Raw genomic sequence first — 72,089 nt, 5'->3', positions numbered from 1 at the left:
TACAAAAGGATTTAACTACTAAAAGACCATCGGTAAATGTAAATCAGTGTCAAGTATCTTGAGAAAACTATCTACGAATGCATATTGTGTATCCAAAACTAAATCGAGGGTCCAAAACAGGAAAAATTAACAATATAACAAGTGAGGGCAATATTAATTAATCGCGATGACGTTGAATCCATCACTAAAAAAATAAATGATAATAACTACCAAACAACTAGAAAAAAATTTTTAAAAACGTGTCAAAATACGAATAAAAAAAATACCATCATGAAAATAAAATATATCATAAAAATAGAATTATTAAAATAATTGTCAAATTTTTTTTTGAAAATTATATTAGACAGCTCGATGAAATCTGTGGTAGGTATACATAAGAAAATAACTGCAAAAATTTGGTAAAATTATGTTTACATTTATGTGTTTGTATATTCCATTAATTGGCATTGAAGCATTGTCTTAATGACTGTTAGAAAGCCTTGGCAACCATCTCTAGGTTTTATCTAATTTTTTGTTAGCTTTCACAAGTTATATAGGTTCTCAAGGATTGTCCCAATGACTATGACGTTCAATAACCATGGACATAAGGTGAATCATGCATAGTTGAATTTTTAAAGTAATTTTAATACTAATCCTACTCAGAGAGGAGGGGAGGAAATGAGTGCTATTAGTAAATCAAATACTTGTGATCTAAGAGAATACAAGGAAATAAAGATGAGCAGTTTGACTAACCGAACAAATGTGTTTACTCTGTATAGTTGAATTTTTAACATCATTAAAACTATAAAACAAAATTGTAATAAATATTAGTATTAATTAGAGCAGGTTCAAAATATTTGATCCTTATATGAGGAGGTTCGAAAAAGTTTGATCTTTATTTGATCATTTTGAAGCGTTTAATCCTTAGTTAATCACTTTATAAAGTTTGTTTTTTATTCAACCATTTTGAAGCGTTTGATCATTAATTGATCACTTTATAAAATTTGGTCTTTATTCGATTATTTTAAAACCTCTAATCTTTAATCGATCACTTTATAAAGTTTGGTCTTTATATACAAAATTTTAGACACAAAATGGAGTGTTTGATCCTTATTTAATCACCTGTATCTAGAAATAGAGTATGAAAACATGATTCTTCGTAGATTGTTGTATTCATAGACATGCGTCGAACACTCACTTTTTTTTTGTGAAAATAAACGGTAGATTTTATTGAAATTAAATGAAACATTTTTTTCTAGATTGTACCAACTGTGCATCAATTTCTATGGGTAAATTAATTGTATTAAACAAACAAAATCATAATTTTACAAACTAAAAAATCATTCCCCGCAATTCGTCTCCTAGCTTTCTTTCTTTGAACGGATAAATGCTTGGAGTTAAGTCTTGATTTATCTATCCTTCTACTCTGCTCTTTCTTCAATCGGATCTATGGTGGGTCAGTCCACCTTCTGTCCTCCGCTGCTTGTCTCGCCGTATTTTCCGGAGCCTCCTCTACCCAGTATGTGTCGCTACCTCCAATAGATTTGTCTATGGCCAACAAATGGGATGCCTTATTTCCTTCTCTTTGCACGAATATGTACTCACACAGTTTGAAACCCTTTGCCAGCCGTTGGGCTTCCCAAATGAGCGCTCTTATTTCAGAATAATCGGATTTGGACGTGGCTAGTTTCTTCATGATGAGAAAATAACCTCAGTGACCGAAAATGCCTTATAATATACGATTTTAATCAACTTTTTTTGGATTTACCAAAATGACCAACAAATTCGCAACACAGGTTCCAAATTCGCAACGCGATACTCCAAAATCGCAATGCATTTGTTTCTTAAGAATTTTCTCTAAAAAGATAATATTCGCGCGGACGTGTCGAAGACACGTATTACCATGACCACGACGGGACGGACGGTGGCGGCGGTGCGCGAGAGTCCCCCTTGTTCTCTTTCACTCAACAAGGGAGTGAGATATCCAATACTATGTGGGATTGAGTATTACCAACACTTGTTTCCAATGCTAAGTTTAAACCTTTAACATTTAACATTTGGAAGTTGGAACACATTTAACATTTAACATTTGGAAGTTGAAACACATTAAACCAAGTGAACATCCTTTCGGTGGCCAAGATAATTAAGTTGGAACACATTTAATCAATGCTTGAGAAGGCAATGTACTGGGCGAAAGTTGGGTTAAGAGAAGATAAAAGAGATGATGTGAAGCAAGAGTAAGCACTTCGTCGTGTTCCCCCGACGATGTCGCCATCACACCATGTAGCCAACACAAAATACATTTGATTAACCCCAATGTGTTGTATACATCCTGGCACGTAATAATGGAATAGGATCTTATGTTAAAAACAAATATCACTTAAATATTGCAAAACAAACCCAAGTGTTGGAAACAAGTGTTAAATGTTAAATGTTTCAACTTAGCACTGGAAACAAGTGTTGGTAATACTCAATCTCACATAGCATTGGAAACACTATTGAGAATGGGTATTTAAGGCTTGGATTTCCCACTTCCTTGTTGAGTGAAAGAGAACAAGGGGGACTCTCGCGCACCGCCGCCGCCCGTCCCGTCGGGTCGTGGTCGTGGTCGTGGTCGTGGTCGTGGCCGTGGTAATATGTGTCTTCGACACGTTCACGCGGATACTATCTTTTTAGAGAAAATTCTTAAGAAACAAATGCATTGCGATTTTGGAGTATCGCGTTACGAATTTCGACTATCTCGTTGCGATTTTGGACTATCGCGTTGCGAATTTCGAATCTGGGTTGCGAAATTTGAATTCGCGTTGCTAATTTGTTGGTCATTTTGGCAAATCCAAAAAAAGTTGGTTAAAATCGTATATTATAAGGCATTTTCGGTCACTGAGGTTATTTTCTCTTTCTTCATTACCGATCTTCAATCCCCTTCCAGAATCATTCGTCTGAAGCCTAAATCGAGTGCTAGTTGGAGCGCATGTCCTGCTGCGGTGGCCTCTGCTGCAAATGCTGATGGTACTCTCAAGGTATGTTTCCTGCATGCCCCTAATTCGAATCCATTCTCATTTCGTATAATCACACCTGACCGTAATTCCTGTGTTGCTTGAATGAAGCTTGAGACGAAATTAATCTTTGCTATACCTTCTGGTGGCAGGCTCCATCTCACAACACTTGCTCGCACAGGTTCATGGATTCTATTGTTGGCTATGATAAATTGTTGGCAATGACTTTGAATGAATATGATGGTTTGTTCTGCTCAAAAGGTCTTCCTTTCATTCACTCTTTTGATTCATGCATACCATAAGGCCCATATGGTTACTAATGCTTCACGTTATTTTGTAGGTGGGACATTGGCAACAACCAACTAAACCATTCTTTTAAATGCATGTACTATAGATCTAATTTTAAAGAGTATCATCGTCTTATTTATAAATAATCATATTTGTTAATACATATCTAATTTTAATCATAACGTCCAAACAAACTGTTCTTTTTTTTAATCTCATGTTTCAAGCAAATATATGACAGTAATTTTCTACCAGTAAAGCATCAGAAAACAGTTAAAAACAGCAAATCCACTACTGTTATTGAATATCCATATTCCATGTTTAAATCCATTGAAGATTTTGTTTATCATTGTCATCTTTAATTCAAGTTTTTTTTTCTTCAGGGCGTTTTTCCCGATATATCACCCTATCATTTTATATTTCTTTGTCATGCACCCTTCAAACTATTTTTCTTGATCTAACACCCTTTGCAGTAAAGCGCGCCTCTTGCAGTGCACTTTATTCTGATCTGTCGCCACGTGGGGGTAAAAGCACCCCTGAAGCTCGTCTTATGCTGACATGGGATACACGTGGCTAAAGCGCTGCCCCTGGGGAACACCTTACCTTTAAATCTGACACGCGTCACAAAGGCGCGCTGCTTAGGTTTAATTACCCATCTGCCCCACCCTTTCACACCCCCACCCCTCCCTATAAATATCTCATTTTCAATCACTTTCATCACATCAAATCCTTTCAACTTCTCTCAAATACTTTTATATTCTCTTATAAATGTTTAAGTTATATTTTATTATATTTAATATATTTTTTGTAATTTATTTTAGTATTAAATTTTTTTAATATTTTATTTAATTAATTTTTTTTTGTAGATAGAAAATGGAAGGCAGTCTACTTCGCTTGGATGGAAATCATATATCTCGACATTTTGCTGATACGGTAACATTTTAACGTTTTAATTTAATTTAAATTATTAGTAATAATTTATTTATTTATTTAATGCATGATTATTAGTTTAAAAATTAATTTTTATAATTATTTAATTTTAGGAGAGAGACCGTGTATTAGATCATTTTATTAGGAACCTTAAGTTAGTGATACATAGCCGTGTCTTGCCGTATTTAGTAGAGGCTGGATTCGGCCATATAGGTAGATATGAGGGTCACTGTAAGAAAGAACCAGGCCTTATTGCTGCCTTAGTGAAGCGGTGGAGGCCAGAGACCCACAAATTCCATCTTCTGTGCAGAGAGTATACGATTACACTTGAGGATGTTTCTATGCACCTGGGGCTTCTAGTGGATAAAGATGTGATATCGGGGATGGCACACGGTTCCTAGACTGCTTTGTGTTAGGATTATCTAGGACGTGTCCCGGAAAGTTTTAACGGTGGTCGGATTCCGTTAAATTGGTTAGATGCCAATTTTCGGGAGTTAAGCGAGGACGCCTCTGATGATGAAGTTAAAATATATGCACGGGCATGCATACTGCAGCTGATAGGATGGTTGCTGATGCCGGACAAATCACGAAACCAAGTTCACTGTATGTGGTTGCAACATCTTGACGATTTTTGTCTGGCCGGATCATTCAGTTGGGGCTCGACAGTTTTGGCTTTCTGTATAGGGAGATGTGTCGAGAGACTGACTACAAAAAAAATACTATCGGCGGATGTCTTATTCTGCTGCAGTCTTGGGCATGGTATCGATTGCCCTTTATATGTCCCGTTATGAAAAACTCATTCGTATTTCCGCTACTATTGAGGTAATTATAAAACTAATTTTGTATATTAATCATTTTATACAGTGTATAATATTTTTCCCCTTGAATAGGTGGTCTACTGATAGGAAAAATCATCAGGAGCTGCCTGATGATTTAGAAAAAATTAGGGTGTTAATCGATCAGAAGGCTAGCACACAAGTATGCATTTTAATGTTTATAAATCGATTTTAGATTATAGTTATATATTTAGATTATTATTTTTATAAAAATTATATATATTTGTTTTAGTTTGAATGGGTGTCATATTCTAATGATGATGTGAGGATGGTGATCCCACCTGAGTTGAGGGGGCCATCAGATGTTTTGATGGCGATGGTCCATTTGATCTGTTATGCGATCGTCGAGTAGCACTCCACTTATCATGTACTCCGGCAATTTGGTTGTTTTCAACCAATTCCGGAAGCACTATGCAATATGGACGAGTTGCATACCATAGATAGATACGGCAAGACCGATACAGATTGGCTGGTGAGGCATCATGAGTGGGTCATGTTGTGGGAGGATCGACATCGGCGCCTTCCCCGTAAAGAGCCCATTTTTTATGACCTATTGATGGTTGTTGACAGTTATTATGAGTGGTTCAACAGTAACGTGAAATTGTTTCTACTTTTCGAGGATGCATGAGGGTGGACCTTTCAGCGACGTCGACAGAGACATTCACTGACACAGCATCATCGTCCCCCGACCCGTGGATGGAGAGCACGTCAGCTGCACCAGCAGGACCTTCACAATAGCCAACGTCTAGAGCGACTTACATACCACAACCATATGTGATGTCGCCATTGCCATTCCTTTACCCGATGCCGTCGCCGCCACCGTCACCTGGTTTTATGACCCCATCGCCGCCACCGTCATAGAGTTTTATGTCCCCTCCTGGAGGATATTATGGGTATATGTTTGCAGATCCAACTTGGGGTTCATATAACCACATATTTGGGGGTTTAGTCTCATCACCTATGGTCACAGCACAGACACCTCCTGTACAGTTTTCACACTCAATGACGTTTGGGTTTTATGAGTTTTCCCAGTTTTCACAGGCCGGTGGGATAGTCAGTCATACACCTCCAGGTTCCTTATTCTATGGAGGTGCTTCATCATCATCAGCTCTTCATCAACCTAATGTAGCTGCTCACGACGACGATGACGAAGACGACGACAACGACGAAGATGGTGATGATGATGACAGCGACGAGTCACAACCAGTGATACGAAGAAATCCTCGTTGAGACCGACAGCCACCGCCTTGCGGAACACATTCGCGTCTCAAGCATCGATAGATTTTTTTATTATATTTTTATTTAGTTGTTTATTAGACTTTTTTATTGTAATCTTTTATTTATCATTTAATACTTACTTTATTTCATTAATTTGGTTGGATTTATTTTAATTTATTTTGTTGGACTTTTTGATAATGTATGTTGGTTAATTTTGTTTATTACCATTTAATATCAGTTATTGTAATTTGGTTATCATTTACCATTTATTACTTATTGTAAGTTTGTTGTATGCGAGCAAGTTGCTATCACATGAGAGCATGGATGCTTCAGAGCTTCAAAAAACCCGCAATCGCACGTTATGTCCCGTAGATTTATTCTTAACGACACATCTTCAATCCCTTGAAGAGGTCGCGGCAACTCTGTGACACGAAACATTTCATTTCTTCTAGAGAAACTTGTTAAAGACATTCTATTTGATGCAACAATTGATTGCCTCAGCCAAGTTGGTCATCATGTGTCCATATCGATATCCACCATCATATGCGTTCGTCCATATTTCTTTATTGATGAGCCTGATGTAATCGTATTCTTCCTCATTTTTCGCCTGTAAATCTTGAATCATTGATTCAAATGTTTGAGGAAGTAGTTCGTAACCTGATTAAAAATATATATAACTTACTAACTTGCTTTCTTTGTAAAATTAAAATGATCGAAAGAAAACAAACTACATCAGTTTCACTTACCCATGCGCACAATTAATTGACGCTCATCATTCTTCTTGTACCTTCCATGGTAGTTCACAGCAATGTGTCGGAGACAATACTTATGTTGGACAAAGGGTGGTTGCCACATTGGACCTAAAGACTCCATTGTTACTTTGATCCCAGCTCCGCGATCTGAAATGACACAGATTTTTTCCTTCGTGATAACATGTGCACGTAAGTTTCAGAGGAAAAAAGCCCAAGAATTTATATCTTCTCATCAACAAGAGCAAAAGCAACTGGAAGAATGTTGTGATTGTCATCTTGGACAACTGCCAATAATAAAAATTGCTTGTATTTTCCATAAAAGAAAGTCCCGTTGATCTGGACCACATGCTTGCAATATTTGACAGCATTAACGCACTGTGGTAAGTCCAAAAAACCCGGTATAATTGGCATCAATCTCAAAGAACTCGATCATTATGGTATACATAGGAGGTTTCGAAGTCCACAATTGTCCCATGATTCAACCTCTGCACTAGCCTAAACCAGCTTGGAAGTTCGTTCGTTGTAAGATGCATCTCATTCGCCATGAAGTTTGACAATGGCATTTTGTTTTGTTAACCAAGTTTTTTTATAGGAGACAGTGTACTCATACTGCGATTGTATAGCTAAAATCAATACAACAACATCTATATGAGAGCATGCTTTTACCATGGGCATGATGGCTTGGCATATCACTTCAGAGTCCAAGTTGGGATGATCTTGGTTGACCCCTCCAGCACAACATGTGTGAGGACCGTTGTATATTGTTAGTTCACATATGTAGTTTTTCCTCTTCCTCTTCGATACGTGAACCATCCAATTGCATCCATTTTCACGTCGAGCACAGTATCATACATATTTTTTTGTCGTGGAGCGGTCAACTCTCGATTGAACATAATTACAGACATTGTAATTTTTTATAACTATCATCGCTTCTTCTTTGCTTGAAAACTCCATGCCTAAAGATAATTCACCATTATTTATTGATGAGTAATATCCATAGTTACCGAGATGAGGCATATCCATAAATTCTGGCTCGTACATTGTACCATAATCAGCTTCATATATGTGTGTTGGAGGGTCAGTTTGTGCCACATTTAATGGAACTTCATGTACATTATCATTATCATCGGAGTTGAATTGCGGTGATTCTGGGTGAATGAATAGTCCAGTCTCAGCACGATCCGCACCAGGTTCACGAAGCGGTTCTTATGGTGAAGATGATGGTTCCTCCATGCTCTCCACATTTAGGTCGAATAACCTATTACTTGTATATATTCCCCTTGAACTAGAAGGCATATCGACATTGAGATCGAAAAAGCTCGCAGTGGAATGTCTCCCCCTGAAGCTTGAAGCCATCGTGTCAAATGGAAACTGCACAGATTGTTGCGTCGATGGCATCTCCATATTAAGGTCAAAGAAATTTGTAGATGAATAGCTTCCCCTTGAACTGTATGCGATGTTGCCATACGGATTGTTCGTGGACCCACAGCGGTACATATCATAAGGAGTTGCGGATGAATGTCTCCCTATTAAAGTTGATGTGACGGCACCATGATGCGGATTTCCCATTATGGCGTTAAAATCATTGCACATTACTGTAGTCGTACTGTCAACTTGATCAACTTGTTCAGCCAGCCCATAGTGGGAGCTTAATGACTGACCCCGAACAGCACACACTTGAACAAACTTTGCATACATCTCAATATCGTCGTCTGAATAATTACTTTGAGAATCAACCATCATTTCAACATCATCATTGTTCGATAGTTCAAACGATGTATAAGTTAATGGAAATAATGATGTTGGAATTCTGTACTACAACAACGACATTCTTCTACTACTTCCAACATGAACCTTCCTCGAAATCTTCGTTATCAGCTCCTCAAGAGTTATGTTTCTCTTAAATGATATTTTAACACGCTCATTTGATACGAAAACAATGTCGGTTTCATCTTCTAGAATTTCTCTATCATAATAAACAATAGCTGAAAGTCGCGCCATTCTTAGAGTTTAAAAGTGCGACAATATTATATCTGTAAAAAAAACAATTGAAACAAACATGATTAAATAAATAATATATGAACGAAAATATAACACAACAAAATTTTTACACATAAACGTAAATAATTTAAATAATATAATTTTATATTATTACATGCACCGCAAAAATATTCTGACGTATCCTTCCGCTTTCCAATTTTACAAACACACAAATTAATTGAAAACAATTAGTATAATATTTTTTCAATAATCATAATAAATAATAAGTATAATAAAAAAATTATAATAAAATTACCTTATAACGAATAATCGCACGAACTTCTGAATCAAATATGAGAGAAATGCCGAAATTATTTACTAATTGAGAGAAATATGTGAGAGAGGAAGATGTGAGAAAGGAAGGTGTGAGATTGTTTACGGGGGAGAGGGGTATTTATAGTCGAAAAAAGTTATAGTAATTATATAAGGTGCGGTATCTGCACCGCGCCTTACATAATATCAGTTAAAGGTAAAGCGTAGCCTAGGGCCGCGCCATATATAATTATGTCAGATTTAAAGGTAAGGCGCGGTCTCTACCCCAAGTTATACCCTACGTGGCGTAAGACGCATTTTAGAAGATGCGCCTTACCTCAGATGATGCTAAATCAACGTAAAACGCGTTTCAAGAGACACGTCTTATTATAAAATATATTATATCAAAAAATATAATTTAAAAAATGTCTGACAGAAAAATATAAAATCATAATGTAATATATCAGGAAAAACACATCCAGAACAAGTGTTGAGTCAGAGGTGTGTCAATTTCACGACTTTGTCATAAAATTCAATGTATTGAAATGTGGGGTTCAGGGCACAATTAATACGTCTAGACAGGCTCCTTCACTTTACCACTTCCCCACTAAAGCTTAATCAGTTTCAGACTTTGTTTTACTCTGCAGTCTCGCACGGACATGTTGATGTTATAGTCAACAAAATAGGGTAAATCACGCATTTAATCAATTAATTATCACTTTAGTTTTGATTTGATCACTTAATTATTTTTTTAAAATAATACCTAATGTTATATTTTAATTATATTTTGATTATCTGTTGTTAAAAAATAAATAGAAATACTAAAGTGGAAATTTGTCTTATTTTTTAATAATAATGTGAGATTATCTTATAGTGACACATCAGCATTATCATTGATTTTTTAACATCCTTTAACTAAAATTTAACTTGGAATTAAATAATAGTAATAATAATAATAATAACTGATATAAAATAGTTGAACTGAATAAATTAATTATTAAAGAACCAAAGTACATGAAATTAACATATTATGATTTAAAAACTTCAATAATTATAGGAGTTAAATTAAGAATCTTTTGTTCAGGTTAGAAGTAGGATCAAAATGTAACCGGTGGGGATCAAAGTGAAATTTTTTATATCAAATAATTTTAATTTTATAATTAATGTATTATAAAATAATATACTGAGCTCAATTGTGAGTTGACTTGAGGATGAGTAGAAAACTTGTAATAAAATCCTTTTATATTTTTATCTTCAAAAAAGGCAGCAAAAATATTTAATGTTATTATTTAATTATAAATTTTATTCCCAAATATAATTGGTCAAAGAGTCATTTTTAAACAAATAAATTCTATAAAATAATAATAATAATTTTAAAGAAAATATCTAATATGTTATCCATATCAATATGTTTTTAAGAATTAAATAAGAAACTTGAAAAAATATTTATTAATTAAATAACTGAACGAGTATAAAATTAATCGTTCAAAAAAAGTAATTCTCACTAATTTAAATATAGATGGTTATAAAAAAATTTAAAATATAATAAAGCTACGGAAAAATTAATAAGGTGTAGTCGCTCTCATTGGCAAAAGATGAATGGGCGGCGAATAAATGAAAGCGACTACACGTAACAGAGTCGCACAAAACTGCTCACATTTGTTGTCGTTTACCAAAAGGATAAATGAACTATGACAATTTTAACCAGATTTACTAATTTTAAAAAATTAATGATTTTAAAATTTAATTAAATAATGTTCAATTACAACTTATTAAGCAGAAATATGTACGCCATACGGGACAACTCGAATTACTATTAAAATATATATATTTAGGAATAGACGTAAGGTATTATATTAAAAGATTAATTTATAAAATTTTAATAATAAACGAATTTATTAAATTTTAAAAGAGGTGAAAATATTTTATCAATTGAGAATATATTAAAAATTTTAAAATATAAGAGAATTTAAAATTTTCAATGGGCGATTGTCTTCATTGAGCCCTTAATCCATTATATATTCATATCAATGTATTTTGTAATTAAATTTAAATAATAAGTTTTTATTGATGAGTAATTTAATTCATTAAATTATAAAATTATTTAAGGATCTCAACTTTTAGTAAGCAAGAGTTTGAGAATTGTTTATACGATTAATAATCTTATAGTTTAATGTACATTTGTAAAAAAGGGTAAACTACATTTAAAATAATTGTCATCAAACTTTTAAAACTTATAATACAATCATATAACTTTAATTCCCTCATTTCAATCATGTCGTTAAGAAAAGCAAATTCGCATGTTAGTCTTATTTCCCATAAAACCTTACAATTCTATTATAAATTGGCAATCAACAACCTCTTTTCATTTTTATTATCACCGTTTTGGTTTTTTCCCCAATCATTATTGTAACTAAACATAACTCATAACTCACTATATTTAAAAAATTCATCATCTTTTCACGACCGTCGAACCATTCATCACAATTATTTAATTCGAGTCCCAAACACTACAATCATCATCCATAATAAGACCAACCAAAAACACGTGTCACCGTCACCAATTCCATCCGCTCACCATCCACGTCCACATATACAACCACCAATAACAACATATAATAAACAACAACAAAAAACAAGTCAATAAGTAAAGAAAAATTAAGATAAAAGTAAAATTACTCATCTTTGTATCGGTAAGTTTCTGATGAACGAAGCAATTGTCAATCAATTCCAACAATTGGAAGATTTCGTTAAATTAAATGATTAACATAATTTAATTTCAAGTTGATTTGACGATTGATATTGAAAGATGGATACTTTTTAGCTTTTGATTTAGATTTGAGAAGAATGGAAGGTTTTTGACGAATTTAAACTAAATGAACGAATAATCATAATAAGAATAAGAATAATTCAATACTATTTTTAATCGAAAAAGCCACCAAACAGTGATAAAAACAATGAAGAAAACGAGGAGATTTACTACAAATTTCAAGTATGAGAAATTTATGGGGTTTTTTTTTTTGAAAGAAGAGAACTTACCATGTCACGTTAGATTTTTCTAACAGTAGGTGACGATAATTAATATAGTGAAAGAGAATTGAAATTTTAATGATTGTATTGTAAATTTCAAAAGTCAAATTACTAAAATACAAACACTAAAATTTTGAGATACCATCTATATAGTCCATCCTTTGTAATAATTAACCACTATTATAGTTATTATTGATTGTTTGTAATTTTTATTTTATTTTTAAAATTGTACTCAAAGTTCAATGACTCACTGAAGGATTTTTATTAAAAGTCTAAATTTACCAAATTTATAAAATTATTTGTTCAATTTCAACATCTTAATTCATCCCATAATAATAAAAATAAATGGAAAAAGGTATCCACCAAGATATTGAAAAACAGAACAAAGTGGAGCACACCTCCCAATTAAATTGCACTGCTAAATATGTGCCCCTTACACTTTACAACCTTCTAGGTCATGGAGATTTGTCTCCCTCGATTTGTTTTTATTTTCTTCCTCTCTTTTTTTCAAATTGTGTGCAAGAGAGTAAGTATTGTCATATCTGAGAATATTTACCAAATATCGAATTGATTCCATTTTATATTTATTCTTATATATTTTAAATTATAGTTAATTGCAACATACATTCCAAACTATGAATCTTATTTTAAATCGACCCGTATACTTTTAAACATTTTAACTTCATCCCTGAACTGTGACTCTCATTCTAAATTGATCCCAAAACTTTTGAACATCCCATATTCATCCTCAAACTATGACCCCTATTATAAATTAGTCCCCAAACTTTTGAACATCCCAATAATACCCCACCATATCATTCAAAACTTCAAAGTTGAAATTAGAATATTCAAAAGTTTGGGGATCAATATAGAAGGATGATTATAGTTTGAGGATGGATTTGGCATGTTCAAAAGTTTGGGGACTAATATAAAATGAAAGTATAGTTTGAGGATCAAATTAGAATGTTCAAAAGTTTAGTGCCTAATTTAAAATGAGGATCATAGATTAAGGATATATGGTGCAATTAACTCTTTAAATTAATATCAAGTTACTTATTTTATAATGACTTATTTTTAGTCACTTAATTGATTTTCATAGAAATCCCAATGAATGCTTCAATAATGGCTTCCACGTTGAGAATATTATCTTTTGGTATACCACATGACAAGACCCACTCCTTCAAGTTTTCTCATCACCTAAAATCCAATCACCATTTTTAACGCATAAGGTATTGCATATTATTATACTATAATTTTATATATATTTAAGATAGTTAAATAAATGAAAATAGATTTTTAGATTTTTTTTAATTTTTAGTGAATATTTTAATTTTTTATTATTAATCTCAATTGTATATTTTCACCTATTAAACGGTCTTAAATTTATATAAAACTTTTAATTTTATACTATATAATTGGATTATATATATATATATACATAAATAAATTCAACAGTTTCTTTTATATTATTTTTCAAATCAAAATAATTAAATTTTGGTAACTCCAAATTCAGTCATAGAAGAGAAACGGTCATGGTTTCCATAATTCAATTGTCATGAAATAACAACTACATAATTGTATTAGTTTTCAGCAATTATTAGTATTACTTAAGTACATAGGTATTTATTAAATTTATACATTTTTAAATATTTAGATATAAACATACAAGAACATATATTACCCACACCTAAACCATATACAAACAAATAATTATTCAAATCCAAACTTAAATAAAAAAAATAAAGTTAAGCTCAACATACAAATTTAAATTTAAACACAACGTATAATTGAATATATATATATATATATATATATATATATATTGATTAAGCTAAAGGTGATTATAAGATATTATATATTCTAAATACTCTCAACTATTTGACAATAAACGTTCAGTCACCTCTACAGTCGTTAATACTCAAACCCGTGTTTTCTAGAAACTTTAACAATTCCTTTAACCACTTAACCTAATTGATTCGTGCAATAAAAATTTGTCTGAATATTGCTTTCAACCATAAACAAATTGTTGTTTTCAATTGGTTTGAAAAGCTAGGTTTCTTCATATAAAAAATTGTTTGAAATATTGCTTTCGATATATGTTATTTTATATTCAAACATTGTATCCATTTTAAACTGCCATGAATTAATGAATTATTGTTGGAAACGTGTCAAGATAAATAATAATGATAATGTTTTAAGGAATTTGTTAAGAAATTAAATTTACTGTGAATACAATTTTTTTTTATCAAAAGTATGAAAGATCATCGTTGAAAAACCACATTCTAAATGAGCAAAGGAACAAACTCAACTGCAATACCAAACATGACTAAAGTTGTTTATGTTTGAATAATAGTGTATCAATTCACTTCTAAATTATTAGAAAATAATTTGTTGTAAGACAAGACTTTAGCACTAATAAGAGTAATTTAAATAAATAAATAATAAAGAATGAATTAAATAATTGCGTATTGAAAGAATAATTGTCTTAAAAATAAATTTTGACCGTAATACTCTTCTTTCAACAACTTGAAAGCAATACAGCTTTAAAAGAAATAAGATTTTTTTAAGAAAAACAAGAGAGAAAGCAATTTTTGGATGATTTTCAATAGCTGAAAACTTTAGTATTTATAGACTAAGATTATCAATAAAAAAAACGAGAATTTTGCTAGAATTAAGCAACTGAAATTATGCAACAATCAAACAACTATAATACCTAATAAAAATTCAATTCAAGTTAAGACGACGAATCAATTAAATATTATTAAAAGTACTTTAAATCTGAGTTATCAACAACTGTATTATTATTATTATATACAAATGGAAATATTTTTTAAAACAAAATATAGTTATTTTAGTAATAAAATATACTTCTACCTAACAGTTAATTGTTAATTAAGTAGCAAGAAAATAACAAAAAGAAAAAAAAAACTGTCAAAATGTAATAACTGACTTGGAGAGTTGGAGTAGATTTTGTCATAAATCTGTCTTAAAGTCGATCTATGTAACATATTATTTAAAATAAAAAGAAGGAAGAGAATGTCGTGTTCCGTACGACCAAGAATTCAAATTTTCAAATTGACAAATAAAGGATTAAGAAGAGGAAAAAGGAAGTGTTGTTTTTATCTCGCAACCTCTTCAAATTTTTTATGTTTGTGTCGTGTAGATCATGTCCAGACATTAGATTTCATAAATTATTTTTTTTAGAAGACAGAAGTTATTCTAACGTCTGCGCGAGTTCTTCTTGGTGCATACATAATTTTATGTCTTCAAAGGTCTTCAAACCTCTTCAAGAACAATTATAAAATACGGTTATTTATTAAAATAATTTAATAAAGTTATTTATTTTAAAATAATTTACTATAAAATAATTTATTATAAAATAATTTATTTTAAAATAAATTATTATAAAATATGGATTGATTTATTTTAAATAATTTATTAGTATGTATTGATTTATTTTAAATAATTTATTAGTATGGATTGATTTATTTTAAAATATGGATTGATTTATTTTAAATAATTTATTAGTATAGATTGATTTATTTTAAATAATTTATTAGTATAGATTGATTTATTTTAAAATATCGATTGATTTATTTTAAATAATTTATTAGTGTAGTTGTATAGATTATTTAAATTTCAGTATTGTAAAACTAAAATTATTTAAATTTCAGTATTGCAAAACTCTTTTAAGTTTAAAAAAATCAATTTATTTATATTTCAGTTCATTTTAGCAGTCTGCAGACGTTAAAAAACAAACAGTCTTCTTCTTGCAGACTGCAGATTTTTAGTCCACCTCTTCTGCTGTAGATGCCTTCAGATGTGGTCCGCAGACTGCAGACCTTTTATCTCTGTAAAAACAAACACCACCGAAGTAACTTTTGAGCTATGCTTCATGGATCCTACTTTTGTTTGTTTAACGTATTAATTTTAGGAAAAATTATATTCGATAAACATTATTTTATTTAAGGGTTGAAGTTTTTTAAGGATTAGATTTAAAATTTATATTTAGGTTTTAGATTTTTAAGATAATACTTTTAGATTTTAAATTTTAGGATTATAATGGATATATATTGAAATGAGTTGTTATTATATTGGACAAAACATATTAAACAATACATATAATGATATTTTTTTTTGACAAAAGACATAAGGATAAAATTAATATTTGTTTAAATAATTATTTTGATTCTTACTTTTTTTAAGTATATTAATTTTCAATGTTTTTATTTTTTGTCAAAATAATTATTGTTAGATGAACATCATTAATTGGCCTACGATTAACACATGTTATTGACATGACATTTCACATATGCTCAATTGTTGGTATGATGTGTGTCACGCCACAAAAAAAAGATGACATTGTATGTATCACGTCACTTAATGTAATAACATGCAATTTGCTATGTTATTCAAAATGATGACGAGATATATATAATACTATTTAAAATGATAACGTGACATATATTACATCATCTAAAATGAAATATGCCACATTATCATGTATGTATGTGTGAAAATATCATATTAAGTGTAACATCCCAAAATACGGGTTAGTGACCAAAATTGTAAAATTTCAGAATATAGTGATTAAAGTGTAATAGTTTAATAGTTTAATGATTTGTTCAGAAATATTTCCTAAAAGTTTATAGTAATTATCCAAAGAATTAAAGGGCAAAATGGTCATTAGACTTGAAATTATAATTAAATGATATATATATATGGATAAGGATGGGAGATTTTCCAGAAAAATCTCTTCTCTCTTTTCTTCTTCATTTTCTCTTCTCCACGTGTGAAGCCAAGCAAAGGTGAGTTTTCTCTTGAGCTGATTATATGCTGAAATTTAAGTTTAGTTTTGATTATTAGATTCTAAGTAAGATTAAGGAAGGATTAATTTGCTTTAAAACAACAAAATGAAGAGTTTATGAGGATTTAAAGATTTGGAGTTTTTGAATGAAATATCGAAATAAAGTTTATATTGAGAATTGAAAGTTGAATTTGACTTGTCATCAAGTTAATTAAGGGATATGAAGTGTTAGAATAGGAATTTGAACATGTTGCAAAACTAGTAGAATTTTTGTAATTACATAGGAATGACTAGATTTGAAGTTAAAGAAGTGATTATGGAATAGAAATAAGTTTAAGTATGTGTATTAAAGTTAGGAGTATTAAAGGAAGTAAAATAGGAAGGTTTGAGTTGAAAATTGATGATTTTCGAGCTTAAAATACAATTTCTGGGTAGAGGGAACCGATACCCTATGAATGGGAATCGATTCCCCCTCTTGAACGAAAAATTCCAGTATGTTCAGGGGGTATCGATTCCCCTGGGGGGGTATCGATTCCCCCCTAAATGAAAATTCAGAATTCGATTCATTAAACCGGTTTAAGTTATTAACATCAAGTTTAAAGTTTAGGCTTCTGATAGTTGTTTTGAAATGATATATTTATGTAGATATTGAGCCTAAACAAGTTCCGGAATAATCAAAGGATTATAATCGAATCAAAGCAAGGCTAAGGTGAGTGCAATTTAAATTGTACTTATGTGATTGATCAAACATTGGCTTGCGATGAGTCAATGATAGAGTTACTATGGTAAGAAGTAACTTATATAATGTTATGTGATTACTCTGTATGCATTAGTACATAGAAATGGATGTATGTTTATATGTTACATGATTTACATGCTTACATGAAAATGCAACACATGATATTAGATATGTGCTTACACATACATTTGGTATGTGATAGAAGAGAAGGAACATGTGATTATGAGATCAAGGATTACACGTACATGTGATACGTGACTGAAAAGAAAAGATATGTGTTTATAGAGAAAGAATATGAATAGTAATGTGAACGGTTATAAATGATAATGCCCATGTTATGTGATATGAGAGCTAGGGGTATAGTTGGCATGCCAAGGGTCGAGGGTTACCTATGCTCTTCGGGACATATGGACTGTTTACCTATGTTCTTCGGGACATATGGACTGTTTACCTATGATCTTCGGGACATATGGACTGTTTACCTATGTTCTTTGGGACATATGGACTGATTACCTAGGTTCTTCGGAATCTATGGACTGGTCCTTCGGGACATTGATCGAGCTGTTGTGACAGCATAGTGGTGCACAACCTCAATGTACTCACATACCTTAAGTTCTCAAAAGTATACATGGGCTAATACATGGTCTTTACAGAGAGTAAATAAATAAATTGATTTGCTACTATGTATGTTTTGGTTGTGAAGTAGTATATGTGTTCCATGGTATGTAGAGAAATGTTCGATATATGTATTTATACGATAAAAAGGTACTAAAAGTACTTGTATTATCTCATGTTATCATGTATACTGAATTATATGCGACTTGATTGAATGTTTATATTTATGAGAAATGCATTATTATTATTATGTTTTTGCTTCACTAAGTCTATGACTTAGCGTGTAAGTGATTTACACGTAGGTACTGAGAAGCAGAAGGGTCAAAGCTAAGTTCAAAGTAACAACATATCTCTGCTCAAAGACCAGATCAGAAGTAAATTACACAGTATGTATTATTATGTGATAAATAGGTTGGCATGTAAATAAAAGTAGGTAAACTAGGTATTTATGCTCTGATCGAGTTTTGTAATATTTTAAACATATTTATATAAGTACAAATGCAAAGAAATTAACTGTTAAATTTTTACGAGTGTTATGTACTTGTACAAGAGTAAAGGTTTTGAAAATGTCAATGTGACATCTCAGACTCGTATTCAAGTCGGGTACGGGTTGGGGTGTTACATTTAATGGTATCAGAGCTACGGTTTAGCCGATTCTCGGCATAAACAAGAGTCTAGGGTGTCTTATAATGTATACATGCCAACAAAATAGTGAAAACTTCTGATCTGGTATAGTAATGAGTATGTTGTTTTGCTAATAGAACGATATGTTTATTCTTAATAGATGTCCGGACATGATAGTTATAGAAGTCAAGCGGGAGATGATCGGCCCGCTGAGAGCAATAATTCACCTGCCCTGGCCAGGCAAGGTGAAGAACAAACACCTTCTGGAGTGCCTGTAACTGATCAAGATGTGTTCTTTAGAACATTAGATGCGGTATTGACGCGTTATCAACCTCCTGTTACTTCAACTCCAAGAATGAATGTTGTAAAGGAGTTGAAGGGTTTAGGAGCTACAGAGTTTAAAGGTGAAGCCGAAGAAGGTCCTGTTGCTGCGGACCTTTGGCTTAATGATGTAAAAATTATGTTAGATGGACTTCACTGTTCTAATGTAGAGAAGTTAGATGGAGTGGTCTCCTTGCTTCGTGGGCAAGCGAGAATTTGGTGGACAAATGTCACTTTGAGAATGACCAATGATCAAGTGACATGGTCTTTGTTCTTAGAAGAGTTTAAGCATAAGTATATAGGAGACCAATTTATCCGTCAAATGAAGCAAGAATTTTTTGAATCTGAAACAGATGAATCGCACAGTGTATGAGTACGAGTGCGAGTTTAATAAGTTAAGTCGTTTTGCGGCTGAGTTGATTCCAACAGAGAAGGATATGTGTGAGTGGTTTGTAGAGGGCTTGCACTCAAGGTTGAAAGAAATGTTAATAGTATTGAACTTGTCCTCATTTCAAGAAATAATAAATCGTGCTAAAGCTCTAGAGAGAGCTCTGAATGAAAGGTTTGGGGATCAAAGAACCCAATCATCTAAAAGAACAGGGGCTTTATCGAGTTCTGCACCACCCAAGAGGGGTAGAGATTCTGGTACTCAGTCTCAGGCAAGGTCTGGATTGGTAGAATCCTCCGTTAGAGAATCAAATCAGAGGAAAGCTAGACAGACCCAATCAGTAGGGTTTGGTGAGGACAGAACCCAACAGAGACATTGTCAGACTTGTGGAAAATATCATGGTGGAATATGTAGGGTAGAATCCGGAGCTTGTTTCCGATGTGGTGAAATGGGACATTTTGTGAGAGATTGCCCATTAGGGAAAGGAGAACCAGTACAGTCGGAACGATCTGCTACGATACCTGGGAGAGGGAGAGGAAGAGGTAGGAGCCAACCTGAATCTTCTACTCAACAAGAAATACGCTCCACTGCTCGAATGTATAATATTAATACCAATGAAGATTTTGATGATCCGGAGATAATAGCAGGTATCTTTCTAGTGTGAAATAAATACATTATGATAATGATTGATTTAGGCTTGCATGTTTATATATATTAGTAGTAAATTGGTGAAAGAATTGAGAATTCAATTAGAAGTTATTTATAGTAATATGACAGTAACAAATATATTAGGGTACAGTGTGTGGATAAGTAAGATATATTGAAAGTGTCCCATTATAATTCGGAGAATTTAATTTCTTACTAAATTGATGAATTGTTATTCAATGAATTTGAAGTAAGATTGGAAATAAACCAGTATTATAATGTTAGAGGATTTATATCGTTCTGAAAGAGAATAGTTTCTTTGCTGCATTGATAAGATAAGGTATAGGGGATGATTCTTATAAGGAGAATATTAAAAGATCAAATGATGCAGAATATTGTTATAGGAAAGTTTAAGAATATGTACATCAGTGATCAGTTTATAAGACAAAGGAAAATGGAATGGTTGAATCTGAACCATAAAAAAAATAAAATAAATATAGATGGATTATTGGTATGGAGTGATGAAACTAGAGGTTACTGTCTATATAATGAGTTACATTATATGGATTTTATAAAGGTTAAAGTAAAATGCATTGGAGATGTGTAGACAATATCTTATCTCCTGGTGCAATGAAAATTCGAGGACGAATTTTCTTAAGGGGGGAAGATTTGTAACATCCCAAAATACGGGTTAGTGACCAAAATTGTAAAATTTCAGAATATAGTGATTAAAGTGTAATAGTTTAATAGTTTAATGATTTGTTCAGAAATATTTCCTAAAAGTTTATAGTAATTATCCAAAGAATTAAAGGGCAAAATGGTCATTAGACTTGAAATTATAATTAAATGATATATATATATATGGATAAGGATGGGAGATTTTCCAGAAAAATCTCTTCTCTCTTTTCTTCTTCATTTTCTCTTCTCCACGTGTGAAGCCAAGCAAAGGTGAGTTTTCTCTTGAGCTGATTATGTGCTGAAATTTAAGTTTAGTTTTGATTATTAGATTCTAAGTAAGATTAAGGAATGATTAATTTGCTTTAAAACAACAAAATGAAGAGTTTATGAGGATTTAAAGATTTGGAGTTTTTGAATGAAATATCGAAATAAAGTTTATATTGAGAATTGAAAGTTGAATTTGACTTGTCATCAAGTTAATTAAGGGATATGAAGTGTTAGAATAGGAATTTGAACATGTTGCAAAACTAGTAGAATTTTTGTAATTACATAGGAATGACTAGATTTGAAGTTAAAGAAGTGATTATGGAATAGAAATAAGTTTAAGTATGTGTATTAAAGTTAGGAGTATTAAAGGAAGTAAAATAGGAAGGTTTGAGTTGAAAATTGATGATTTTCGAGCTTAGAATACAATTTCTGGGTAGAGGGAACCGATACCCTATGAATGGGAATTGATTCCCCCTCTTGAACGAAAAATTCCAGTATGTTCAGGGGGTATCGATTCCCCTGGGGGGGGTATCGATTCCCCCCTAAATGAAAATTCAGAATTCGATTCATTAAACCGGTTTAAGTTATTAACATCAAGTTTAAAGTTTAGGCTTCTGATAGTTGTTTGAAATGATATATTTATGTAGATATTGAGCCTAAACAAGTTCCGGAATAATCAAAGGATTATAATCGAATCAAAGCAAGGCTAAGGTGAGTGCAATTTAAATTGTACTTATGTGATTGATCAAACATTGGCTTGCGATGAGTCAATGATAGAGTTACTATGGTAAGAAGTAACTTATATAATGTTATGTGATTACTCTGTATGCATTAGTACATAGAAATGGATGTATGTTTATATGTTACATGATTTACATGCTTACATGAAAATGCAACACATGATATTAGATATGTGCTTACACATACATTTGGTATGTGATAGAAGAGAAGGAACATGTGATTATGAGATCAAGGATTACACGTACATGTGATACGTGACTGAAAAGAAAAGATATGTGTTTATAAGAGAAAGAATATGAATAAGTAATGTGGACGGTCATAAATGATAATGCCCATGTTATGTGATATGAGAGCTAGGGGTATAGTTGGCATGCCAAGGGTCGAGGGTTACCTATGTTCTTCGGGACATATGGACTATTTACCTATGTTCTTCGGGACATATGGACTGTTTACCTATGTTCTTCGGGACATATGGACTGTTTACCTATGTTCTTTGGGACATATGGACTGATTACCTAGGTTCTTCGGAATCTATGGACTGGTCCTTCGGGACATTGATCGAGCTGTTGTGACAGCATAGTGGTGCACAACCTCAATGTACTCACATACCTTAAGTTCTCAAAAGTATACATGGGCTAATACATGGTCTTTACAGAGAGTAAATAAATAAATTGATTTGCTACTATGTATGTTTTGGTTGTGAAGTAGTATATGTGTTCCATGGTATGTAGAGAAATGTTCGATATATGTATTTATACGATAAAAAGGTACTAAAAGTACTTGTATTATCTCATGTTATCATGTATACTGAATTATATGCGACTTGATTGAATGTTTATATTTATGAGAAATGCATTATTATTATTATGTTTTTGCTTCACTAAGTCTATGACTTAGCGTGTAAGTGATTTACACGTAGGTACTGAGAAGCAGAAGGATCAAAGCTAAGTTCAAAGTAACAACATATCTCTGCTCAAAGACCAGATCAGAAGTAAATTACACAGTATGTATTATTATGTGATAAATAGGTTGGCATGTAAATAAAGTAGGTAAACTAGGTATTTATGCTCTGATCGAGTTTTGTAATATTTTAAACATATTTATATAAGTACAAATGCAAAGAAATGAACTGTTAAATTTTTACGAGTGTTATGTACTTGTACAAGAGTAAAGGTTTTGAAAATGTCAATGTGACATCTCGGACTCGTATTCAAGTCGGGTACGGGTTGGGGTGTTACATTAAGAATATACGTTGATTGTTAATCAATTAACGGTTTTCATCCGACAAGAGTTACTATACAAAATTACATAAGACAAAATATTATTTTGATTTTTCAAGTTATAATTATTATTAAATATTTAGTTAACTACATATAATAAAACTATTTCAAGATCATTTTACTTATTTTTAATTGATAACACATTTTCTTCATTTTAAAAAGCATAATTCATACTATAATATAAATATATGTATATTACATTTACAAAAAGAAATTGTAGAAGGGGTAGCCAAGTAATTTAGGTAAGCATTTAAAAGGACAATGACAACTATTCCAATTCCAAAACAGTGAAAGGCAAGTGCTGTTACCTTTCCTTCAATTTGCTCAGTGAAAACAATAAAAAAATGTAAATAAAAAAATAAAAAATGTTACATAATTAGAAAGATAATATAAAAAAAGAAAATTAAGGTTACATTTTCTGAAAAATAAAATTAAAAGAGATACTATATTGAGAAATCTAACAATCCCAGAAAAGGGTGTTTGGAAGAAGGGAAAATTGTGGGAAAGATGATGTCGTTTCTTTTAAGTGAAGCAATAAAGGGAAAGAAAATATATTAAAAAATATATAAAAATAATAAATTTGTGAATTGGGTCACTGTCAAAAGTTGTGATGGTGGCACATGAAGAAAGGATCTATTCATTCAATCTGATCTAATCAAAACAAAGCATCCAGACAAATATCTTGAACTATAAACCAAACACTTCTTTAACTTCTACTATGAACCGAGTTAAAAAAAATTCTAAGGTTGCAACTTTCTTACCACTTACTAATTAAGTATAACATTTTAGATGAAAGGTTAGAAAATTATCATTACAGAAAAAGGTGGGATTTTATTTTATTTTTTGTTAGCTTGGTTGAAATGGTGTTTGTTTAGGGTAATAGTACAATAAACAGCAGCAGATGATACTGATGAGATGAACAGAGAGATCTCTAATCTTTTGTCTGACCCCAAACACACACTGCCACTTCTTTACCAGTGACATCATCATCATCAACATCAAGGGTTTTGTAGGCCAAGAAAAGTGAAAATTTACTCTTCCCTATACTTGCTATTTAGCTATAAGCCCACCTAAAACACAAAACAAAATATTTTCTTTTCTCTTTTGTTCTAGTAGTAGTACTTGTGATGAGGAACTTTATAGTTTGTAGTATATTTTCCCAAGAAAATCCTCGTTGAGAGAAAGGAAAACTTTTTTTGTTTGTGTTGTTGTTGGGTTGTCCTGGTCAAGCTGGTGGCTAATTGTTGAAAAAAAAAACCATTTCTGTAGTTTAGTTACTGAATAGAATAGTACAGATAAAAAAGAGACCCAATTTACCAAAAGCTGAGTTTTTGAGAGAGGAGGGTACAAAGATGGGTTAGCCTGGAAAAAAAAGCTGTCTTTTTTAGGGTGTTTGTGGTGAGGTGAAATTAGAAGCATTGAATGGCAGTGGCTTTTGTTAGAGGCCACAGTAGTATCAGGTTTCAGTGGTGGTGTGTCTTCCATTAAAAGCTGGAACAGGGAAAGCATAAAGAGCCGAGCCTGGATCCATACAGTCATCATCAGCAGCAGCAACGACAGGAGGAAGAGCTTGCAAGAAACCAAAAAGGGATCTTCCAAGGGCAGCAACAGTTGTATGCAAGCCTGGAAACTCAGTACCCGCAGCCACCAAAGAAGAGCTCGTACTTGCCGTCGTCCAGTACATCTTTCGCTTCGAAATCGACACAACATGCAAGAAAAATGGGGGATAGCCACCACCAAGCTGCAACGTCGTCAAGATTGGGGATAAGGCACTCTGGAGGGGAGATCGTTGAGGTCCAAGGTGGTCACATTGTTCGGTCAACCGGAAGGAAAGACCGCCACAGTAAAGTTTGCACTGCTAAAGGTCCTCGGGACCGACGTGTTCGTCTCTCCGCTCACACCGCCATCCAGTTCTACGACGTCCAGGACCGCCTCGGCTACGACCGTCCCAGCAAGGCCGTGGATTGGCTTATAAAAAAAGCCAAGTCCGCCATTGACGAGCTCGCTGAGCTACCTCCTTGGAACCCAGAAAGTTTTAATACATCGACTTTGATTGCTAAACCTAGTAACCAGGAAGACCAAAACTTGACGACAACGACGACAGACAATGATAAGCCGTATCAGTCTCACATCAACCATGGTGGAAACCTGGCGGATAACCTTTCTGCTGGGTCGGGAGCTCGGAGGAGAACGGCTACTATAATGGGGAATGAAGTTCAAAGTCTTCAGCAACAAGAAATGGGAGATAACCTGAATCATAATTCTGGTTTTCTTCCACCTTCTTTAGTCTCTGATGAGATTGCCGATACCATTAAGTCTTTTTTTCCATTGGGAGCTTCGAGTGAGACGCCGTCTTCTTCCATACAGTTTCAGAACTATCCACCGGATTTGTTGTCGAGGACCAGTAGCCACAGTCAGGATCTTCGGCTTTCACTTCATTCGTTTCCGGAGCCGATTCTTTTGCACCACCACCACGACGCAAAAGCTGCGACAGCTCAGGCACAGCACAACGAGCCTGTTTTATTCTCTGGGACCAACCCATTAGCTGGTTTTGATGGGTCTTCTGCTGGATGGGAGCATCACCATCAACATCCGGCGGAGATTGGAAGGCTCCAGAGATTGTTTGCTTGGAATAATAGCTGTGCTGCTGCTGACACCGGCAGTAGCGGTGGTGCTGGCAGTGGCAGTAGCGGAGTAGGAGGATTTCTCTTTGGTACTCCTACACCGCAGCCACTGCCGCAGTCTTTTGGCCATAACAGCCAATTGTTTTCTCAGAGGGGACCCCTTCAGTCCAGTAACATTCCCTTGGTTCGTGCTTGGATAGACCAGCCAATGTCCAGAACTGACAATTACCAACACCATCAACATCACCATCATATCTCAGAAAGCATCCATCATCAAGTTGCTTTATCTGGCATTGGATTCACCGCACCTGGTGTATTCTCTGGGTTTCGCATTCCAGCACGAATTCATGGCGACGAAGTTGAGCATGACAGCATCGCCAATAAGCTGTCCTCTGCTTCATCCGATTCTCACCATTGATAGAGTAAAACAAACGAAAGCCAAAGTCTTTCCCCTGTATCATGTTAGCACTTATTTCTTGTTTCCATCTAGTTCAGTACCATATATTGCACTTACGATCTCTTCTGCTTTTTTAGGTGATTGGTCTTTCAGCACTGGTTGATCGTTGATCATTGACTACTGACTGTGAACTCAATGAGGAGATAGTATGATGGATTCGAGAGTCGAATACCGGATCGAGAGAAGATTTTGCTCACTTTGAATCAATGGCCTATTGCCGTGGGAAGAAGAAATCTGGGTGGATTTCAGGTTTTTCATTCCCCGGTTTTATTTAGTTTCTGTCAGTTAACTGTGTTGTAGCATAATTTTACATTCTCGTGGGCTCGTAGGGCTTAACACCGGTTTCCTTCTTTGTTGTATTTGTCCTGTGTTTCATGTTGGCAGTTAATTTGTTTACGATGTGTGCTACTAAGATGCGAACTTAGTTTGTTTTAACTCTGATTTGATTTTCCCCTTCATGAGGACCGACACGGTTTAGCATATTTGCTTGTTCTTTCGAAAATTATCATGAAATAGGTAACCCCTGATCTGCTAATATTGGAAAGTCTTTTCGAATCCTATATCCCTTTGATTAGATACGGAATTAGAGAAGCAATCCAGAGTCTTTTCCATTCTTTAGAAGTTGTCAATTTCTCATGTGGACGAAAGAGAACTCCGCTAGTAGTTTCATTTTGTTGCTTTATTGCTTATGGAACTGATCTGGTAGCATTGAAAGGGGAATCATTTTCTGAAAACAGTAGGGTTTTTGGATAGTGATAGCCAATTCCACCGTCAGCGTCTACCTGGCCGAAAACAATGTATAACTTCCCCTTATAACTCTTTTTTCTCAGTGTCATTTTACTAAATACCGGTCTGTTTAGAAAGATTTTTTCAATCAAGAGCACTTTATAGAAACAAAGAATTGAGAACCCGATTCATTGTATTAATTAAAATCGAACAAAAGAATAATGAACCAATTACCATCCTAGGCATCACAATTGCCAAAATTAGCAGAATTCAGCCACTAGATGCTTTAAAATGAAAGATGGGGTAGGTCCGAATACTGTCCCGAACATACATTAGGATTGAGACCAGGTTGTAGGACACCCTAAGCTCACATAACAGCAATCAATGAGGACATGTAAGCATAATAGAGCAAGTGGGGCTATGAGTGGAGTACCATCTGCTGCAAGTGCAGGGGGGTAACCATGAAAGAGGGGAATGGTATGATTGTAGAAATAAAAGCTCAATTATGGTATTGAATAGTAGAATACACTGTAGAAATTAGATGCCACCAAAATTTTGGTATTTTGCCAATCTGTAAATGGTCCCCTTCAGTCTAGCTGGAAATTTTTATTTTTCTTTTTCACCATAAAATTATGATACCAATAATGCATGTATGTATACCTTGGCTTCTATTGATATTTGCTGTATGGTTGTTGGCTGTGGAGTACTCATTTTAAGACTTGTTTTTTTATAGTAACACCAATAAAACAATAAAAAGGTATCGTACCTGAAATTTTTTTCATACAATTTTATAGTAAAATCTAGGATTTTTTTATTATAGTGAGATGTTAAAGTCGAGATCTTTGAAACCACACTAGGTATAAATTTTGAGGGGGAGGGCGGGTTGGATTGTTGCGGAGTTTCTTGTTGGGGGCTTGGCTATGATGTTGCATAATTGAATGGTGCAATGTGAGAATGAATAATTGTGTTATGATAATTAATACATAATGGAGTAATGAATTGGAGCATTATGTGACTTTCTAAAAAAAATAATAAGATCAAAGCTTCTTTTTCAAAAAAATAAATAAAAGATTGGTTACCTTTTATGGTTGCTGTTATAGTTTTTTACCACGGTTTTGGACCTTTCTGGGTGTTTTGTGCTTTTGCTGTTCTTTAGACATGATATCTAGGAGGTTTCGAATCGGGTCCGAGATTCGAATATCGGAATCTGCAATCATTTGACGTTTTAATTTCATATGTGATGCTTGGTTTCTTAATAAGTGATGTGCATATGATTGTGTTCCATGTATACCTTGTGCAAAAGTATCAAGGAAATAACAAGTTCATGATTTTTACGTATGTAATCTCTGGTGAAGGAGATATTAAATCCGGGTTTAATCCGAAGCTGAACTTTTTTATCTCGTTCTCTGATTTGCTTTCCTGCCCCCCGTGAGTCTACCTCGTGTGATTAGGCCCAAGGCCTCACTGCTATCCCGTCGCTCTATCCAGCTCCAATCCCCCAGTAAACCAATCTACTGTTAGAAAACAAAACACCCCAAGGATGCTAGATTCATTGATCACCAGCTTATTTTCTTGCTCGCCAAACAGAAGATAGGGGGTGTACATTATAGGCAAGCGGATATAAATGGCTTTGAAAGCTATTAAAGCTGCTACCTGCTACCCTCTATTAATTACTAATCTGCAAGGCTTAACTCTCCATTAATGTGAAAAGATGGATTCAGTTGTTCATTTCCTCGTAGATATCGAGATCAAAAGTCTAACTATATTAAAAGGTGATTAATAAAAAGAGTAGGTTAATAATGATTATTGTTACCTCTAGTTCATGGAGTTTGGCCTCAAGTTTCATCTGGTTTTCCATTCTATTTTGCTTAGGCCTGCGTTATGTAACCAATCAGATTCTTCGGGCTTGAATTTGAGAGTGGACATTGCACCATGAATGTAAATATCTGTTTGCTTCTTCACTGTATGTCCCTGGAAAGCAAATATATATATATATATATATATATATATATATACCCAAAGAAAAATAACTGTCCATGCATGTTTAAGGGTCACTCTCTTGTAATAAGAAGTCTATTTACAATATTTGAGTTGTACTTTGATTTTTAAATCAAACAAATAGAGGGACTAAACTTCAAGAGTCGCAAAAGTAAAGGGACTGAGGGAGAATTTAAGTGTTTTACTTTTCAAGGGATATTTTTTTTCTCATTATAGTGATCATTTGATCTATAATCTAATCTGCGCCAACCTCTTTCTCCAAGCAAAACAAAGTAGAAGGTTCCTAGTTGAAGTTGTCTCGACTTGCAAGGCTTATCAAAAGTAGTCCATATCATTGACGTCTTTTTCACTAGTTGTGATCATTTTTTCAATATATTTTTAATAAAATTATATACGAGCTTGATTTATAACTTTAAAATTTCATGAATTTAAATATATTATATTTGTTTTTAAAATTTAAATAGTTATATTGAGAGATCAAATTAAATAAATTATGTTTTTTTTTACATGTAGATAAAATAAAATATAAAAATATATTTTTATATCATTATTTTTCTTTGACAAATTTAAATTTAATTCTAATCTTATCTAGAGGGGATGGGGAAGGGAGATTGTAAGAGAAGGAAGTGAGTGTTCTTATTAGGTTTAGAATTCACGACTTAAAAAAATATAAAAAAACAAATATGAATAGTTTGATCAATGGGTTGAATGTGCTATATCGTATTTTGTAATTTGAAAAACATTTTTAATGTATTTTATTTTTTAGTATCAATAAACTTCTTATTAGGTCCACAAAAATGAGTGTATTTTAAGGCAAGAGGGGCCAAAACATCTTCAATTATTGTTGAGACTTTGATGTCAATTCACATACACTTGCCAATTTTCTATAAATTATAGAAAAAAAATCAAAACTAAAGAAGTATATATATAAGAATATGGTGAAAGAGAATCTTAATGATAGATGCCCTAAATGGGGGAGGGGGGACCCTAACATTTTTGTAATATGTAACAAAAATCTTGGCATGTTATATGACAAAGAAGCATGCTGTCATCCATGAAATTAGGGGATATAATGACTTTGCATTTGGAAAATGGGTTTTATTGGAAAATTATTTTAGCTCTTTCTTTTTGAAAATAAATGTTAAAAATAACAATTCTCTTAGCTAAGGTGGGTCCAAAATGTAAAGTTTTGGATAGAATTTGCTTATTTGATCTCTATCTTCGATTTTTCTTTTCTTTTTTCTTAAAATAAACTATTTATATTTTTAATAATTTAATTTTAATTTTTAATTAATATTTAGTGTTTAAACTTATAATCTCCAAACAATGATCACTAAATTTTCATTCTGCTCAAGTTTATACATACACATAAGTTAAATATAAAACTTTTTTAAAAAATAGAAAATGCAATGAATTTTTAAATAAATTATTATATAAACATTTAATTTAGTAAAAAATATATACCAAAAAAATAATTTGATTTTGATATATATATATATATATAGTAAAAGATTTGCACACATTCATATATAGTATTCTAAAGATTTGCATTGAATTTTGAAAATAATAATAAAAATAATTGAATTTAAAGTATAGATCTTTTGATATAATCAATAGAATCAGAAACCTTATAGATAGTGATCTCTCTCTTTCAATATATACATGTTAGGTGAAAACTTGGCTAATGGCTAAGCCTTTGGGGTTTGTTTGATCTCTTGACTCCCAATATCTGCGAGATTTTGGGTATCTTTTTCTTCTAAACTTTGTAAATTTTCTCTAGATTTTCCCTCAACTCTTATCCTCGATATATTTCGATTTCAAAGATTTCCCTTTTCTCTCTCTTCGTTTATATAAACAGTAGCATGCATGGGACTCAACCAGGGTTTGCTGGGAATTGTTAACATCTTGTTCTTGACAAGCTTCTAAGCTTTGGGTGTTTCTCTAAACTTCAAAATTTAAGTCTTTTTTGTGGTGTTTTTTTGTATGGAACTTGGAAGTTAGTGAAAACAATGGTTGAAGAAGATCAAACAACCCCAAGGTGTACCACCAGCAGTGGAAACAACAGCAATATCTGTAGATCTTCCAAGAAGGAAAGGCCTAGAAAATTACCACAGAGAGGGCTCGGTGTGGCACAGCTCGAGAAGATGAGATTAGAAGAACAACAAAAGAAAGATTCAGCTTATCTGATTGCTGCTGCCGATGTATCAATTTCCAGTAGTTCAGTCTTTAGGCCACCTTTTTCTGCTGTCTGTAATGGGAACACTGGTGGTGTTCCATTGACAGGCGTTAATGGTCATAAATCTTGGGGTTTGATGCCTCGTGAAACTGAGCCACTTTGTCCTTTGCCTAGTCTGATGCAAAGGGGACAACAATCTTCATTTTCAATGGTGGAAATTACATTGATTTGTTGGTGTAATTAATGAAAATTAGGGTGAATTAATGTTTTTTTATATGCAGGTGAATTTGTCATCAAGAACATCATCAACATCTGTAATGAATTTTCAGATGGAGCTCCCTTCAAACCAAAGCTATTATAAAAATTTTAAACCTTTATTGCCTGAAGAGGACAAGGTATACATGCATACATACATATATACACGCGTACATATTTCGAGTCTTATAATAACTGTTTATGTAGGTGATTGGCATGAAGAGACCATCCCCTTTCTCCTTAGACAATGTTCCAGGCCCCCTCTTCCCCAAAAAAAAATTATCCTCCCATTGTTCACTCCATCAATGGACAAGTTGAAGCTACTTTGATTAGCAAAGCTACCACATCCAACATCTCGAGTTTCAGGTCCGAATTTCACGTTCTATCGTCGTAACATCATAGACATCAATTTAAAAAATTCGAACCCCGAACTTCTTTTTAGATCTTTTCTGATCTATAATAACTTTTTTCATATTTGTTCAATCTCTCACTAGGGAAGGGCCTCCATGTTCAACCTCAAATGGGGTATTTGCCAGAGATTTACTCACATTAGCCCCTCCAACAACACCACCAATGTGTTCAACCTCAAAATCCAAGCAGTCTCTATCAAATTCAATCCCTTGTGAATTGCCAGACCTCGATTCATTAGCTTATCATCAAGTGAGATCATCTCCATCTTCTTTTTCATTTAATTTTATGCTTATTTGATCTTTCTTTTCCTTTTTCTTTTTTTGAATATATAACACTTTTTCTTTATTTTTTATTTTTTTTTTGGGTTTGAAGGGAAGCTTTGAAGATTCGATCATGACGCAAGGTGGGGTTGGATTAAATCTGCAGCGGCCTTACTATAGCTTCTTTTCACCGGCGCAAATTGAACGTCCAAGTGCAGTAACAATGGCTAATTGTAAAAGTGGAGAAGTTGCTGGACATGTTGATCTCAATTTAAAGCTATAAACTGTACACTAAAAGAAATGATCTCTTGTTTTTTTTTCCCATTTTTGTATCATTATGTGGGCAATTAATAATTGTTGGAGGTCTTCCACGGAAAATACTCTCAACTTAACGTTGGGGACAACTTACTATTTTACTTTCTTCTTATCCCATTACATATGGGAATAGGGTCAGTTAATTTTTTTTTAAATGTGTATTTAAATTTAAACATAAAGAAAATGATAAAATATAATTTGATATAAATTTAAAATGTAATTAGATTAAAAATTTTAAAAGGTATCAAAACTTTACTCCCACATGATTCCGTTTATTATTATATAATATAATTTTAAAAGTCGATTTAAAAATTGTTATATTTTAAAAAAATTGAAAAATAAATGATATATACAATTTAAAATTATTTATATTAAAAAATCTAACTAATATATATTTATATGTGGAATAATTATTAATGTGAAAATATTTATTTTTTGCATTTGGTTTGTTGGTTAGGTTAGTGACTGAGTCAGACAAGTTGATTGGTAAAAAAACTTTTGCATGTGGGACTGTGAAGATATGATTAGGCTTTTCATTGGCTTTGTCAAATCTGACCCTTCATTATCTAAGTTGCAGAATGGTGACATCTAAGAGGGTCCGCACTGGATTATATTGAAAAATAAGTGACTATTATTACGCTATTTATCATTATGTGAACGTTAATATTAGGGTAAAGTATAGTAATGGTCACTGAATATTTCTGAAGCATGTATTTAGGTCCCTCAACTTTTAAAACTTGTAATATAATCCCCCAACATTTATTCCGTTTGCAATATGGTCCCCAACTTAAATCATCGTTAGAAATTAGGGTAAATTATATAAAAGGTTATTGAACTTTTCAGACACTTGAATTTAGGTCCCCCTACTTTTAAAACTTACAAAACATTCCTCAATTTCATTCTAAACCCAATTTCCAAAGTAATTCAATTTCATTCTAAACCCTAAATTCTAAAATAATTCAATTCAATTCAATTATGTCAGATTTATTATTATTTAATTTCATCTTATTTCATGTTATACGTATTTTTTATATAAATATATAATAGTATAATTCTTATCTGTTGAAGAAATTTTTTAATTAAAAAAAGTAGTTAGGATATATAAGAGGTTGAAAATAATTCAAATTTTAAATTTATAAAATGTTATTTTGACGTATAAATAAAAGTGTAAACTACTAGGTTGACAACTTAACTATCTAACCCTTTTTACTTTTGTCATCGATCTTTTAAATTTATCAATCATACAACATAATTATTTAACTGTTTTAACTAAGCCACTAGTCGTTACCAATTGATACAAATGATGAAGTGGCAGTTAAAAGGAATTGACATTATTATACATTCAGTCTTTATTATTTATATAATCAATTTGGTCCTAAATTAAATAGAATTTAATAAATTAATCATTTAATTAGGATCTGACATGTGTTAGCACATGATCATGACACGTGTCATTGGTGACACATGTCACCACCTAATTATTTATATATGCTATCAATTTGGTCCTAAATGCAAGCTTCAGAAATGTTCAGTGACCATTACTATACTTTACCCTTAATATTAAATAGTTGAGAATTATCTTTAAATAAATATTATTTTATACTTACCCTAGATTAATAAAATAACATTATGTCAAGAATCAAATAAACTAAACTTCTTTCAGTTAAATTAGTTCGATTGTTCAGTTAAATCCAATTTAACCGACTTGTTGCTCACTCTTGGCCTTAGGTGAGGTTCCTATAGCTCAAATCAATCTTTATATTAATAAATATAACAATCTAATTCTTATACTAGTAAAAATGATCAATAAGACTGAATTTTAACAGAGTTATTTAACTCTACCAAAATAAAGGGACTAATTTAAACTGGTCCGTAAAATAAAGGGACTAATTTAAACTGGTCCGTAAAATAAAGGGACCTGATAAGTAGTTTCACCGTCAAAAACAACAAAACGGAAATCTTGCACAAATGAGGAAACTTAAGCTAAAATTTGTCATTATTAGATAGGGTGTTGAACAAAGAGAAAATCCGAAAGTCTCTCAGCTAAACCATGAAAATCAGAACCAGTAGCTGTCCTCTACACCAGTTGTTACATTCATTAATCTACGAGACTACGACCAACCGAAGACATAATCGAGAACATATACGAGGCCCAACGAAAACGGATAAAGGCCGTAAGCCACCGAACACGTCCAGAGCGGGAATGTAGTTCGGAAGCTGGCGAATGCACTCATCACGAGGCAGACGATAAGAATCACCAACACTTCGGACGAGAAATCCCATGTTAATCCCCTAATGTAAACGAGTGACAAGAAAACCGATAGGCAGAGGACATTGTTCATCGTTACCGCCCCATAGAGCTGGCATCAGAAGTTGATGATCAGTCGCATGATATTATCAACTTTGCTCAACAAATAAGTGGAGTGACACGAAAACAAACCTCGGAAAATGTCAAGGATGCAGTCCTCTGCTTCTTGCGGCTGGCAAAGATGATGGCCGATACAGCTTCACTCGAATTGGTAGCAAATGGCAATGCAATGAATGAGATGAAAAAAGATGGAATGCTTGTTGCTGCGGAGAAGTTGTCAACTGCGTCTACCAGCGGATCTGCAAATGCAGCTGCGATAAGGGTACCTAGTAATAACATTTGTACGGCTTTGAATGAGATCCATCGAGGGTTTTCAACGCTCTCGGTAACCTCATCACTTTGTTCCTCCGGCCCTAACAAAGTATGTTCTATCTTTGTTTGCTGCAAAACTAATCCTAGTCAGTCTGTGCCAAGTTATGATCATAAAGAAGTCATCAATGCTACACTTACCTGGTGAAAATCGTCGATGAACTTAAACGTCCCGCCATTAGGTTCAGGATAAGCACCTCCGGTTCGCCTTGCCTCATAAATCCACTTCGTGATTCCTCTTATAAACTCATCCTCTTGAACGAGAGAGTCGAGGGAGGTATCGAAATCTTCCAGTACTTTTCTCACAGCATCATCTCTATCCAAGTCGATCTCTTCAAACTGGATTCCTATAATCAACGCTCTCAGCTCAGCAGGCGAAAGAGCACCATCGTGATTCTCATCAATCGCCTCAAACAACCTGTAGATCACAGAGCACATAAATGTTAACTGTACAATATACGGGGAAGAGTAAGTTTTTCTCGAATCAAAATTCGAAGTGTGTATTTTTCTCTAATCAATCAAAACTCACTTCTTTATGATCTCTGTGTTGGGTTCCCCGTCATCATTAAGAAGCCTTCCCAGAGAATGCGTCTTCAAGTGCCTTAAAATTCCCGATATGACATGCTTGTGCTTTACGAAAGCAAGTCGTCTTCTCTGGATCCAAGGCTGAAACACCTGCAAAATACACACATAATAATAAGAACGTTAAAAAGAAATATTGGGACATATGATCATGATGGAATTCCTTTCTGGAAAAGGATATTAACCTGATAAGCGCAATATGATACCAACATCGACATCGAAACAATAAGTGCAATCAAAACGGCCAAGTGTCTTCCTGAAGTTGAATTGAGAACTTGTGGTAGTTGGACAATAAGAAATGGGATAACTGATATAGCCATTATCCTGGCAGCATAGCATGTCCAAATATCAGTGCTAACACCCGTCTCTGCAAAATCCGACAAACTTCCAGTTCCGGTTACAGAAATTTAAATGATACATCTAGAGTTCAGACTACTTGAGCCACATGTTTTTGGCCATTGCAGGACACAATGCATGGCAACACAACCCTCAACCACTTACAGCTCCAACTGAAAAAGAACAATGATAAGCAAAGCTGTGTACCTGTTGAGCTAAACCCTTTCTTATTCGTTCCATCGACTGCGATTGAATCACGGAGATCACACCTGCCGACGACAACACAGGATCCCCATATCACCGTGATAAGCATGACGGTTGACCCTGCCAACAGCCCCATTCCAACGGAGACCTGGCCTTGAGCAGTTTCCGCCGTTCCGGAAAGTCCAGACACTGGAAGAAAACAGGAATGCCAATTATAAATAGTCCAAAAAAAAGGTTGCCGAAAGCAGGGACGACCATAGGGCGAGGGCAGTCGCAAAATTTTAAATTATCAATTTTAGATAATATTTTATTTATAATCTATTTTCTCTATTAAAATTTTATAAATTCACTCCTCTAAAATTTTAGAAAGTAATCATTTAAGGTAAGGTTCTGCGTTAATCACCGACTTAAAGTCTCCTGCTGCCACTGGTCACTAATCAAACAAGATTTGATGCTGTCCAACCCAGACCCAGATCCATATGCAAGAAAGATTAAATGCATGATCCAAAGCAGAAATGTCTAAATAAATATAATGCTATATGAAAATCAGTATCCAGGATATTCAATACAGAAGAAGATTCTTATGGAAAATTTAATTAAAATAATTATATACAACATGACAAAATATAAGATAATAATACAAATCAAACAAGAATTTTTTTTTTTGTTCTAAAAAATCTTAAACGGGTAAACATTAAACACAAAATCCAACAGTCATCTCAAAGAATGGCTAAAATATGTTGGAAGTCTATGTACCCTTTAATCATTTGAAATTTAGTCCTCCCAACTTTTATTTTCAAGAAAGCAGTCCTTCTATTTTTCAAATATAAAAATTTAACAGTTAACCGTTAACGACATTAGAATAATTCTATCAATTTTCTTTGATTTGACCATCTTAAAAATTAAAAAAAAATTACAAACTTGTAAGCTAACAAAAAAAAGTCCCTTGGATTTTTGAATAGAAAAATAAAGAGAATTCCTGAAAATAAAAGAGTATAGGAATTTGAAACAACCTAAAAAGGAATTACAATCTGAAAATTATACAGAACCAGAATTTTGCTAATTTTCCATGTCTAGAAGCTTAAATTTTGCATCACATTAAAGCTTATTTATTTTATGATACGAAACTTTCAGTTTCCTTGAGCAAGAAAAAACAAAGTCAAGATCTAAACTTTTCAACTTCCCGCCTTTTCTGATGAGTCCAACGGTGGAGAACTAAATGTAATTTTCTCGCATTTTCCGGACAACCAAACAACATACTAAAAGTTTCTGAAAAGGAAAAGAAAAGGAAGGAAAACAAAAATTTAACAGTTACCGAGAATAAGCATTGCATCGGGAAAAGCTCCAAGTATGGGCAAGAACAATCCTCCTACAATACCGGGACCGAGGATCTCAAGCAAAAGCTCACTTCCATTGGACAAGTAAGTGGCAGCTAAATACATAAGGTATCCATAAACGATTATCAAAAACAAGTTTCCTAGAACCGTGGTGGTACAGGGTAAGAACCCATACGACTGCTCACACGTTTCCTCAGCCGAAACCAGATGTTTGAGGAGAAGGTAAGGTGGGTTTTCGACGGTGGACATCCCATCAGAAACAAGACCGGTCGGGGACGGCCGGCCGGTGATGAAGCGAGCGTGTGATGGGAAAGAAGACAAACAAAAGGTGAAGAGAATAAGGAGTAGGAAATGCTTGGGAGTCATTTTTGGTAATGGAAATTTTTTTTATGACATCGAAAAATGATTGGAAATTGAAAAGAAATCTTCGAGCATGTATATAGGAATGAAAAGTGGCCGGAGACGAGGCGAAATTGAAAGAGTGTTTGAACCGTGTGCAAGGATGATTATGACTCAGATGGGTGAGATAGTAATGGGATAAACATAAAAAATGTTTATGGTAAAGTATAAGTATTATTATCAAATTATTACTACTTGTTAAATAATATTATTTTATACCACATATTAAGAAATCCTTATTTATCTCAATTATTTTTTATTTTTTTAAAATAATAATTGTCTAAATAATAAATTAAAGAATTATCACATATCTTTAACTGGGATTTGTTTTTTTAATCGATATTTCAAATAAATAAGAAGCATGCCGGATTTTTTAGAATTAAAAATCTTCATTACGAGGGTAATAAAACTATAATTTTAAAGAGTTTTTCTTTTTCTATCATTGTAAAATTGAGATTATCGACTTTAATGTTTTGATAAATTTTAAATATAATATTAATCTTATTTAAATGAGAGAGAAATAAGGACTCTAAGTAAAAGGAAAAAAAGTGTTATTAGTTGATATCCTTATCCGACTTTATAAAGGAGAACTATAAGGGAACAAAGCAGTCAAATATCTTTACCAGACTTCATAAAATTTTAAGCAATAAAAATCATTTAATAGATATATTCATAGTCGAAGCGATGATATTACCTTAAATGGTGTAATACATAATTAACAATAATAATTGTATAAATAATAAACTAAAGAATTATCACGTATCTTTAATTGGGATTTTTTGTTTTCTTTAGTTGAGATTTCAAGAAGCATGCCGGATTTTTTAGAATTGAAAAACTTCATTACGAGGGTACTAAAATTATAATTTTAATGTGTTTTTTTATCATTGATATTATCAACTTTTTTTTCTTTTTTATATAAATTCTAAATATAATCTTCAAACTTTATCTAGATGGAAGAGGAATGATGACTTTGAAAGAAAGATAAGATAGTGCTCTTAGTAGGTCTAAAACGCATGACATAAGGAAATATAAGAGAACAAAGAAGAATAATGTAACACCCCAAATTTAATTAAAAGATTATATGGATAAGTATTAAAAAAATTAGTCATTTAAAAGAAAATTGGGGAGCAAATTGCTAAATTTTGGATTATATAGGGTCATTCTGCAAACTCCAAATTATTTCAGGGACCTAACACCAATTTCACCATCTATTCTAACCGTAGAAAAAAAAAGACATGGCTACTAGGTGTTGAATTCGTGACCTAAGAGGCATGACCAATCATCCCCTAGCGCTAGACTAAGTTACTGATTGTATTTTAAATTAATATGTTATTTGATTATATATGTACCATATTTAATTCTCAAATCAAAATCTCCTTTTGAATCAACCAAAAATACCAATTTTCTAAACATCAAAATCCCTAAGTTTACCGTCGACCCAACATTGTCCGGCCAGCCATGTTTGTCATTGCTCCCTCCATTGTGATCGCCGATAACACTGGATCAAATCCCAACTGCAACCTCACCGAGAAACAATGTCGTTTGTCGTAGGGAGTGTTGCGAAGCCTTGTCGAAAAACAAATGGTCGTTGTTTTTTTTTTTTTGTATTTTTCACCTAAACTCATCGCTGATAAGCCTCATCGCCACCGTCCTCGTGCTCCCTAGTGCCTCGCGAACCTAACCCAACCGATTGGACCTCTCCCGCAACCGCCAACGTGAAGGGTGGAAGAGTAGACGCTTCGGTCGTTCGAGGGAGTTTGTTTTGTTGTTCTTCCGTCACTCTTCGCCATCGGACTCTCGAGATGTCGATCTACGGATCTGGAAAGTTCCTTCGTCGCCTGATAACCGAAGTCTCTGCATGCGTCGCTCCCTGTGTGTGGGCGTCGCCTGTCAGCCTTGGGAATGTGCTGACTGGCTGAACCGGTTTGACGCTGTCGTGAAGGGTGGAAGAGAAGACACTTCGGTTGTTCGAGGGAGTTTGTTTCGTCGCTCTTCATCGTAAAATAACTCATTCATCAGACTTTCGAGGTGTCGATCTACGAATCTGGAAAGTTTCATCGTTGTTCGATAACCAGAACAGCCGCACGCGCCGCTCCCTTTTTTTGTTTGTATCGTCTGTTAGCCTGGGGAATGTGTTGACCAGCTGAATCAATCTGAACCGGTTGTACTAGTCTGGATTAACCCGCCTGGATCGAGCCGAGCTGAGCCAAGCCTGGGTGAGCCGTTGACTTTTTTCGGGAACATCTATCTTGATATTTTTCGACGTCTTAAGTTTATTTTTAAGGTATGTTTCATTAAATTCAAACTCAGTAAGTTGTTTTTCACCGTTGGGCCTTCCAATTCGATCCAATTTTCGCAATTAAGTTATGTTTTTGACGCAAATTGTTTTGCCTTGTGTTCTAGATATTACGGGACGTTGGATTCAAGTTCGAGAGCGATCAAATTGAGTTTAAGTGACTGATCAGTGTTGCTTAGAAGTTGAGGTAATGCATTCATACCTTTTGTATATTTTATGGAATGTGTTGATATTGGTTAATGCATAAATGATTACATTTAGTTAAATGTGAATATCTAATTATTTCTAACTCGATCCGTATGAGTAAAAAGTATGTAAACTAAATAAGGCTTGAATTACTCCTACACGAAACTAGAAGTTTAATAAAAAATAATTTTAGGTTCAGTGATTAACCGATAAAGAAATCAACCTCATAATATTTAAATTCTAATTATTATCGTTAAAAATTTTAATATCGAAATCAAATGGTTAAGAAATTACAAAATTACCCATATGAGGAAAAAATGGCATTGACTGACCCTATAAGTGAAAGTACCTTGAGAATTATTATTTAATCCGATAAACTATTGTTTCACCTGTTAAATTCATGATTTGTTCGAAAAGTCATTGATAATTAGATCATAACATCCGAAAAGGTACAAGACGTAGAATTACTGATTTATCCGCAAACACTTAAAGACTAAAACATCGAAAGTACTATTTATGTTTGAATTGTTCAAAAAATTGAATTAAATGGAAAAACTAGACGAAATGAAATGACTAAAATTCCCTTGAACAATAAAATAATCAAAATACCCCTAAAGTGTAAAATGACCCAAAATACCCCCAAGCCCTGGAATGACTGAATACCCTCAAGCTCTGAAATGAATAAATCTACCTCGAATACCAAAATGATCTAAATACTCTCATGACTTGGATTAAGCAAATGCCTTTGGATAAATTCTAAATATACTAGTAAAGCTTTAAATGTTGTAATGCCCTTGTGGTTTATAGAATACGACCTAAGCATGTTGATCATCCCTAATACTTATACAATACGAGAAATAAATAAATACTGCTTAAATATCTGTTTGTCTCCTCATGATCCGTCCAAAGATGGTTTTGAAGGTGATCAGTTCGATTTTATAATGCAATCAGTTTTAAGAAATGAATACTCGTAAAGTTTCTCTACCTACATACTTGATAAATATCGCCTTTGTTGGGATTTGTACAGTGCGATTGGAAACCTGTTAAGATGCTTGAAATATATAATTCTATAAACCGCTGCATACCCTTATTAAACTAATTTATCAAATTTCTTAGGAATCAAATTACTAAAATGCCCTTATAAGCCTAATTGATGGAATCACTTTAGGAATGTCTAAATCCTAAATAATTTTGATGCAATAATTCTTGAATACCTTGTTGATATATCTTAATACTATATGATCTTGATAAATCACTTCCTGAATGACTGATGAATCTGTTAGCTATCAAACTCCCATTTTTATAGGGATATCGTTTCTGAAATTCAATCAGTTTGCAGAAATTTTGTGTCTCTCTACCTGATTAATACCAAGTACCTCTATAAAATAACTAGATCCTCTAGTGTGTTCCCTATGTGTTAGATGATTGTTTTATCTGTTCTGAAATATGATTTACCGAAGTTACTGATTTACTTAATAATTCAACTGTTTGATATTCTGACTTACTAATGTATTGATTTGCTATTTATGAACTATGGCTACATGATATGTGCTATATGGTTATCTGTTTTCGCTGGAAAATATAATTATGCCTGATTTATGGATCATAGAAATTACTGGTTATTGTATGAATCGATTTATTGGGATATTGTATGGGTAGGATTCTGGAGTATGGAGGTTTAGCTCTGATCAAGCTAGTAAATCCTTACGAACCTAAGGTGACACTTGGGTAGACTATGAGGCCCCAAGGTATTTCCTTGGGTAGGCTCTAAGGCCCAAAAGTATTCCCTTGGGTAGGTTCTTAGGCCCCAAGATAATCCCTTAGGTTGGCCCCTATGCCCAATTGGCCTAGGGTAAGTCCTTATGGATGCAGTTCTGGGAAACTGCATATCGGTGTTCGGTTGGAGGGTATTATTGAGGTTTTAAAATATATTTTTAAACCACTACTGTATTTAAAGGATTTGTACACATTTCTCTATTTTGTTGGAACACACTAGACTCCCCCAATTCAATCTTCTGAATCTGTCTCTCTGAATAATTCATTCAGACTGTAAAATCTTATTTGTAGATGAAGACTTAGCTAATGGAATCTGAACTCACCGCTAGAATCTGATGATGTCTATACCACTAAGGAAATTTATGCTTTATCATATACCTGATGACCTATTACATTCATCTGGTAGTTCTGTATTACTGAGTTTCCTAAAGCTCACTTTGTTACTTACCCCTTTTTAGGTTAAAGGATTTGATTCAATACTTTAATCGACATCAGTATAGGAGTTATATTGGCGTTGCTTGCAGAGTACGACACATGTAAATAAGGGGATTGTAGGTTATTAAGTGTTTTTATATTAGAGTTTGAAATTGGTTTTTACAGTGCATTGTTAAATTCTATTTTAATTATAAATTATTTTCTGAACTTGTGTTTCATTTATAAATTGTTTGATGGTTTTAAATGTTTAACTAAATTTTTCATATTTTTCAGTGTGGGTCGCTCTAGTGGCTCTAATGTGACACATCGGATCGGATCGGATCACCCATACCGGTCTGAGGGTGTTACAAACAACTTGACTGATAGACCAAATATTATTACTCAACTTCATAAAATTTTAAGCAATAGAAGGTTTTAATAGATCAAAAGAGTATATTTAGGGTCAAATGGACAGTATCATCTTAAGTGGAGCATATAACTAACATTATAAAATAAGAGATAAAATTAAAATAAATTAAATTTTTGAAGATTTAAGTAAATATTTACTTTACATATTTTTAATTATAAAAAATTTAGGTACTAGATTCGTCCCTGAGCATTTTAATATGTTAAAAGAAAATAATATTCCATCAATCAAAGATTTGTTAAAGATAAGCATACCCTTATTAAACTAATTTATCAAATTTCCCAGGAATGAAATTACTAAAATGCCCTTATAAGCCTAATTGATGGAATCACTTTAGGAATGTCTAAATCCTAAATAATTTTGATGCAACAATTCTTGAATACCTTGTTGATATATCTTAATACTATATGATCTTGATAAATCACTTCCTGAATGACTGATGAATCTGTTAGCTATCAAACTCCCATTTTTATAGGGATATCATTTCTGAAATTCAATCAGTTTGCAGAAATTTTGTGTCTCTCTACCTGATTAATACCAAGTACCTCTATAAAATAACTAGATCCTCTAGTGTGTTCTCTATGTGTTAGATGATTGTTTTATCTGTTCTGAATTGTGATTTATCGAAGTTACTGATTTACTTAAGAATTCAACTGTTTGATATTCTGACTTACTGATGTATTGATTTGCTATTTATGAACTATGGCTACATGATATGTGCTATATGGTTATCTGTTTTCACTGGAAAATATAATTATGCCTGATTTATGGATCATAGAAATTACTGGTTATTGTATGAATCGATTTATTGGGATATTGTATGGGTAGGATTCTGGAGTATGGAGGTTCAGCTCTGATCAAGCTAGTAAATCCTTACGAACCTAAGGTGACACTTGGGTAGACTATGAGGCCCCAAGGTATTTCCTTGGGTAGGCTCTAAGGCCCAAAGGTATTCCCTTGGGTAGGCTCTTAGGCCCCAAGATAATCCCTTAGGTTGGCCCCTACGCCCAATTGGCCTAGGGTAAGTCCTTATGGATGCAGTTCTGGGAAACTGCATATCGGTGTTCGGTTGGAGGGTATTATTGAGGTTTTAAAATATATTTTTAAACCACTACTGTATTTAAAGGATTTGTACACATTTCTCTATTTTGTTGGAACACACTAGACTCCCCCAATTCAATCTTCTGAATCTGTCTCTCTGAATAATTCATTCAGACTGTAAAATCTTATTTGTAGATGAAGACTTAGCTAATGGAATCTGAACTCACCGCTAGAATCTGATGATGTCTATACCACTAAGGAAATTTATGCTTTACCATATACCTGATGACCTATTACATTCATATGGTAGTTCTGTATTACTGAGTTTCCTAAAGCTCACTTTGTTACTTACCCCTTTTTAGGTTAAAGGATTTGATTCAATACTTTAATCGACATCAGTATAGGAGTTATATTGGCGTTGCTTGCAGAGTACGACACATGTAAATAAGGGGATTGTAGGTTATTAAGTGTTTTTATATTAGAGTTTGAAATTGGTTTTTACAGTGCATTGTTAAATTCTATTTTAATTATAAATTATTTTCTGAACTTGTGTTTCATTTATAAATTGTTTGATGGTTTTAAATGTTTAACTAAATTTTTCATATTTTTCAGTGTGGGTCGCTCTAGTGGCTCTAATGTGACACATCGGATCGGATCGGATCACCCATACCGGTCTGAGGGTGTTACAAACAACTTGACTGATAGACCAAATATTATTACTCAACTTCATAAAATTTTAAGCAATAGAAGGTTTTAATAGATCAAAAGAGTATATTTAGGGTCAAATGGACAGTATCATCTTAAGTGGAGCATATAACTAACATTATAAAATAAGAGATAAAATTAAAATAAATTAAATTTTGAAGATTTAAGTAAATATTTACTTTACATATTTTTAATTATAAAAAATTTAGGTACTAGATTCGTCCCTGAGCATTTTAATATGTTAAAAGAAAATAATATTCCATCAATCAAAGATTTGTTAAAGATAAGCATACCCTTATTAAACTAATTTATCAAATTTCCCAAGAATCAAATTACTAAAATGCCCTTATAAGCCTAATTGATGGAATCACTTTAGGAATGTCTAAATCCTAAATAATTTTGATGCAACAATTCTTGAATACCTTGTTGATATATCTTAATACTATATGATCTTGATAAATCACTTCCTGAATGACTGATGAATCTGTTAGCTATCAAACTCCCATTTTTATAGGGATATCGTTTCTGAAATTCAATCAGTTTGCAGAAATTTTGTGTCTCTCTACCTGATTAATACCAAGTACCTCTATAAAATAACTAGATCCTCTAGTGTGTTCCCTATGTGTTAGATGATTGTTTTATCTGTTCTGAAATGTGATTTATCGAAGTTACTGATTTACTTAATAATTCAACTGTTTGATATTCTGACTTACTGATGTATTGATTTGCTATTTATGAACTATGGCTACATGATATGTGCTATATGGTTATCTGTTTTCGCTGGAAAATATAATTATGCATGATTTATGGATCATAGAAATTACTGGTTATTGTATGAATCGATTTATTGGGATATTGTATGGGTAGGATTCTGGAGTATGGAGGTTCAGCTCTGATCAAGCTAGTAAATCCTTACGAACCTAAGGTGACACTTGGGTAGACTATGAGGCCCCAAGGTATTTCCTTGGGTAGGCTCTAAGGCCCAAAGGTATTCCCTTGGGTAGGCTCTTAGGCCCCAAGATAATCCCTTAGGTTGACCCCTACGCCCAATTGGCCTAGGGTAAGTCCTTATGGATGCAGTTATGAGAAACTGCATATCGGTGTTCGGTTGGAGGGTATTATTGAGGTTTTAAAATATATTTTAACCACTACTGTATTTAAAGGATTTGTACACATTTCTCTATTTTATTGGAACACACTAGACTCCCCCAATTCAATCTTCTGAATCTGTCTCTCTGAATACTTCCTTCAGACCGTAAAATCTTATTTGTAGATGAAGACTTAGCTAATGGAATCTGAACTCACCGCTAGAATCTGATGATGTCTATACCACTAAGGAAATTTATGCTTTACCATATACCTGATAACCTATTACATTCATATGGTAGTTCTGTATTACTGAGTTTCCTAAAGCTCACTTTGTTACTTACCCCTTTTTAGGTTAAAGGATTTGATTCAATACTTTTATCGACATCAGTATAGGAGTATTATTGGCGTTGCTTGCAGAGTACGACACATGTAAATAAGGGGATTGTAGGTTATTAAGTGTTTTTATATTAGAGTTTGAAATTGGTTTTTACAGTGCACTGTTAAATTCTATTTTAATTATAAATTATTTTCTGAACTTGTGTTTCATTTATAAATTGTTTGATGGTTTTAAATGTTTAACTAAATTTTTCAGTGTGGGTCGCTATGGTGGCTCTAATGTGACACATCGGATCGGGTCACCCATACCGGTCTGAGAGTGTTACAAACAACTTGACTGATAGACCAAATATTATTACTCAACTTCATAAAATTTTAAGCAATAGAAGGTTTTAATAGATTAAAAGAGTATATTTAGGGTCAAAGGGACGGTATCATCTTAAGTGGAGCATGATATAACTAACATTATAAAATAAGAGATAAAATTAAAATAAATTAAATTTTGAAGATTTAAGTAAATATTTACTTTACATATTTTTAATTATAAAAAATTTAGGTACTAGATTCGTCCCTGAGCATTTTAATATGTTAAAAGAAAATAATATTCCATCAATCAAAGATTTGTTAAAGATAAGATCCACACATACTGTCATATTGATGTCATATGAATTTTTTTGTACAAATAGATATTTTTTATATGTATTGAGTATATTTTTTGGACAAAATTCGTTTGATTTTTTTTCATGTTGGTCCTTGACAATACCGGTTTGGTTATGTATTACTAAAAGATGTATTTTCCTTCGACACGTATGACTCAGGTTAACTCAGCTGTTCGGCTGTGTTTTTTAGAATCATGTCACGTGTGCAAATGTACGCTCAATGAACTACGTGTTTCCTAGATTTATGTACCACGTACTTAAAAGTATGTTCACTCATTTGTCTTTTCTTAATTTCAATCAAAGAATAATATTTCAATTACATGTGAATTTCATTTTGATAAATAATTAGAATTGGTGTCAATTTAATATTTAATCTTAAAAATAATATGTTTAAACAAAAATTTGAAATAATAATAAACTCAATAAAAATTATTATTTAATTATATTTAATGTCCATTTACAATGAAATTGGTATTATAATTTTAATATTAAGAATCTTCTTATAACTTGATCAATCACAATAGCATGTGATTAAATTTATTTGTTTACTTATTAAAGATTGATTAATTAATTTAATTCAAATGTATATATGTATACTATGAAATGATAGTTTTAATATTTTTATTTATAATATTAAATTTTAATTTTTATATATTATTTAAGAGACCAAATGTCTCGTCTCGCTAAATTAACGATTTATAATTAAACTAAATATATTTATTATTTGATAACTAAATTTTTAAGCAGCTTTCTAATTGGTTTGATCATAAAGAGGAAACTTCCAAGGATTTGGGGACGTGAAATCTGGAAAATGAAATTAAAAGAAGAAAAAGTCAATGTCTGATATAGTTAGGGGACAATGTGTACTGGCACATTGAAATTGGATATTGAAGATATCATATTAATTAATATATTGGATAATAGAAAAGAAAAAAAATAAATAGAAATCAGACATTGGATATAATTTCACAGATTTAATTTAACCTTTTAAATAAGATTTTAAGTTTAAATTCTATAGATAAAATAATTAGTTAAAAAAGTTTTCTTAATTTATTAGTTTGACACTAGAATTATATAACAGTTGGATACCTAGAAGTATTGTATAAAAATAAAACTACTATATAAAGGTCTTAAAAATCTTCAAACTCTTAAAATATCAATTAAACCTCTAAATTTTTTATACCAAAATTTATTGTTTTTATAATTTTTTTTTAATTTTCTTAACAAATATATAAATAATATACAATAGAACTGTGATTTGACACGTGATAATAATATCTTAAAAGATATAAATAATTAAAATTATTTAAAATATTTAATTTGATTTAATTTTTGAATCCAATAACTTAATTAATTCAATTCCATACACTAATAATTCATTTTATGTAAAAAATTATTTTTATAAAAAATCTATGAGCTTCAAACACCTTAACCCTAAAATTATCATTTTTTAATCTTTTTTTATTATTAGTCTAAGGTGATTATAAGATAATATATATTTAAAAAATCTCGACCATTTAACAATAAATATTCATACATCTTAAAGACTTCGAGTTCAAACCCACTTCTAAATAGCCACAGTAGGACAAACTTTTACTGACATTTATTTTCTTTAAGAATATGTTCCACTTTTAGTTCCGTTTCTTGAATGTCCTTTTTATAAAGAAAACCTAGTTAGGGTAGAATATACATAATTTGATTTTTGACAATAAAGTGAATCGCTAATGTTTGTGTAAGGTCCACAATATGATAGGCATATGCATTATTTGGATAAGTATATACTCGGTCCAAAAAATATTTAGTGAATATATATGAATCCAGGGTCAGTCCAATGAATTTTAATGTCTTAGGCGAGATAATAAATTTATGTCCCTATACTTGTACCGTATAACAGATAAAACATAAATAATTAAAAAAAATGTAATAGAAATTATAGTCAAACAATATCAATACTAATACAAACCAAAATCAAAACCTAATTATTTTGGGCCAAATATATATATGCACACTATAAGCACTAAAAAACTGATGTGCCACTCAAACATGTTGTCTTGAGCTAAAGCCCATCTGACACATATATTGGATCGGGCATGTCTGAATATTATATAGTTTGAAAGGAGATTATGCACCGATTGATAGAATCAAGAATTATAGTAGCATTAGTCAAATATATTATTTTATTGATTTAACAGTTTTACTAGTGCTATTTGTTTAAAATCTCCCTGAAGAATAAATAATTCATTTTTATTAGAAAGAAAGTTAAATTTATCCAGTCAATCTCATAAAAAAAAGGTAAACTAAATATTTAGTACTCCATTTATTCTAATATTTTTGTTTTGATTACTCAATTATTTTCCCTTGAAATCATACTTAATGTTATATTTTGTTTATATTTGATACCCTTCGTTAAAAAATTAACCACAATGGTGACAAGGTATTATTATTATTATTAATTTCAATGTTATTTTGGTTCTCGTCATCGGTAACTCGATGATATTTTTTTATTAACTTTTAATAACAACGAGGGAGAAAATGGTGTGATATTAAAAGAATATTAATAATATTATGTAAGCGTCACAATTAATTTTTAACCACATGTGTTAAAATTAAAACAAAACATAATATTATATATATATTTGCAAATAAATAATAATTTAATGACCAAAAGATAAACTCATAAATAGATGAGATACCAAACAAATAGTTTACCCTAAAAAATTAAATAAGAAAATTAAAATTATAAATAGGGTAAACCATGCGTTTAATACATAGATTATCAACTTCATTTCGTTTTAGTACATAATCTTTTGTTTTTTTTTCAAAATCATACATAATATTTAGTTTCTTGTTTCTTTTTAGTATTCGTCGTAAAAAAACTTAACGAACGGGCTCGCCGACCGTGTCTACAGTTGCCAACCGTTGCATTCATAGGCCTATGAAGCCCATACTTTCCAATTTGCACCTTTTCGACCCCTTAAACACGATTCCGACCTCCGTTTCACTGAGAAACGTCTCTATCTCCCTAAATCGACGATGAACTCTTCAATTTTTTCATCCTCTGATCTCTAATTTGCACCTTTTCGACCCCTAAACTAGATTGTGTTGGTCGACTCGTCATTCTCTCGTGGTCCACCATTCATATTGGTTATACGTCCACCAGAGCTATGCCACGTCAGACTGTCTGTTAATTTTTTAACGGTGGGGTATTAAAATGAAACAAAAACTAAACGTTAGGTATAATTTTGATTTCCCTAAAAAAAATTTAGGTACTAAAACGGACAAAACTAATAGTTTAAGTAGTAAACACATAGTTTACCCTTATAATAATGCAAAAATCCAAAAAAAAATGGGGAATTGAATAAGACAATTTGGCTAGGTGTGGTGTAGAATGTGTGAGTTATGTTTTATATTTTTTTTAAAATTTCTATTGCAACTACAATGTCCACTTGGGGTTTTTTTCTAAGGCCACTCCCTTTGCATTCATTGGAACAAATTGGTGTGGTGGGTGGATTGTTCACTGCATTCCCATATCTCCAATACCACCTAAATTAAAAAAAAAAGTTTTAATCATCCTTCATTAAATTAAATGAAGGGTTAAATATGTTAAGGGTCATTATGTTATTCTAAAATTTAAAATTTAATCTATGTTCTTTAATTTTATAACATTGAACTCGTACTACTTTTTATTTAAAAGTTAGGCCATCCAATCATTTCTGTTGAATTTTACTATTAATTATTGAAAAGAAAATTGTAATAAAAATAATAATTATTTTAGTTTACATTTATTTATTTTTATCAATTTAACTCTTAATTTTTAGAAATATATAAAAGTATTATTAGTTGAACAATATAATTTTTAATCCTTTACATTTATATCCTTTTCAGGACTAAAGTGTAAGCGAAAAAGATTAATAAAAAATCTTTTTATATTTTTTACGTTAATAATTATATAACAAAGAAAAAAAAAGCAAAGTTGAAATTTCAAAAGAAAAGAAAAGAAAAGAAGCGGTGAAAGAAATAAAATCGTTGAATGAGGGGCCGTCGGCAACGCATTTCATACACGGAATTACTAGAGACCTTAACATCATGCTACACAGACACGATTTGAAAGATGCAGCAGCTACCCACCTACATTATCATTCATTACAAATCTTAAATATAAATTATTAATTTATAATTTTCATAACCGTCCTTCGAGTGGTTTCGGAATCGAGTTTTGACTTGAATTGATGTGATAGAACCTCTACCAATCATTTTAAATTAGGTTGATCGGACACCTTAACCTTTTATTTATCTGATCTATTATTTACCAGAAATTAGTCGAATTTGAGAGTCGATTATAGTCAATAAATGATTAGTACCCTTGCACTGTCCTTTCGATGCCAATTTGATTTCCCAATTGTCTTAATTGCGAAAATTAAAATTAAAATTTAAAAATTCTATTTGAATTACTTACATTTGATGAGTTTAAAATTACCTAAAAATAGTAAAATTAATGTCAAACAATAAAAAATAAAATAAAATAAAAGATCAGAGTGTTAAATTAAAAAAAAGGCAAATATTAAAGAGGATTAAATTTAAAAAAATAAAATTTAGGAGTCAAATTAATGCTAGATGAAAGCTTCAGGAAAAAATAAAAAGGTTAGGAGACCAAATTACAAAATATAGAAAATATAAGCAAGGATTAAATTGAATTAATTCAAAATTCAAGGGGAAAATTATAACAGGTGACCAAAATGAATTATGCATAGGGACTGTGGAAATAATTTAAGAATTTACTAATTACACAAAGGTCCCCTATAAATATTTCTAAAAAATCACATATTTCTCTCATTTTCAAATATTTCTAAAAAACCAACTCCTTCTTTTTCTCTCGACTCTCTCAACTCTCCCTTTTCTTTTTGTTTCGCTCTGAAAATCCTGGCCGCTTGGTGACCTTGCTAGTGCGTGGCCTCCATGCGCTTTTGAACAGTGACCTGATGCATTTTCGGATATTGGATCAAAGAGCTAGATCCAACAACTCTAGTTGATGCGACGCCCCTGCTAAAGTATGAAACCTAATTCCCTGTTGGGTCAGGCAAATGGGCTTAGGCTTACTGGGCTCCCACCTGGCTTGCTTGTTGGGTCAGGTATGCATGCTCGGTTAAGCTCCATTTTGGGCTGGACTTGGACTCTTTTATTGGACCTAACAAATAAAATAAAAATGTTTTAATAATAATATAAAAAATAATATATAATAAAATATATAATATATAATATATAATATATGCTATAATATATAATATAATAAATATATATATGTATATATAATATAATTATAATAAATATATACTATATAATAAATATTATAGTATATAATATATATATATAATATAAATATAACATATATTACTACAATATATACAATAATAATATAATAAATATATACTATAATATATAACATATAATATTATAATATATATAATATAATAATATATACTATATAATATAATACTATAACAATAATATAATATATAATATATAATATATAATATATAATATTATACTATAGTAAATAATAATATACCATATAATATATATACTATATATAACATATATTATACAATATATAATATACTATATACTACTATAATATATATTATACTATAACATAAATGAGTCTCAGACGAAAATAAGTGTCTACAATAATAAATACAACAATTTAAAACACGAAAAAAATACGAAATCAAACCATATTTCTATTTTCATTTTTCCTTTCTCTTCTTTCTTCCCGCCTTTTTCGTCACACTTGGGGAGTTATATAGGGATGAAACAGAGAAGGTGGATAGAGACAGTTGTCCTATTAAATATTTTAAATTAATATATATATTTAATTGATAATCTTTTCCACTTTCTAAAATTTTATAACTATCACATCTTTTTAAAATTTTAAATTGAACATTCCCATTGGGGATGCGCATCTACAGTGCTTAGCTGGTACACTGATTTTATTATTATTTGAAGTATGGTACATTGGTTTTAACATGTTTTATAGATGTAAATTTAGTTTGTTGGTTATTGGGCCTTTAATCTGAAAGATAATAGAAACATCCAAACCTTAATGGCCTCAATGCACAATAGTTCAACCATTTGAAGCCCAAAAGGCACCATCTGTAACACCCCAATTTATGGGCTAAATTTTAAGAATTATAAAGTGGTGAATTTAATTTAGTATTTTGGAAGAAAATTGAGGATTAAATTGTAAAATTATTAAGTTGACAGACCATTTTAAGAAGTGCATGAAATTCAGTGACTAACCTCATGGTTTTCCCTTTTTTATGGGATGAATTATAAACCCCTATTTCCCGTGTATTTATGTAGAAAAATGCTCATAATTCCTCTCCCGGTCAACGACTTTGATCTTCGATTTACTCACCGTCCGGTCTCCGATCGACGAATCGAAACCACCATCGTGTTCGTTGTCGACCGAAGAACAAAACCCCTCAAACCTTTCATCGTGAATCGTCGTCGTTCGTCGTTAATTTCAGTCGAAAGTATCATCGGTATTAACTCGATTTCAGTTAGTTTTTCGTCGATTCACGACGATCCGACCATCCGTTTTTGACACCTCTCTCACCATCGTGTTCCTTGCATCGTTCCGAGTCCACCGGTGTTCTCCGTCACGCCTGCGCGTGGAGGGGGTGAGAAAATCAAAGTTTTCGATGTTTCGGAATCGAGCTCTCCACCGTTCAAAATTGTGAACCAAGCTCGATAAGTGTCTCAAAATGCCTTAACATATTTTTTAGGAAATTTTTCGGGAATTTTCCGACACTGTATCACTGTTCACGCGCCCCACACACCACCCCCTAAGAGCGGGCATCGTCTGGCCACAGGGTGATAAATGTGTAAAAAGCCAGGGTGTTAGTTTTGTAAATATTTGTAAAAGGGTGGTATATTTGTAATTAATTTATGTTAGGGTGATATTTATGTAAAACTGTTGACCTGCGTTGACCTTTGACAAGCATTGACCACTGTTGGCCAGAACTTTGATCGACGTTGACCGACCTTTGACTTTGATCGGGTATACCTATCATGATGTTTTCAACGTTCTAAGTCCAATTCCGCAGTCTGTTTTTCGAAATTCAAACCCGAAAGCCTTGAAATTGCCAGTCAAACCCGTTAACTTTGACCGAAAAGTCAAAATTTTCGAAAAGTCGTAGTTTATGTTTTTGACGTCCCAAATCCGTTTTTTGGGTCCATTTCGCCAAACTCGAACTCGATAAGTTGTTTTTGACTGATTTATCACCCGATTCGATCCGTTTTTCGGAATTAAGCTCAGATTTTTATGTAATTTTTGTTGATATGCATCTTAGGAATTATTGGAAGATGATTTCAAGATCGAGGGCGTTCGAATGGAATTTAATGGTCGATCAGTATTACACAAAAATCGAGGTAATACTTTACTACCTCTTTATGCTTTATGGAACATGTTGATATTGGCAAATGCATGAATAAGATAATGTTGGTCACTTATGTGGAGTTAAATAATGAAGTTCTACACTCGATTCGAATACGATAAAAATTCGATAACTGATTATGATTCAGATGACTTTTATAAGAAATTGAGAGATTGTTAGAATTAAAATTGCAAGTTCTGTGTTTAGTGATAAAGAAATCAGTTTAGATCTATATCATATAATTTATTTCATCAAAGGTATTTATATGAGAAATTATGAGAATATTCCGATAGAGTAAAATTACGAAAGTACCCTTATGTTGTAGGATGACAAGAATTGTCCCTAGAAGTTGGTTAATAACTCTGAAAAGACATATTGATCTGATATAATTACAGAGGTGCATAAGAAATGATAGTTTTGCTTAGAAAATTTGGATAACTGGTTTTTAAACCCAAAAATGTTTGTGCAAGATGCTAGAAGACTGTTAAGGGAATCATTTCAAGATCAGAGAATGTTCAGGAAAGAAATTAATCATATGATCTCTAAATTATATTATTTTCGTTAAAAGTTAATACCGAAGTTATCTGATTAAGAAATTATGAAAATGCCCTTGAGAGATAAAAAAAGTCTGAGTTGACCTTGAATGAGAAATCACTTTGAGGATTAGTTCTTAACTCGATAAATTACGGATTTAATTATTAAGATCCGTATTTGTATAGAAGAATTTCCTGATAACATGTTTGTAACTTCTGAGAAGGCAATTAACCTAAAAATGTATGGGTTAAGAATAAATTAGCGAGGGTGCTCTTTTGTTAGAATTGTTCGAAAGGTCTGGAAAAGATGATACGTTTGAATTAAATAATAAGATCGGATGGTAGGAAATTATTGAAATACATTGGATCGGTAAAATGACCAAAATACCCCTGTAATGGAAATGAACCAAGAATATCACCAAGCCCATGAATGAATGGATATCCTCAAGCTTTTAAATGAATGGAAAAACATTGAGCACCAAAATGACCTAGACTAAGAAAATGTCTTGAATTAATTAAGAAATTCAAATAAGCATGGATGTTGTATTACTCTTAAAAGTTATGGACCGCAACTTAAGTCGGTCAACCAATGCTAGTGATATATCAGTACTTGAATGGCATAGGTAACACTTGAATGCTAGTTCGTCTCCTCAAGTTTGGATTGATGATAATTATGGAAGTACTTAGCTCAGCTCAACGCTAGAGCGCATTCGATAGTAAGAAATGAATATTCGTGAGGTAAATCAACCACAAATACCAGAATGATTTGATTATAGGACTAAATTGAATTGATCGGAAGTACAATATATATCTGAAATTTAGAAACGTCTGAATTACTCTGGAAAACTCTGAAGAAATCGGGATAGACTTGATTGCTAAATGAACTAAGTAACCTCAATGACTGAGGATTAAGTAAGTGATTGGGATAAGTCTGGAAACTCTGATGAGTTTGCATAGTATACTAATCCTATGGATTATAAACCACAAATCAAGTACGTTGACATTTCCTAATATCGTTGAAATGTGGAAATGAAATAAATACTATGGAATATATGTTCGTTCCCTTAAGATTTATTCAGTGATGATTCTAACGAGGATATTTGGATAATAAATTTTGGTATTAAAGAGTGAGTACCCTAGAAGGGTAAGAAATTGACCAGTCAATAGACATCAGTTCTGGGAGTTGTTCGATAATTTGATCGATCAATATAAATGGTAAATGCATTGAATCTTCGTTTCTCCTTATCAGCTCAAATCACTCCGGTCATGTTTGATTCATACAAGTAACTCAGATGCAAAGGATTCTGTATACTCCAGATTGGTTGAGTAATGAAATCACTCTCCATAAATATGAATTTATAATTCATCAGTATAAATGTTCATGAACACCTTCTTGATGCACCTGAATCATAGTGGGATTCTAAAGTAACGATTTAAATGTCTGATTTGAATGACTAGTAATTGACTCATTTCAATAAGACCTTGTTCTTGGGATCTGATCAAAAGACATCAGATTCATGTTATCTATGCTGATAACTGAAAAATGCCTCTGATAAATATTGAGATTTCTCTAGTGTGTTCCTTATATTTTAATAAATTGTTTTATTGTTTTAACATGAAGTACACTGAAATCTATTATTATTGTTTTATGGATACACCGACTTAATGGTGATGGCTTATGGAATTATATCATGGCATAAATTGTATCTTGGAGATACTGATTTGTAAAGTACAGCTTTGATCAAGCTGAAAAAATTTATGGACCTAATGTGACTCTTAGGTAGGCTCTGCGACCCTGAGATCATTCTCGGGTAGGCCCTGCTGCCCTAAGATGTGTTCTTAGGTAGGCCTCATGGCCCCGAAACTTTCTTGGGTATGCTCTCAGGCCCTAAGATGTTCCCTTAGGTTAACTCTTCATACGATGGTTTTAAAATACGAGTTTAAAAAGCTCCACTACAGTATGATTTATGAGATTTACCGAACTATCATTTGATTAGTGTACCTATTATGATTTTATCGTACTGTTGGAACACACTAGACATCCTATTCGATCTCTTAAAAACGTGATACTATGAATGCTTCCTATGAATTGACATATTCATGGCTTCTATTCGATGAACTACCAGTGGAACCTCAGATTATTTCGAAAATTTGTATACGTCTGATTGAATAAGGAAATTATGGCTTTCAATTTATCTGCATGTCCTATAGCATCATCTGGTAGTTCTGTATTACTGAGCTTTCCGAAGCTCACTCTATTACTCACCATTGCAGATTAAAAGAATTGTACCAGTGCAGCTATCGACTTTAGTAAGGGAGTTCTTCCGGCGTTGTTTGCAGAGTATGATACCTGTGATTAGGGGGCATGTAATTGTATTTTGTTTTATATAAGAGTCTAAAAATATGTTTTATTTATACATATTGATAAATCATTTTATAAGTTACATGTTTTGATAAAAGTTTTAAATTTTTCGCTATTTTTACGGTGGGTCGCTCCGGTGGCCCTAATGTGACACCCTGGATCGGATCGGACCATCCGCATCAGTCTAAAGGGGTTACACCCTCAATTGCTAAATCTAACAAATGACAACCCAAATTGTTAAGACCCATAACCACACCACTCATATCTATTTTTTGCACCATTCATGATACCAATTGTCAAATTTCTCTCCAAAATAAAATTTATTAAAATCATAATTTGAATACTTAATAAATAAATAAATTATGAATATTAAAGATAATTATTATGGAGTTTCACGAGTAATAAAAGTTATTCTTTCGAGTATTATGAGTGCAGAAAGTTTATATAGACAATGAACTTAATGCGTATATTCTTACACGAGGATGATGATTGAACTACATAGAATTAATAGTATAATTATAAATATTTTTTTACCCCACTTTTTAAAAATAATGTCAAACATACCCCATAAATTGGGCTGGTTAAAAGCAAAATGAAATATAATAACCCTTTAAGTTTTGTAGTTTATCTTTTATATATACACGAGTTTATCTTATAACGATATAGAAAAACTAACAAAGACAAAGGACAAGATTGAAAATAATAATAATAAAAAGAAATCAACAATTATTTTTTTTTCTTTGACATACAATCAGAATGTTCACCATTGCAATACTAGCTCTTTTCAATTTCATCCCTCCCAACACAATCCCACACCCTAAAATCCCCACCAAGTTTTGCCCCCAAACTAATTACAAAAAAGGAAAAAAAGTTAAACTATTTTCAATTTTCATCATAATAAATTGAAAAACAGTCCAATTCCCCAAACAAAACCCACACAATAATATTAATTAATCAATTTTAAAAAATAAAAAAGAATTAAAATGTCACCCTCCTATCTTAGCATCCCACGTGTCCCTTTTTTCAGCCCCTTCAATTTTTCCTTTTTGTCATATAGGGACCCCTACACTAATAGAAAAACAGCAATTGGGAAACACATAACATGAAAAAAATAATTTGCCCCCCAACCCCATTGTTAGATAGCTTTATTGCATATTTATTTATTTTTATTTTACTTTTCTGCACCAGAACTTATAACTGCCATTTCTTTGATCAACTCATAAGTAGTTCTTCATTCTCCGGCGGTGGCAGTATCTGTTGGGACGGTGCATGGTGGTTGTTATTGCTGTTGTTCATTTTCTTGAGGCTTTGTTGTTGCTGATAGACTTGTCTTAGTCTCTCAATTTCCTTCTTCAATGCATCTTGATGAGCTGAAATTTCAATACAAATAGGTAAATTGTACTGCTTAGCAATGTTAATCATTTACCCAAAGTATATTTATAAAAAAAAAAACCTTATATAAAAATAGGAAATTTGCATTTATGTGAAAAATAAAATATGCAATAGACTTTAATGGAATTAATTCAAATAATTGCATTGCAAAAAAGTATCTCATCATGAAAAGGACTATTTTTCTATTAACAAAAATATTTAAGCAATTAAGCTAATAATACTAATTAAATATACAATTAAGAAACAAGTGTTACCATCTTTGAAAATCTTGTCTTGAGCCAAAGCTGCAATTCTTTGCTTCAAAGCACTATTGTCAACATTGAGAATCAGTCTTTGATGATCCAAGAATGCAACCCTTGGTGATAATGCTGATACTTCAGTCTTCATTTTTTGTATATCAAGAAAAAAAATCAGAATTTATTTATATTTTAATAAAAAACACAAGAATACGGATAATATGTTAGTCTAACACCTGTAATGTTGTGACGCTCCTTTCAAGCTCTGAAATATATTGCAGCTTTCTCACTCTTGATCTTTGTGCTGATTGCCGGTTTGCCAGAATTCTGTTCATTGTGCAAATCAATGAAAGGTTTAAAAATGGTGAAAAATTAATGGGGTTTGATTGTTTCTGTTTTTTGTTTTACCTCTTTACCCTCTTCGGATCAACGATGGAGTCGCCATTGGAGTTCGATGGAGGCTGAGTAGCTTGTGGTTCAGTTTTGCATGAGCTCTCCACCTCTCCCGGTTCATTCTTGGGCTGTTGCAGATATAGCGACGGCACCGGTTTCTCATCGTTGTTGCTGTTTTGATCCGACGTCGGCGTCGAAGGGTTCGACGAGGATACGGTCGGGGCAACAGCCATGGTGATGGCGACGTCGTCGGAGAACATAGACATGAGCTGGTCGTCATCAAGGCGGTCGAACACATTGGTCTCGGTCATCATGGCATTGTTGTTGCTATTATTATTATTGTTGTTGGAGTCCCTACATTCTTCCATCAATGGTTGCTCGAGGAAAGCAATGGAGTCACTGATGGAACGATGGTGAGCCCCGCGGCGTGCCGACGAGAAGTCAAGGAACTCATCCACCCAGGAGGGTGGTGGTTCGAGTCATTGATGGTGGTGGAAACAAAGTTTGGCATAGCGGGCAATCTTTGGTGCGGGAATGAAGGCCAATTTTGGGTCATGTTGGGTATTTTTGGAGGTAATTGCGCCATTCGAAACTCAAAAACAAAAGAGGAAGAGAGAGCACGAAAAACGAAGTCAATCTTAATCACTAAAAGCTAACCAACCAACTAACCATAGCATAGCGTATGAGAGAGTGATCTTGAAGGCAATGATGTTAGAATGGGGGGATAAGAGTAATTTTATTAGTTTATATTTGAAGGGGAGGTGGGTCACATGGGGGAGATTAGGGACAGCTAGCAACAGCTGGGGGCTTTTTTCCGATGGGAAAGTCGCAGTGTGAGTTTAATTTACTGGTGGAATCAGCACCACCACGTGCCGATGTGACCCCTTTCATTGCCCTCAACTCTTTTCTTTATTATTTTACATACACAAACATTATCTATTAACCTTTTCCAACATAAGGTATATGCATTTGTGTATTATATGCTCTTTTTTCCTATATATATATATATATATATATATATATATATATATATACATCCACAACTTCCTTGATATTCATCTTCATTCATTCCACACACATCACTTCCACACCTATTTCACCTCAAATTATGCTCAGTCTATATACTATGCATAAATTATTAAGTTTTAAATTTTTAAAAAATACATGAACTAAAATCGATCAAATTATTGTACAGGGACTACATTTGCAACTTAGGCACAGCATATGGGCTAATAATAGAATTCGACTCCTATTTTAACTTTCTTACATTATCTTTTAGGTTCCACCCACTCCTCAAAGTTTGATCTATAGACTATATTTGAAATTGAAATCTCAAAATATTCTAATTGACGCCACACTATATCAATATTGTCTCAGTTAAGTATTTTTCTTAAATCTAGCCTAACCTTTAACTTGAACATTAAATGTCAATTTGAACATGGCATGGAGTATATTTAAAATACATGTTTAACTCCTGCATGGACAACTTAAACATGTTGCGTTTGAAAAGAAAAAAATGAAATACTTGACAGCTAGGCTAAGGGATAAGTGAATATAATATTGACACATTGAGGATTTAATTAAAATATTTTGAAGTTTAGAGACATTTAGAATTTTAATGATAGTTTGGGGAAGTTTGATGTAACCAACCCTTTTTTGTTAATTATTTATATAGAACTAACCTAAAACTTGTGAAATTTTACTCACGGATGATTGCTAATATTATATTAAATAGTAATTTATGAAAAAAAATGATGGAAGAGATCTAACACCATTTTCTAGAAAATAATGTGAACTAACCAATAAATTGTCTATATGATATCTATTAATTTTGTATCTATGACGTGTATTAATTAAATTATAGAAAATAGATATAATCCTAGTTGGAAAGTAAAAATGGAAAAAATAGATATCGGTCCATTTTCTATGAATTATGTTAATTTGAAATTTTGTGCAAATTCAGAAGCATTCAATGAATTATGGTACCAAACTGTTGGTAAACCATTGTTATTAAAAGTTGCTGATAAATTTAGGTTAAAATAACATAATATATATGTATATAAAATTAGTGAAGGATGTATGTGTATTTTAGAGTGGGTACGTGTCCACTATGAAATATAAATTTATATGTTAGTTATTTATTTTATTGAAAGTGTCCACTCTAAAATTTTATTTATGTCTACTTCATACACAATTTTTTTTTTATTAATACACGTGTCAATCCTGAAAAATATTTTGAATATGTCACTACATACGGTAAAACCCTATTAAGAACTTGCTAGTAATATTAATTAAAAGAGTTTAGGGAAAAATATTGGTTATTCCATTTATATTCTCAGCATTTGTAATGCATGTGCCTACTAATAAGTACATGGTATATTGGGTACATATCATTTTATTGACATTGGAAGAAAATCTAATATATATTTTACGCCTAACAAATAATTATATATTTTTAATTTATCTTTAAGGTATTAAGTTTGAGTCCTATTCTATGTAAATTTTGTGTAAATTATCTGGTTAATTTCACTTAATTTGAATTAGTTGTTTAATTAATTATAAAATCTACTTTTAATAACAATTGATTTTGATATCAAGTGATTGTTAAGAACAACAGTTTAGATAATAAGATTTGGATATATTTAAAGATTCAATTTTTAGATTAAGATAGCATTGTGATTCGGATGTTAAAATTATTGACGATTGTAGATTCCAAGAATAGGTAAACGCCGTTGAATATTCATTATCCAAATAGTATTTTAAAAGCACTTACATTCAATTTTTTTTAATACTAACATTTAGTTTTGTTTTTATAAAGAAAATGAACATCGTTAAAAATTTCCTTGTAACATAAAATAAAATCAATTAAGTTAACGGCAGGGAAAAAGAGTACTCAAACATATATATTCACTAACATTTAGATTTAGATTATAATCACTATCCACTATCCACTATCCGAAGCACATACATAAGGTAAAACTAGAATATGAAATCTCAAAGGTTATGGCCTCAACCTTGTCATTAAACTGATGCCTTGATAACCTCCTAAATTTTATAAAATTTCATTTTGGTCCTTAAAACAAATTTCCTAAAATGGAGTACATTGTGTTTGCCCTCCTAAATTCACCAAATATTAATTTTAATCCTTAAAATAAATATCTCAAAAAACAATAAATGGAAATATTTTATTATTAGTCCCAATTAAAAATTGAAAATTCAACTGAGCCCTTAAAATCTATTGATTTACGAAAATTTTCATTTTTTGACTATCATAAAAAGTAATGTTTCAGTTTAAACTCTTGAACATATATATTTTTTAATCTTGACCACCTAAATTTTTATAAGTTTATCTTCACAACAATATAAATTTTCTGACTTCGTTATTGGCATTATAGAGAATATAAGTGTATTATGAAGTATGCATATATAGAAAAAAAAATAATGCATGTAGTGGGAAGATTTAGGGAATTTGGGATAGGGGATGAGCTGTGAAAGAAAGTGAAGTTGTAAGAATCATGTCCTTTCTTCTTCCCCATGTGAACTGTTTGTAAGAGCCCCCACTCCTTTCCCTTTGCTTTGCTTTGTCCCCAAATCAGACTCACATGGACTCTAATGTGACCCTTATTGTTTATTATTATTTTAATTCCCCCCCTAGCTTCTTGGTACCTTCCATCATCTCATGATGGCATTTATGTTGGAATTTTTTATTAAAAAACAAACAAACCCTAATCATGATTAGTTGAAAAATAATGAGGCATGTTCAGTAACCCCTCTGGCAAGTAAAAGTTTGTCTATGATTAATTTATTTTATCCATATTCTAATTTGTACTTTACTTTAATAATCACATAATCATACTTTAACTTCTATAATATATATATAAAGGGTTTCGGTTTGAAATACGAAATAATTATAAATATTGAATTCATCTATTGTTTTCCATGATAAAATGAAATATTATTCACTAAGAGGTTTTGAGTTCGAGTAGTTGCGTTTATAGGGTCTATATGTGTTGTAAATAGATCAATAACGTTCTAAACAAATATTACTTTATATTCACTCAGACTATTTGTAACATCCCAAATTACGGGTTAGTGACTAAATTGTAAAATTTCAGAATTTAGAGATAAAAGTAGAATAATTGAATAGTTCAATGATTTATGTGGAGATATTTCCTGAAAGTTGTTAGTAAATATTAAAGGACTCAAAGGGCAAATGAGTCATTGAACAAGGAAAATAATTAAATAATAATTAATGGGTATTATAATATCCATGTGGAAAATGATTGAAGAGATAAGTTTCCAGGCAATTCTCTTCTCCACGTGAAAGCTCAAGCAAAAGATATTGAGCCTAAACAAGTTCCGGAACAATCAAAAAATTAGGATTGAATCAAAGCAAGGCTAAGGTGAGTGCAATTTAAATTGTACTTATGTTATTGAATAAACATTGGCTTGCGATGAGCCAGTGACGGAGTTACTATGGTAAGAAGTGACTCCTAAAATGTTATATGATTGATGTGATTCTTATGTGACATAATTATATATTTGCATGTATATACAATATATGAATACATGAATAAGATATGACATATGTGCTTACATGAACACATGAGAAATAATATAAGCTATAGGAATATGAAAGAAGCTAGGTGATAAGGACATAGGGAATGAAATGAATACATGGCAATGAAATATGAGTAATATGTTATTGTATGTGTGACATGATTTGAATGAATGATATGAATATGTGATATATGAACATAGAAGATTAAGTGAATGAACATAGACGAGATATAAGAATAAGATATGAATAAAATGATATGAGTTATATGGAAAATATATGTGAACAAGATATGATATATATATATATATATGTTCATGTGAAACCATGCAAAGTGATACGAGCTATGTGACATATGATATGAAATCATATGATAAGTGATATGAATTACACGAAAATAAACTATGTGATAATATGCACATGTGATATGAGATATATGTTTACAAATACATATGGTATGTGACAGAAGAGAAAGAATATGTGATCATATGAAATGTGATAAAGAGCTATGTAAAGAACAAGTGATATGAAATGTTATAATGATAGTGCCCATGTTATGTGATATGAGAGCTAGGGGTATAGTTGGCATACCAAGAGTCGAGGGTTTACCTATGTTCTATGGAACATATGGACATAATTACCTATGCCTTTCGGGACATATGGACAATATACCTATGTTCTAAGGAACATATGGACAGTTTACCTAGGTTCTTCAGGACCTATGGACAGTTACCGAGGTTCTTTATGACCTCTGGATAGGTCCTCCGAGACATTTATACGAGCTGTGGTGACAACATAGTGGTGCACAACCTCAATGTACTCACATACCTTAAGTTCTCAAAGTATACATGGGATTTTAAGAGAGTAAATAAATCAGTTTATGTGATACTATGTTTGCTCTGTTATGAAATGATGTATATGCTTATATGATAAAAGAAATTAGTGATAGTAATATAAGTACCGATAAGCATGTTAATGATATATGTATATGTGTGAATTGATTATATGAAAGGATACACGATATACAAAAATGACAAGTACAAGATCACATGATAAATGGGTTAATGATTATGATAGAGATCATGATAATGATGGTATATGTACATGTATACATTTTGTTATATGAAATGTTTTATGGTTTCCATTATATGTTATATGCCTCACTAAGTCTATGACTTAGCGTGTGATTGTTTTACACGTAGGTTTGGAAAGCGAAAAAGAGAAGTAAAGAGGAACAAGACATGTCAGTTCTCCTTACCGAAGATCAGATCAGAAATGTAGATCGAATTACATGTATTTTGTTAGAAAGAATTTAGTTGGCATGTAATAAAAAGGATTTGTATTGGATAAGCTATGATCGAGTTTTGGAATGTTTTAAACGTATATGTAAATGGTAAATGTATAATGATGAACGTTTTAAATTTTATGAGTTTTAAACATGTTTTGCTGAGGTATTGTAGCAGTACTGTAGCAGGGTATCGATTCCCTGAAGCAATCTGATTTTTTTAGAATTCAATACTGTTCACGGTGCTGTTCATACGGTATTGTTCATACCATATTTTACTGTTCATAAATACGTTTTTTGACTTGAATTTTTATACTCAAACATAATTCAACAATATATGATCATATTTTATTAATATGAGTTCAAATGTTATGATATTTTGTAAGAATATCGTTTTTAAAAGTTAATGTGACATATCGGACTCGTATCCGGGTCGGGTTGGGGTGTTACACTATTCAAAAAAATTATAAATATTGAAGTTTAAATTTGAAACTTTAATTTATTACTTATTAATTAATATTTAAGATAAGTAAAAGTACAGGACCAACTTGCTTGAATCATATGATTAATAGTAGTTGTAAGATGGTAAGTTAAATGCATATCTTTTAGCATTATTACAACTAGAAAAATTAAATGTTACACACTATATTTATCATACTTAACTTTTTTATTAAGTAGGAAAAAATTACATTTTAAAGGTGAATATCGGATTCAAACACATATTAAATGAAACACCTTAAATATTCTTAATCTCTCGATCAATTAATAAATCTCATTATATTTAAAAATTTTAACTAATATATCAAATAATAATCTTAAAATGATCGTCATGGATAAATTAAAGTGGGAATTAAGAGGGCGAAAAAATCAACGAATGGCATGTTCTAAGGCCATGGAAAATCTGGCATCATTTTAAAGATTTTTTAAAAAAGAACAATAATGATTCATGAAGTATAAACAAAAACCAATATTCCTTGAGAGAAAAAAAATATGGATTTGCATGTGCAAACCATTACTTAATACACAAAATAACAGCAAATTATTTATTTTTAGTTATTATCATTTTTGGATATTATTTTGGATCCCAAAAATTCTTCTAATGCCGTACAGAAGAGGAAGAGAGATAAGGACGTGTTGTAATTGAGTTGCAGAAGGCGAAGAAAGCGTTATTGCAGGTAGATGGAGTGAAATTCATATATAAAATTTAGATAGTAATATGATCATACAATACCAATATGATATTATTAAAGTAATATATGAATATAAAAATACATTGTTTATATGGATAATAAAATTATTTTTCACTTGAAAATAAAATAAAATAACTTGTATCGTTAATTATGTAAATAAATAAGACACTCGATATATATTTAATAATGTTTATGTATTTAATGTGTATAGCTAAAATTACTCAATATATATGACATGATCCTGTTACATAATGTAAAACTCTTTTAGTTTACATAGATTTATGACCGTTGGATGAGTGAAAATAGATGATTGAGATTAACAGTACTAAATGAGAATAAATTCACTAGAAAAAAAATAATGAGTCAATCTCAACCATCTATTCTCACTCATCTAACGATCCTGAATTTGTATAAAACTAAAGAGTTTTACATTGTGTAAGTGGATCTTAACCCATATATATATATCACAAAATATGTAATAATGTAAAGGCTTAATGAAAAACAAGTGTCTAAATTTACAACTCAAGTTAACTTTAGGTGTCTAATTTTTTTTCTGCTAAAACTAAGTGTATAAAGTTTCGAAAATTACACTTTTAGGTGTCTATGTTGTAATGATTGTTTAATTTGATTGTTATTTGGCACGTGACAGACTTATAGAATTTTAAAATTTTGTTTTAAAACAAAAAAACTTAAAATTATAAATTATTTAAAAAAAAACTAAAATTTTCTTTAAAATCACATAAATACCTAAATCCTAAACTCTTTAATTTCAAATTTCATTTTCAGTCGTCGTTAATCATCTTCAATCATCACCTCTGTCGTCGAATGACCATTCACCTGTCGCCACTCACTTACTAACCATCTATCATCTTTTCGTTATCCCAAAATCCCTAAATTTCTAACCCTAACCATAATCCTAAATTTAAAATCATGAATCATAATTGGGGGCTGTGTGAACGCTGAGAATTCATGGGGGATTAGGGACAAAACTACTGTCGACAGTCATTTTCGTCCTTAACGTGTTTATAGTATATATATTATATATTATTATTATTATTATTATTACAAATAATACAAAAAAATGAAAGCCTAGTTACATCAATCTCGGTGGCCCAAATAATACAACAAACATGGAGCCCATTTTACAAGTTCAACCCGATTCATGCCCAGACCAGGTTCAAACCCAGATGACCCAAACTCGATTAGGGTTTCCTCACACAACTCCAGCCGTCACAAATCAAAACCGTTGGATCTCTCCAAATCTAATGGCCCATATGCATCCAGCAGAAACCTAGGGTTTCACCAACCCTAGGGTAATTTCGGCCGTCGCCTCCAAGCGCCTCAATCAGTGACTGCCACGCCTCCACCGTCGCACTGAATACTCCAGAAGAAACGAGGATAGCCGCACACTTCTTTAGCCCTATGGTGAGTCACCATCGTAGATCCGGTGACTTACGAATGAACGGTTGTTCGAAGCCTTCCGAGGCCTATAAAAGCCTTAACGAACCTGCAAAGAAAAAGACAGATAACAAGACAGAGAAACAAGAGGGGATGAAGCAATGGAAAGACAGAGAGAACATCATATAACAACCAAAGCAAGTCGAAATCAAAAAGAAATGAGAAGATATCTTACCACCGTCGAAGCTCAAACATCATCGAAAAACTGATTTTACAGAAGGTAAAATCTCAGATATAGTTTGATTGACTAGCTTTTAGCGAAGAGAAGCTTGGATTCGGGTAGAGGGTTAAGAGATCTATATTTTGAGCCATTTTGATATTTTCTGGTGGTCAGAATAGTAACCGACGGTGGCCGGAATAGTGCCCGACGGTGACCGTGGTGGCCGACCGGTGACTGGCTCTCCCTCTGGTGAGGGAGTTTAGAGAGAGAGAGAGATCTTTTCTCTCCTTAGAGAGAGAAACAAAAGAGAAAAATGAGGAAAAATGAGGCCTATTTATACCATCCTCAAAACTACATCGTTTTGCATAATTATGGTCCCCCTGATTCTGTAATTTTATAATTAAGTCACTAAAATCATATTTTATGCATTTTAATTTGGTTTTTAGATTTTATCTGTTATGTTTTAGTCACTTAATTATGATTATATATTTAGGATAAATATCAGATTTAATCCTTTAGATTTTGATAATTTATATTTAACCCGAATTATTATCTATGATTAAATTACATTACTAGTACATAGTTTTTATATTATTTCGAATTAGAATTATGTTTTTTTTAATTTAATCCTTTAGTTTTAAAATAATAAGTTTAAATATTATTTTTAGAATTATTTACTATTATAGTACTTTGCATATTAAGTATTTATTAATAATAACCTAAAATTTTAGTATTTTCATAATTTAATCATTAAATTATTATATGTAATATGGTTATTTTATTTTATACAATAAGTCATAAAATATTTTCTTAACTAATTAGGAAAGTATTTTAAATGATTATTGGTATAAAAAATATCCTTAATATCTTTATGGGATCAGAAATTGAAATTAAATGCAAATTGTAAGTTTATTGAAAAGATAATTAATTAATAAACCAAGGTACCAATTTTGGGCGTTGTGGGGTGCTAATCCTTCCCCACACGTAATCGACTCCCAAACTCATTTTCTGGTAGGCATACCCTTTTTGTATTATTTTAATAATATTTTATAAATTTTATTAAATAATCAACCATTTTGGTGACCAATCACACCTTGATCAATGATTTGTGGCGACTCCTCAAATTTATGTTTTATCTTATGCCAGAAGAAAAACATTTACTTTTTTGACACGGGATTTAGAAAATAACGACACTTGTTTTCGCCGGGCGAAATACCATTTCGACAGCTTGGCGACTCCGCTGGGGACAATTTTTTTCGAGAGTCAAGCTACTAGTTTATTAATTAATTGTCTTTGCAATAAATTATAAAATTGTTTTAATTTAGTTATTTGATCCTTTGATTATTTTAATAACCATTTTTTAGTATAAATAGTTGTACTAACTTGTTTGTTAATATTTTCAGGGTTAATTGTGTGTCTTTATATTTAAAGAATAAATTTATGTGTTAGTACATTATTTTTTCTTTCTACTTTTCCTCACACACTGTGCACTGCATTATCATGACATGAGCTAAAACCCCGCTCTATACCATTTAGCTTGAATGAGAAACTACTCTCTCGTGTGGTTTTCACCTCCGTATGGGATAGGGGATCATTCCTTGAGCTCATACTTTATGTTCCTCATGTGGTTTTCACCTTCGTATAGACATAAGGAAGTGTGTTCCTTCGAATTGAACTCGATCCGAAAGTCTGTGATGGACTAGGATTGAGGGCTTGGTAGCCCAAGGGGCAACAAAAAAGGACAATTCGATGACCCTTTTTACCATAGAACCAAACCCAACATATAATAAACCTAAAACTTGAGTTTAGGTAAAGCCTAACCCAAAAAAAGTCTTGTAAGGTTAGCACACAAGGAAAAGCTTGTTGAGTCTTTTAATTTACGTAGTATTGTTTTATTTTCCTAATAAATGCATGTGAACTAGAGATATTGCGGTTAGGTTATTTTTCCAAACAAAGCATGGAACTAGAAAGCATGAGTTAGGATGTATATATAGATACCATGATAGATATGATCTTTTCCTCCAATTAATTGGTACTAACAATTGTTCTATCTTGTCTATTATGTAAATACATTTATTTTCTTCTAACTTGTTTATATTGATTTCTTTTGCTTGCATTGCATAAATAATCAAAGGTGTTGATTTAAGAGTGGTCATCAAAATCAAAGATTTTCATTATGGACAAAGGGTTTCATGATCAAATGAACTATAAACAACCAATGATTGGTATCTTGAGGAAACTCTCAAAAAAATAGAAAGCTATGTACCTAAAGATCCTGTTAGATTGATACCAAAAGAATTTTACGATAGAATTATCAATAGAAGCATTTAGAAGGAATGAAGTTTATGAAACTCAAACACGCTTTTGGAAGAATGAAAACAAGAATTGAGCACAGAGGTTGAAGCCATGCGTAATGATTTCAAAGAATTATTCAAGCCTTTAAAAATGGTATAGGAAAGACCCCAGAAGAATGGACAACAGGGATCAATAACGTAAAAATGATGTTGAGCAATGGAGAAAGAATAAAAAGATACATGAAGATCTAGCAAAGAAATTCTCTATGATTACAGGTTGCAGAAGAAATGTACAATACAACTATCATTAATTTGGGAAAATGTCAAGCTGAAAAAAGATATTGAAGAAGGCTATAGCTAACATGGAAGCCTCATATCAGATTTATTAGTGTGAGATTGATGCTAAGTTAAAGCCATTAGAACCCAGAACAACACGTTGGTGAAGATGGTAGATTATTATGGAGATCTTGTACAAGAATTTCTTGATCATAAAAGTTCTCCTACAAGAAAAAAATGAACAATATTGTCTATAAATCCAAGAATTAACATGCAAGATGAAGGAAAAAACATGTCATAAAGGAAGTGCTGCCCAGGCAAGCAATGTGGCTCATAAAACTGATTTAGCTGCTTTACGTAAGAGTTAAAACAGATTGACAACTCAACACCTGAGCATGAGTGGAAGTTAATTTGGCTTTTGAGGGAAATAGAGAAATTATGAGTTAAAGATATCCCTTATATGTAAAGTTTGTTTGATGGATCGAAACTTTGTGTACAATGAAAGTTGTTTTAAGATAATCACTCTCGAATGACACTTTTGCATACATGCATTTGTATTGCATAATTTCATTCTCATTTCTGCATTTCTGCATTTTTGCATTTGCAGTACATTTATTTATTTAAGTATTGTTGTATACATGTAAATAATTCATGAAAGGTCTTTTAACAAAACCGAGATCATTCATTCATATATTTCATCATCTTGGAAACAACGGGGCAATCTCATGAGGGATCACAAGATCAGCTGCAAGAACAGTTTGACGGGTTACATCAAGATACGAGTAATGAAACATTGGGATCTCTACAAGATGAATCGAATCATATGGTCAAGTAATGGAAAATAAGACTATTGATGAAGAATAGATGACCGTTAAAGAGCAACAGTGCTTTCAGATTAATGCATCAAGAATGATAACATACCCTGGGGCATCCCACTCGAACCTAAAGAATAGTCTCCTTAACTATGCACAATATGAGGATGAATTCACGCAGGTGGAGGAAGCAATTAAAGCTATGAAGGTGTTAATGCCTCTCACGAAGAACTAGAAGCAAAAGAGCTCAATTTGGTTCCAGGTTTGGTTATCCCAATAAATTCAGGATGCCTGATTTTGAGAAATATGATGGAACCAATTGTCCCTTAATCCATCTGAATACTTTTGCAGAAAAATGGAAGGGTACCTAAGTTTTGATGATTTGTTAATTTACTCCTTTCATGATAGTCTCGTTGGGCCAGCAATAGTATGATATAATCATTTGAACCAAGAGCAGATCAAGAGATGGGTTGATTTTGCTGATGCATTTATGGTACAATATTGATATGTTAAAAGTTTAGCTCCCAACGTAAGGACTTCAAGAAATAAGGATGAAAGCCAATGAAATATTTAAAGAATATGTCTTAAGATGGAG

At 32.1% G+C, this 72,089-nt stretch overlaps 4 protein-coding genes across 4 annotated transcripts; 2 read left to right on the top strand and 2 right to left on the bottom strand.

Annotated features, from left to right (window-relative positions):
- Positions 1-24,256: 24,256 nt before the first annotated feature.
- On the top strand, positions 24,257-26,858 carry LOC120127862 (transcription factor TCP4-like). The gene is made up of 2 exons (XM_039145667.1): positions 24,257-26,508; positions 26,582-26,858. Exon 1 carries the CDS (start codon positions 25,143-25,145, stop codon positions 26,463-26,465), a length of 1,323 nt encoding a protein of 440 aa, XP_039001598.1. The 5' UTR covers positions 24,257-25,142; the 3' UTR covers positions 26,466-26,508; positions 26,582-26,858.
- A 4,048-nt stretch (positions 26,859-30,906) lies between these two features.
- LOC120127863 (protein SPEAR2-like) lies at positions 30,907-32,650 on the top strand. Its single transcript, XM_039145668.1, has 5 exons — positions 30,907-31,615; positions 31,686-31,799; positions 31,867-32,025; positions 32,154-32,319; positions 32,497-32,650. The coding sequence occupies exons 1-3, from the start codon at positions 31,238-31,240 to the stop codon at positions 31,975-31,977; spliced, it is 603 nt and encodes a 200-aa protein (XP_039001599.1). The 5' UTR covers positions 30,907-31,237; the 3' UTR covers positions 31,978-32,025; positions 32,154-32,319; positions 32,497-32,650.
- Positions 32,651-34,654: 2,004 nt separating this feature from the next.
- LOC120127860 (sodium/calcium exchanger NCL-like) lies at positions 34,655-38,227 on the bottom strand. The gene is made up of 7 exons (XM_039145666.1): positions 37,760-38,227; positions 36,448-36,633; positions 36,090-36,271; positions 35,852-35,997; positions 35,464-35,740; positions 35,086-35,394; positions 34,655-35,005 (listed from the first exon to the last, which is right to left on the bottom strand). The coding sequence occupies exons 1-7, from the start codon at positions 38,145-38,147 to the stop codon at positions 34,757-34,759; spliced, it is 1,737 nt and encodes a 578-aa protein (XP_039001597.1). The 5' UTR covers positions 38,148-38,227; the 3' UTR covers positions 34,655-34,756.
- A 20,134-nt stretch (positions 38,228-58,361) lies between these two features.
- On the bottom strand, positions 58,362-60,052 carry LOC120127696 (basic leucine zipper 61-like). The gene is given in 5 exon segments (XM_039145559.1): positions 58,362-58,810; positions 59,087-59,213; positions 59,305-59,395; positions 59,477-59,936; positions 59,939-60,052. Coding segments are annotated over 5 exon segments (945 nt in total). The 5' UTR covers positions 60,048-60,052; the 3' UTR covers positions 58,362-58,652.
- Positions 60,053-72,089: the final 12,037 nt, after the last annotated feature.

Source organism: Hibiscus syriacus, unplaced genomic scaffold, assembly GCF_006381635.1.
Source record: "Hibiscus syriacus cultivar Baekdansim isolate YM2019G1 unplaced genomic scaffold, ASM638163v2 tig00110472_pilon, whole genome shotgun sequence".
NCBI classification, from domain to species: Eukaryota; Viridiplantae; Streptophyta; class Magnoliopsida; order Malvales; family Malvaceae; genus Hibiscus; species Hibiscus syriacus.
Note: the sequence above shows the minus strand (reverse complement) of the source record. Positions and strands in the feature narration are given on the sequence as shown.

Bases quoted from the DNA above. Each gene is read 5' to 3' on its own strand.
- LOC120127860 (XM_039145666.1), bottom strand. From the start codon at position 38,147: ATGACTCCCAAGCATTTCCTACTCCTTATTCTCTTCACCTTTTGTTTG. The intron at 36,272-36,447 runs GTACACAGCTTT...CGGATTTTGCAG, and splicing joins GAAAGGGTTTAGCTCAACAG to AGACGGGTGTTAGCACTGAT. The intron at 35,998-36,089 runs GTTAATATCCTT...TGTATTTTGCAG, and splicing joins TATCATATTGCGCTTATCAG to GTGTTTCAGCCTTGGATCCA.
- LOC120127862 (XM_039145667.1), top strand. From the start codon at position 25,143: ATGGGGGATAGCCACCACCAAGCTGCAACGTCGTCAAGATTGGGGATA.
- LOC120127863 (XM_039145668.1), top strand. From the start codon at position 31,238: ATGGTTGAAGAAGATCAAACAACCCCAAGGTGTACCACCAGCAGTGGA. The intron at 31,616-31,685 runs GTGGAAATTACA...TTTTATATGCAG, and splicing joins AACAATCTTCATTTTCAATG to GTGAATTTGTCATCAAGAAC. The intron at 31,800-31,866 runs GTATACATGCAT...CTGTTTATGTAG, and splicing joins TATTGCCTGAAGAGGACAAG to GTGATTGGCATGAAGAGACC.